This window comes from Phoenix dactylifera, chromosome 8 (genome assembly GCF_051530095.1).
Source record: "Phoenix dactylifera cultivar Ajwa chromosome 8, Ajwa_hap1_PhDact_Kaust_v1.1, whole genome shotgun sequence".
Classification (NCBI taxonomy): domain Eukaryota; kingdom Viridiplantae; phylum Streptophyta; class Magnoliopsida; order Arecales; family Arecaceae; genus Phoenix; species Phoenix dactylifera.
In genome coordinates, this window is record NC_143197.1 from 28,700,598 (window position 1) to 28,772,408 (window position 71,811).

At 38.1% G+C, this 71,811-nt stretch overlaps 5 protein-coding genes, 1 long non-coding RNA gene and 1 pseudogene across 10 annotated transcripts in view; 3 read left to right on the top strand and 4 right to left on the bottom strand.

The window, feature by feature from the left end:
• Window positions 1-1,919: 1,919 nt before the first annotated feature.
• LOC103713416 (non-specific lipid-transfer protein 1-like) lies at window positions 1,920-2,737 on the bottom strand. The gene is made up of 2 exons (XM_008800338.6): window positions 2,304-2,737; window positions 1,920-2,143 (listed from the first exon to the last, which is right to left on the bottom strand). The coding sequence occupies exons 1-2, from the start codon at window positions 2,648-2,650 to the stop codon at window positions 2,134-2,136; spliced, it is 357 nt and encodes a 118-aa protein (XP_008798560.1). The 5' UTR covers window positions 2,651-2,737; the 3' UTR covers window positions 1,920-2,133.
• A 5,360-nt stretch (window positions 2,738-8,097) lies between these two features.
• Window positions 8,098-11,898, top strand: LOC113463121 (uncharacterized). The gene is made up of 2 exons (XR_003386842.4): window positions 8,098-8,219; window positions 11,674-11,898. It is a non-coding gene; the product is annotated as an uncharacterized LOC113463121 (long non-coding RNA).
• A 12,806-nt stretch (window positions 11,899-24,704) lies between these two features.
• Window positions 24,705-26,479, top strand: LOC103713417 (expansin-A8-like). The gene is made up of 3 exons (XM_008800339.5): window positions 24,705-24,936; window positions 25,050-25,362; window positions 25,759-26,479. The coding sequence occupies exons 1-3, from the start codon at window positions 24,801-24,803 to the stop codon at window positions 26,060-26,062; spliced, it is 753 nt and encodes a 250-aa protein (XP_008798561.4). The 5' UTR covers window positions 24,705-24,800; the 3' UTR covers window positions 26,063-26,479.
• A 1,015-nt stretch (window positions 26,480-27,494) lies between these two features.
• On the bottom strand, window positions 27,495-37,334 carry LOC103713418 (MACPF domain-containing protein CAD1-like). 2 transcript variants are annotated; one of them, XM_039124910.3, is made up of 7 exons: window positions 36,214-37,334; window positions 32,737-32,975; window positions 32,460-32,655; window positions 32,281-32,358; window positions 29,925-30,108; window positions 29,663-29,826; window positions 27,495-28,857 (listed from the first exon to the last, which is right to left on the bottom strand). In XM_039124910.3, the coding sequence occupies exons 1-7, from the start codon at window positions 36,466-36,468 to the stop codon at window positions 28,225-28,227; spliced, it is 1,749 nt and encodes a 582-aa protein (XP_038980838.3). In that variant the 5' UTR covers window positions 36,469-37,334; the 3' UTR covers window positions 27,495-28,224. The 2 variants fall into 2 exon arrangements, with proteins under 2 accessions (XP_038980838.3, XP_088559533.2); XM_088703407.2 differs by having other exon boundaries at window positions 32,194-32,358; window positions 36,214-37,016.
• A 3,334-nt stretch (window positions 37,335-40,668) lies between these two features.
• LOC103713419 (pentatricopeptide repeat-containing protein At5g15300 pseudogene) lies at window positions 40,669-44,032 on the bottom strand (annotated as a pseudogene). The gene has a single exon (XR_015968371.2). The product of XR_015968371.2 is annotated as a pentatricopeptide repeat-containing protein At5g15300 pseudogene (transcript).
• A 2,378-nt stretch (window positions 44,033-46,410) lies between these two features.
• Window positions 46,411-55,802, bottom strand: LOC103713421 (serine/threonine-protein kinase STY13). Its single transcript, XM_008800342.6, has 7 exons — window positions 55,599-55,802; window positions 54,795-55,501; window positions 52,090-52,222; window positions 51,665-51,860; window positions 50,210-50,334; window positions 48,914-49,072; window positions 46,411-46,833 (listed from the first exon to the last, which is right to left on the bottom strand). The coding sequence occupies exons 2-7, from the start codon at window positions 55,028-55,030 to the stop codon at window positions 46,543-46,545; spliced, it is 1,140 nt and encodes a 379-aa protein (XP_008798564.3). The 5' UTR covers window positions 55,031-55,501; window positions 55,599-55,802; the 3' UTR covers window positions 46,411-46,542.
• A 10,587-nt stretch (window positions 55,803-66,389) lies between these two features.
• LOC103713422 (UDP-xylose transporter 3) overlaps window positions 66,390-71,811 on the top strand; it is an 8,396-nt gene continuing 2,974 nt past the window's right edge. Inside the window, exons 1-5 of one of the 3 annotated variants that reach the window (XM_008800345.6) lie at window positions 66,495-66,761; window positions 66,878-66,997; window positions 67,181-67,324; window positions 69,685-69,869; window positions 70,744-70,811. In XM_008800345.6, the coding sequence (XP_008798567.2) occupies window positions 67,213-67,324; window positions 69,685-69,869; window positions 70,744-70,811 (365 nt within the window). In that variant the 5' untranslated portion in view covers window positions 66,495-66,761; window positions 66,878-66,997; window positions 67,181-67,212. Of the gene's footprint in view, window positions 66,998-67,180; window positions 67,325-69,684; window positions 69,870-70,743; window positions 70,812-71,811 lie in introns of all 3 variants that reach the window. The other 2 variants (XM_008800346.6, XM_026807097.4) reach the window with 2 other exon arrangements.

Consider the following 71,811-nt stretch of genomic DNA (forward strand, 5'->3'; position numbering starts at 1 on the left):
AATCTTTATGCTAGTGCCATCATTATTGTACTTCTCAAAAAGTAAGAAATACATGTTAAAAAACTCAACCATGAATTCTGTTTGGATTTGGTTGTCAAATGTAATTAGTATGTCCAACAACCATGATTTGGATATAAATACAGACTTTTATTCTGTTGAAAATTAAAAAAAGAGCCTGTTATTCAACAAAAACTCATCCAAGACACATGACTACATGAGGCTAGGCCCAGTTTATTTGGTTCCATTTTAGTCCTTTTATAACTGATGCTGGGAAAGAGTTCGAATCATCAATTAGTATTTTCACTCATTCCATCCAATAAAAATCATCCGTCATCCACTAGAGCGGTCCCCATTAATTGGTAAGTACAGGTGACCTAATTTGTCTATCAACTTTAAAGGCAAAGTATTTAAAACATCTGCTTTGGAGCAGTGCTTGATCAATTCCTTTGGAAATACTGGCGCACATGAAAGTTAGATCCGATCAAATCATCATGCCATTGAGATCCTTATCAATCGCTTTGATACCATCCATTTATTCAAGTATTTGTTGTAACAAGTAAATGATGTCCATTAGATAGTTGCATAGTTTAAAAAGAAGGGAAAAGTAGTCAAGAATTATGTCAAAATGTGACGATAAAAAAACAATAACAACATATGGAAATGAACGCAGAAGAATCCGCATGCTCACAAATGTTGCCTCGGCAACTTCAAAATCATCCACCCCCCATGCACTGCAGCAAATTCCAGGAATCACGCCAAATCTCCTGTGCAATGCTCTAAAATTGTTTGCGTACAAAATGGGACAAGTAATATCACCCTGCAGCAAATTTCAATGAGAGAAGGAAGTAAAAATTTTCAGTTTTAAGTTCACCTCACTCTCCAAAACGGGGATTGTGGTCTGAATCATGATTCGGCGAGGGAGAGGAGAGAAAGGCGAAGAGAACCATGTAAAAATTGTGAAAGCAAAGTGATTACGGAGTAAAATTTTAATGGATCCGTCCCTTATCTTGAACTCATTTCCATAACAGCCTTTTTTCATAAAAGATAAGTGGGACCATAATTTATGAATGGGACAACACAGTCCCCCTTCAATAATGATGAACTCCATAATAAATACGATGTCGATCTTTTTCTGCTATAAAAATACAAACTTTCTCAATAATTTGCGTCTTCACTCCCCCTTGCTTCGTGCTATAATGGTAGAAAAGACTAAGATTATAACTGCAGGTCGATTATATCTGTTAGGTTTTAAATATTTTTTTTTTTTAAAAAAAGAGGAGGAGAATTAACTCTACCCGTAGCAATACCATTCTTCCATCAAAAAATGTCCGATACAGATAAATAATACACGCATATATTTTTCGATCCGTGATTATCTATGTGAATAGGCTATTTCAGTACTATTTCAGTACCGAAGAACCAAAAATACTTCCACCAAATGCGGACAGATAGAAGGTATCCGATCCGCATTTCAAATTTGTACCGTACCGATGGAAATAAAGTTTCGTTTTATCTGTGATGCCATCTCGGTGGTAGGTTTTAAATGCCTTTCGCAGATAGATGAACATGCTGGAGTCGGAACGAGAAAAGAGAACTAATACGTCAAAATCCTTCAGACGACATTCCATGATTGCCTTAATTATTTTTTTGCGCTACCACAAGCTCATTCTTTAAAAAGTTTAACGAGACTATGTGCCAAATCTGATCTACCTGATGCAATTACGCCATCAACTTTACGTCCCTGTCCTTGGATTTAAAACCTCTGCAGTGGGTAGGTGATGGCACGATTATTTTAAGACGACCTGGCACACATGAAATTGTTACTCTGACCAGCCATGAACAGCCAAACCACTCAGAACCTGCTTTAATTGCTTTCACATCAGTCATTCAAAGCATGCAACTCTAATAATAAGAGGGAGTAAACAAGGATACAGCAACATTCATAGATGATAACAGTGCTACAAAAAAGCAATCTCAACAACTACGGGCGTTCACAACAATGCATGAAGACAGAAGGTAAGAAGAGCTGATGGCGGACTGCTCTCACACTGTAAGCACAGCCTCTAACAGCTTCCACCTTATTCTTATCGGTCTCATATCCAGCATCTTCTACTTAGCAAGCAAAGAGCAAGCTCATTTCACCCTGAGAGCAAATAAATAAATAAAAAAAAAGGTTACTCCCTCCATAAACCTCTAAATATAACCTAACGGAAAACATTCATGACATATTTGTATATTCAAATTCATTTATAATAATCATTTCGTGAATTCAGACCATGGTTACTGATGGCTTGGATGCTTACTTAGAGCAATCAGTGGAGGGGCTAATGGAGTAGGGGATGCGAACGCCACACTTGGCGGGAACTCCAGCAATGAGACCAGTGTTGAGGCCGGAGATACTCGCGGCAGCTCTCTTCAGACAGCTGCAGGCGGTCTGGCGGTCAGGGGTGCTCTTCGCCGCCGCAACGAGCCCTTTCACACCACTACAACAACCAGCGGGGATCGGCCCGCCATTGCGGGCGTAGGCAATGCATGGCGTCAAGAAAGACACCACCTGACCGCAGGTGATGGCATCCGCCATGCGTGGCCCGGCCACCAGCATCACCGCTAGAAGCGCAACCAAAACGAGCGGAGCACTGGAGCGAGCCATGGCTTAGTAGTGTAAGAGCTCTCAGCTCTCGTAATTTCTTTCTCAAAATAGAGTTACTCGAAGGCTTTGAAACTGGTGGGCAGGATGGAAGCGCAGGTGGGGTTATATAGGCGTGAAGGTGGGGAGGGAGTGCACCAAAAATGGCGGGGAGTGAAGAGGGGTTGTTGGGAACTGGGACCGGATGGTGGCTGGTTAGTTCTTGGGAAAGAGGGGAGAAAATGATCTACTGTGAAAAATTATGAGAATGCAGTGATATGGGCTTCAAGTTAGGTGCCTATTAATATTCTTGGACCATATCTGTTCTTGAATTGTCGAGGTCATTGAACTTAAGGCTTGGTTAAGTCATAGAGTTCCGACGATCAAATTAATATGACTATGGTATGAAATTGTAATAGTTTTTTTCTATAAAAAAAAACTACGGCATGAAATTATAATAGCTACCGGAAATAGGGAACATTAAATCTTTTTTTCTCTTTTTCCTTTTTGTACAGATTGAGGGTGTTGTTTTACTGAAAAAGTCTTAATTTGGCCACTGCTCCATGAACATTAAAAATATTTAAAATTTGTTAGGGAACGCTATTTGATTGCAATGGAAAGCCTTGACAAAAAAAAAATTAAATAAAAATAGGAGTTACACCATGAACTTGGTATTAAAACAAGTGCATAATGAATAAAAAATTAGAAAAAAAAAATCTAGAATCTCTAGTTGTAGATCTGAAAACCATGAAGAAAAAATTTTCTTACAAAAATATCTTTTCTACAAAATTGATTTTTAAAAATATAATATTTAAAAAAATAATTTTAGTTTGTTTGATTGACCACAGGACTTCATTGCTCATGAAGTTTGCTTGCACAAAGATTGAATGATTTGATTGAAAGAAATAAATGGAAATACAAAGAAAGAGTGCAACAAGCACAGATAATCCCAAGCATAGCATGGTCGAGCAAATTCCGCAACAACTAGACCCTAGTTGAAGAAATTCATGCTACTCTTGTCCAAAGTAATTTATCTTCAAGTCCAAATTTCAGTTATTGAACTTAGTTAGATATGCCATCATAAATGCCTTTGTTTCTACTTTTGATCATGGTTAAGTTTTCCAACGCCCTTAAATTAGGTATTGCTAGGAGAGAATTTTCTTCTTTAGGCAAAGACGGTCATGTTGTTATAGCATTATTATAAATACAGAAACCGCATGCCTCCAAAATAGCTATGCCTGATTGGCTAAGTGTGGCCAAAGGACCCATCTTCAGGAATCCTATTGCGATCATTTCTTTTTTCTTGCTTGTTTGGTTGTTGAAGTTATACGTTTATACCTTTAATCTTGCAAATCACAAAAAGTTCAACCTACCTTATCATCCCATTGTTGCTTTCGTTCAGTTTGCTCATCCTAATAGTTAGGTTAGGTTAGACTTGGAGTATTGGACATTGTGGGGACATGAAAGGACTCAAATCCATTCAGACAGCATACATATGGTAGGTATCATTAATTTCTCGATGAATAGGCCGGTGGAGATCCAACAAAAATTATCTTTTATTATAATGAACATTGCTTGGTTAGCCATCAGTTGTGAAGTGATTGTATAGGAAAATCATCTAGCTTTTGGCTTTGCAAAATAATTATTTTTTTATTTTGCATAATAATGTATATTTTAAATAATTATCTTAAATTTTGTCCCTTGAATCACAAATTTAAATAAATATCTGATGCATATTTTACATATTTAATATATATACATAAACACACCAACGAAATTTAGGACTAAACCGTTGAGAGATCACTAAACACTTGTCATTCTGAAAAATTAGAGTAATATAAATCTGAACTTTTATTTTAGAATATATAATTAAGTAGATTTTTCATATGATATCTTCTTCACTGAATGATAATGAAAACTAAAGTCGGTTGCCATTAACCATACTTCGAGGTTTCAGTTGCCATCGATACCTTCCATAAGGAAATGGATAGAAAAGAACGAGTTACGACTGTTGTCCGGTGGATCGTTCACCGAGAATTTTTCTTTTTTAAAAAAATTCGGCATTTCAGATAGTTTTTAATTTTTCTTTGTTTAAAAAATTCAGCATTTCAGATAGTTTTTAAATAGGTACAGTCAATCAAGCCAAAAGAAAAAAAGGTGGTATAAAAAAAAATATCAGCAGCCCTGGTTTAGATAAATTTTTTTAGTTTACCGAGCAACAAAGAAGGTAATTCAGCTATTGGTAGGAAACCACTAACCAAAAAGACAAAGATGGAAGGATTTATCCTACGCTAGACAGGTACTTGGCGTCGAGCGGGTGCACCTTGAAGGAGACTCTGCGGTAGTGATCGACTGGATCCAGGGAGCGGACAGGTATGATGATGGTCACCCCCTTATTCGGAAGATCCGCCGGATGGCTCAACTGATGAGCGGATTTCAGGCAGACCATGTGTTTAGGGAGGCGAATAGGGCCGCAGACTGGATCGTCTCTTTCGTGGCCCAGTATTTTGGGAATTTTTTTTGGACGTCTGCTTCAGATGCTCTTTTTACTTTGTTGTCTTTCCCTTTACGTGACATAGCTGGTGTACTTATGTTGGGCTTACATGAATGAGTAGCTAAAAAAAAAAAAGAAAAGAAAAGAAAAAAAAGATGGGGAAGAGAGAGGCTCAAACGAAGCTTTCACCGGGCGGCAATCCGGCCAAATGGGAATTTATTGGAGGCCTGTTTGCCTTGGCAAACAGAAGAAAAAAAAAAAAAGGGCCTGTTTGCCTTGGAAAATATCTCGCCCTCACCTCACCAACCCACCCTGCGGGAGAGGTTTTATTAAATGCCAAGGGAAAGACCGACGCCGACCCAACTGCACCCATTTAATGCGATGGCAGCGACCTCCTAAACTAACCTGATAGGTCCCTGTCAACCCATTCAATGCACCCGAACCGGCCTGGCCGACGCCGTTCGGCTCTCGAGCGCGACGCGCGGCTGCATGATCTCTGACATCATACGGTCCGGATTTTGCCTCGTCCTCTGTGTCAGTCACGTGGGACGTAGATGCTGTGGGCTTATGATCGCCGGACACAAGGCTTCACGTGGAACGTAGGGGAGTTGAAGGAAAGATGTGGACTTATTATTATCCTAGTAAGTTCACTTTCACGTATCAATCACAAATATCAAACACATCAAATGTAAATAAATAATATATATATAAAAATCAGATCGATCTGGGTTTGAATCAGGTTTTAATCCTCAAGTCCTATTATTAAACGGGTCTATATTTTGGACCCGGCCCGACCTAACGGGTCTAAACCCCAAACCTTCAGCCTGAGCCCGTCCAGCCCATGAACAGGCCTTATGGTGGCGACCATCTTGGGCTAACAACTTTTCCAACCCAGTTCCACGTCTTGTTGGGCTGTACAAAATTAAAATGCTTCTCGTGAGCCTTGTCCTCCCTCGTATTGTTTGTTGCGCGTGCTGTGTGAGAGTGAAATAAATACTGTGATTTATTTGTAAATTACCTAGGTTGGTTCAAAAAACATAATACAAATCACAAATATTTAATAATGCTCTATGCTGCTGGTGGCATATTTTCTATTGCTTTTTAGTTCATGCCTCTTCCATGTTTATCTCTATAATAAATAAATATACTTTTTTTATAGTAACTTGGATGATTTTAATTAAGCAAGTATAAATGCATCCGTAGGAATCAAAAAATAAAATATCAAAAAGTTGAGTAGGAGGATTTGCCGATGAAACCCATAATGAAGATCCCATTTGGTTTGCCACATAAAATGTTATCCAATCAGCTACACTGTTAATTTCTCTATAAATATGCAAAATCTCAATTGATAGCGGTAAGCACATCATTGACTAACAACTCTGTAAAAGTGGATGAAGTCTTCTATCAGTAGGAGGTGGATCAAAAAAGTATCTAATACCTATCATAGAGTCTTCTTCTAAATAAATATTTGAAGCTCTTAATGTGTATATAGCGTAATTCAAACCTTCTCAAGCTGCACGTAACTCCGTCATTAGAATTGTAGTATCAAAAATTTTAACACCACCTACAGCTAGTAGTACACCACTGCCATTTTATATAATAAGCCTGCTCTGCCAAAAGCACCTTTCTCCACCGCACTCCCATCAAAATTGTCCTTGAGGTAACATGAGAATGGTGGCCCTCAAGAAATGTAACTTAACTATGAGGACATAGAAATTGCATAGGGAGAGCCATCGATTGTCCCTATCATCAAAGATTCCTTTGCAACAGTCACTTGAAGAAATTCAAGAGCTTGGAATGAGGCTTTTAATAGAATTAAAATAGCACTTTGCCTCATATATTGGAAGATATGATCATTCCTAGCCAACTAGATACCATAAGTAATATAACAAATCAAAATTGCTTCCTCCATTCTACCGTTACTAAAACATCTCTCTCTGATAGTGTGTAGAAAATCATCAACAAAAAAAGATGAGACCGGAGTGGGGCTTGCCGCTAAACTTGAGATGCTACAAGACATTGAAGTATTATATGAGATAAGGACTCCTCGACATTTGCACACATATCACAATGGCTTGGTACATGACAACTATGCTAATATAATACAACTCTACATGATAGTCGGTGCCAGGCTAATTTCCACATAAATAAAGCAACTCTAAGATGAACTCCTATCATCCAGACCCAAGCAATATTTTGAACCAGCACCAATAAAAGAAAAGATAAATAAAAGATAATTAACATCAAATATGCTACGCTCTTGGATTTTGTATTAAGTTACTATATATCTTAATTCTTTCCAAATATTTGGAAATTCTTTCCCAATCACTGTTATTATTCTTTGCTTGAGTTCTTCTCAAATGCTAAACCCATAGCCATGAATGAGAAGTAGCTAGAAATTTAGATTAAGCCAAGTAAGTTTATATGCAACTCCATTTGACTGTAACTTTGTTTTTCACTTTTGTAGAAGAAGATGGTCAAAAACCATCAGGCTTTATTACTATAATTAAGTATTGCATAAACATCCTTTAATATATGTGATTGCAAGTTCGAACCTCTGCTTGCCAGGCCTGGTTCCAACATAATACCTGCAAACGTAACGTCGAAGTTAATCATTACAAGAAACCCCCCTTGTTGCAGATCAACAAGATTTTAGTCTTAGGTACTTGTTATGTATACATATATAAGCGTCACTTCTACCTCAAATGCGGACGTCCGCGTATACTTTTTATGCCGACCTACCTCCGCACGAAAACTGCGAGCGCTTTGTATGGGTTCATCGACGAGGAAACGGGTATGGATGTCCTCATATAACGTTTATATGCGGATTTATTTATCCGCAGATGAAGTTTATGTAAATGTCCGCACTTGACCATATTTTATTCACGAGCGGAACGGTATTTGGTTTCAAGTGGCGATCCCCGCCACGGCCCTACCCCATGATCTCCGGCGGGGGGAGCCCGACGAGGACGCTCGCGGCGCCTTCGCCCTGCTACCCTTCCCACGCGCCGCTCCTAGCCTAGTCCGGCGACGCCGGCGACCACCACCTCGCCATGGCCTCCGCTGGGGAGGTGTTTCTTGACAGGCCCGAAGCCCCAGGTTCGTTCCTCCTTTCCTCCTTTTCTTGTACTCCGAAAACTATATCCTTCTCTCTTGGCTATTAGGGTTTAGATCTTTCCTGTCTTTATCGTCTTATATGATGTCTAGTCCCTAATGCGGAGAGGGTGAAACCCTAATTTGAATTTTGGTGCCATCCATGCTATATGAATGCGGTATTTAGTGGTTCGTTTTTAACAGGGTAGAGTTGTTGTTTGTTTTTTAGGGTTTTGGGGGGATCTTGATGCATGATGCCTTTTGGTGTATATGGAAGTCATTTGATGCTCTATCCTTCAAGATAATCTGGATTATCTAGTTTAATTTGGTCTTTCCTTCTTGTGTTTCTTTGATTGTTTAGCAGAGGATTTTTTTTTTTTAATTTAAATGAAAGTGGGAGGCAAAATGCCACCCTGTTTAACATAGGAATTATAGTGCTCTCCATTTTTCTTTTTATACCGACAACCCTTTGTAGAGAATAGTTAATGAGAAGTTTTAGAAGGAATGAGATGCCATTTAAATAATATGAACACAGATTAGTATCCTAAGGCAATGAGGATGAGATATGCGCAGCTTCATCCAAGGGACAATTGTCTAGAAAGCACCAAGAATTATGAGGCTAGGGGTGTAGGAAATGTTAAAGATCTAACTGGTGACTGATCTTTATCTCATGTACTGGACAAAAAAAAAAGCTTCACATGCCACTGCAAGGGTTTTTGTTTTTAACTTTTTAAGACAGTCTCAAGATCTTTTTCCTGGTGTAGAGAGATCTGTATATGTTGAGGCTAGCAGATAGCAAGCATTCAATAAATGGATTACACATTTGGACCTAATTTCACATCTTGGTATTGGGTGGGTATGGAATTTTGGGTTACATGTGTGAGAGATTTTGGAATGTAAACTTAGGTTTTCTCAAGGAGGAATTATAATTGTATTTAGGGAAAGGATGATAACTGTAGTATGCACTTTTAGTAGAATCAAAAAATAATTTTGCCTTGGGATTCCGATAGCCTGTTGCGAACAAATAATATTGCTTCCTCAATTTGTGACCACTTAGGGAGGTTTAGCATATTATGGGGCATGCCTTTTTGAACAGACAGCTCTCTCCCGTATAATTTTCTCACTTTACAATTGAGGGGAAAGGAAAAACTCCCACCTCCTAAAGTTCAGGGCTTACTGCAGCGAGTATATTTGCATATATTTTGGGCTCAGTGCTCTGAATAAAATTATTTTATTGTTTTGATTTATCACTATGTTCCACCAGCCATGCCTACATCAAATACTTCCTATATGAAAATCGACATCATGGATGAAAATCGCAGTCATTTCTTGGTCCAACCTAAACATGGAGAAATGATTCTATTGTAAGGAGGGAGTAATGGTTAAATTATTCAAACCAATTCTTAATGTTCGAAACAACTGTTACCTTATCGGGCTCATTGATTGAAAAATTTGTTTTGTGGCATGGGAGCCCGAGTGTTTGTGCATAGGACTAATGCTAACGAACTGAATTATTCAAAATTTATCCTCATGAAAACATTTTTTTTACTATTCTGGTAGTGGGTGGTCTCTTTAACTGTTTTTATCCTTGATTATCCACTAAAAATGCCAGTAGGGAATATTCAGTCATATGTTATTGAGCTTCTTTTTTCTCTATGTTTTTTTTTTCTTTGTGTAGATTGCAATATGATGGATTTCCCCCTACTCATAATAGAATGTTGCTTTTAGTGGGGAATGTTTTTGGTAGTTGATTTTTGTTGCTTAAATCATGAATTATTTCGACTGATTGGTTGGTACATTGCGTAAAATTTTCAATTAATGTTTCAATTGGCAGTATTGCTCTTCTTTAAGCAGGGCCAACATAGACATTCATAGTTCAGGAAAACCTTGTGGTTACTAGGAAATATTTTAGCAAGGTATTGAACTATATTTTGTTCAATAAATTAAATGGTGTGTCCTAGTGCATTCTCTGTTGCTTGTTGGAATTTTTATTGGATTACCTAAATTTTTCTCTTGCATTTTAGTTGCTAATTATCATTTAACATTTTACTACCGGAATGATTCAGCATTTCAATGTAGGATTGAGGTATATAAGAAAATAGACTTTATTTGATTTTAAATATTGCCATTTTATTTAATTTGAGATGCTAGTATCAATTGATTTTTCACTATTTGATGCGTTATTTTATTTCATTAAAAATGCGACCGGCGATGAATTTGTTTATAAGAAGAGGTAAAGCACGGAACACTCATTGATGTAACAGATATCTTATAAGTCATCCCTTGAGGCTATTGTTTTAGTTATTGATAGATTAATGACAGAAACAAAAATAAATAATTGTTTATGTTAGATGAGGGCTAAAGACAAAAAATTTAACATGTTAGTATAGCATACAATAAAGTTGGCATTCTATCTGATGAGGTAAGGAAATAAAAAACAAGCAAGACTATTAAAAGAAAAGCAATAAGAGAGCAATAAATGGAGAAAAAAGCCACTACAGTTAGATTCATTTATTTTTTGTTTTTACCTTCCCTATTTGTTTCTTTGTGTTTTGATTTCTATTTTTTGTGAGAAAGAGAGAAAATATGGGAGGCCCCCACCCGCATTGTGATAACCTAGATCCCAATACCTATGGATGCAACATCCAAGATTGAAATCCAAAACCTCTGGTTGCTGGGCAGATGAGTAAGGAAAATGCTCCGGTCCTTTTTTTTCGGTGTAATTTCTTGCTTAAATTTTTGGTCATGTTATATATATGATGATTAGAAACATGGACAAAGAAGTGGGTTTGCTCTAATTATAATGAGAGTAGTTTAGATTGTAAGTTTGGAGATTGATGTTTCTTGCTTTAATTTATTTAAGTCTGGTAATTATTTGTATTGTAAGTGGAACTTTAGATATTAAAGCTATAGTGGATTCATTGTACTAACAATATTAGGTTTACTTGTTGGTTCAAAAGATCTTAGCACTTAATGCTCATCTTGACAAGAAGTTTTCTATGATGGTGATAAGCTACTAATACATCCCAGGACATGGTTCATTGAATTCTAGATTATGTGGTCCATTTTTGGAGGTTTACACTAATAGGATGGCAACCATTTTGGGTTGTTATAAAAGATACTAAGCACCAAAGGACCTATACACGACAATCACCTATGTTATTCTATTCTTGTATAATTTTTGGGTTATAATATAAGTGATTAATCTGGGACACTATTTAACTTTATGCTTTACTAGATAATTATTGTGTTCCATACAATCAAATTCTTAATTTTGTTAGTTTGTTTGAAAAGATAACATAGCACAAAAGAGAGAGGGTCAAGAGGCTTAATGAGGAGGTTCCTGAGGCCCTTAGAATTAAACTAGGCAAATGATGGGTCTCTGGAATGATTTGGCATGGGGAATTTTTCTCAGATTTTCTTGAACTTTTTTTCTGAAATTTGGAGATGTATCCTTAAGATTGAAGAAGACTAGCTGGAGAAAATCCAACTAAACAAGTCCAACCCACCAGCAAAATGAAAGGCTGATACACAGAGAAGTCTGTAGCTTCACAAGAGGGGATAGGAGTGCCACAAAAGCAGAGCTACCTAATATGAATCTGATCATGAGCTCAATATCTTTGTATCATTTCGCGACAATAAGAATTACTTTTGGTGGCAAAATTGCTTGTGGCATTTCTTATTATATACCATTAAAAATCTTTTTTTGCGCCATTATTGTATAAATGCCACTATATTCCAATAAATATTTTTTTGTTAGTGGTAGTTTATTTTAAATACCACTATAAATTTGTATTCTATGGCATATAATTTGAAGTGTTGGAAACTGGAACTGCTATTATGCTATTTAACTAATATGCCAGTAAATAATACTATAATTTGTAGGATTTTGGAAGCTTGCCCCTAAATCTTAAATTGTTAATTTTTTTACAGAGCTTGAGTTTGGTAACACTAAAGCCATCAAATACCTTATTGTACACTTTGTGGTGGCCGTCGAATCCCTCATATTTGGAACCTTTATGCATTGAAAATATTTACAACAAATTTGCATATCTTCTTAGATCACTATTTCGATCGAACTTACGTTAGAATATTAAAAATAAATTATTATTTAAGATAAAAAATATGATATAAAAATATTAATATTTTTTAATCAAAATTATTATTATTTTTTATTATAGCATGAATAAAAATAATTATGAACTAATTATTCTTAAAGAGTTTGCAAAAAATTATATATGAATATAGTGACACATAAAGTTAATTTTTAAATATTTTAACAATAAAACTTTGAAAATATCATAAAAATAAAATAAAGTAAATTTATTTTTTATTTTTGTAAAAAATAAAAAAATAAGATAATGATTAAAATATGAAATATTAAAATGTATGCAAAATAATTATTTAATGATATAAATACATGTTAATAAGTTAAATAAATTATTTTTATGTATTAATAATATAAGTCATAGCTCAGTGGATACGAGCAAAATAATGGTATTTGAAAATGCCGCTATAACAGTTTTTGTTGTGGTGTTTCCCAGTTCTTGGAACTATGATTCTAATAGGCCAACAAGGCCGTTAAATCGTATGGATCAGTCTTTTCATTTGGCAGGAGGCATGATGCGAGAAAAGACATTAACACAGGCTTGGAGTCCTTTTTTTTTTTTTTGGTAAAAACGGTAGTTCATATAACTCTAACTTGAGTACATCCAGCCATATCAAAAGAAAGTAAAGAGAACAACGAAATGGGACTATCAGCTGCTGATGTCCAAAGAAACTCTCCGGAGTGCCTGGCAACGTAGGAGGCGACCCAGTCAGTAGCTCTGTTCGCCTCCCGGTACACATGTGTAGCATGAGAGTCACCCATCTCCTGAACCAGTCTCCTAGTCTTATGAATGAGTGGATGACCGTCACCGAACCTGTCCACCCCCTGGATCCAATCGATCACCACCGAAGAGTCTTCCTCGAGATGCACCCGGACGGCGCCGAGGACCCTCCTCGCGTAGGATAAGCCCTCCCAAGCAGCCCTCAGCTCTGCTCCAACAACGGTAAGCCCTGGTATGCGACGGCCACTAGCGGCTATCAATCTGCCCCTTCCGTCTCTGATCACAAATCCCACACCTCCAGAGACACCATCCACCGACCGACTACCATCAAAATTCACCTTGAGATGACCAAGGGGTGGGGGTACCCAAGAAACAAGGGCGAACCTGGGCGCTGTAGCAGCGGAAAGAGTACCCCAGATGTCCCTAGCCATCCCAGAAGTGAACCACGCAGTAGCCGCGGTAATCTCCCCTGCATGTAGCATAGCTCGATCCACCACCATCCTCGAGGACCACCTCCTACCCTTAAATAGACCAGCATTCCTATCCAGCCAAATATGATAAGTCAAGTGTGCCATCATGATGCCCGCCTCAACAGAACAAGGGCTCCGCATAGAGGCTCTCAACACGTGCATCAGATCCTGAACCGACTCCATCGAATGGGGTAACAGAACAGGAGACCTGCTCCATATCTCTCTAGCCCTGGGACACTGCAATAGAACATGGTCAATGGTCTCCTCGATACCTGAACACCGATCACAGCACTGAGAAATCCGCATGCCCCGTCCGGCTAGCATACCCCTGGTCGGTAGGCATCCCCATGCCACCTTCCAGAGGAAGAGCGCCACCCGCGGATGACACCGTAACCGCCATATCCATCTGCCCTCAATCTGCCGGTCTGACACCCTACTGGTCAAAGTGTGGAGATCCCTGGCTCGCACCTGCGCTCGGCCCGTCGGCCACCAGACTAACCTATCTGGCACCTCCTGCATAGGAATCGGAAGGTCCATGATCATCACTGCCAGCTGTTCTCCAAACACCTCCCGAATCAATCCCTCCCTCCAGCAGCCCCCCTCTGGGTCCATCAAATCACTAACCCTAAATCCAGCGATCCTCGCCGAGTCCACCAAGGTTGGAAGACGGCTGATCGGCTGCTCAGTCACCCACCTGTCCTCCAAAACATCTATAGACCGCCCATCTCCAATGGCCCATCTCATCTCTGGTAGCACCAACGCAGCCCTAGCACACATCTCCCTCCACACCTGAGAATGGAAGCGGCCTCCACGCACTCCAGATATCAGAGCTCCATATTTGGCCCTCATCAACGAGGACCACATGCTGTCAGGCTCTAGCACAAACCTCGCTGCATGTCGAGCCGCTAAAGCCTCCCGCCTAGCCATCAGAGACAGCACCCCCAACCCACCGAACATGATCGGCTGACACACCACCTCCCATGCCACCAAGTGGACACCACCTCTGCCCCTGCTCCTTCCCCATATAAAGTTTCTAAAAGTCTGCTCAAGGGTCCTCACAAGAGACACCGGAATAAAGGAATTGGACAATAGATAGATGGGAATCGAAGAAAGAACTGACCGAACCAATGTGATCCTCCCCATCATGGAAAGAGTATGCATATGCCATCCCTCCAGTCTGTGTCTGATACTGAGCTCGAGTGATGAGCAGTCCCTGCTCCGCAGCCGCTGGTCAGAGATCGGAACCCCCAAGTACCTCAACATACCCTCCTGCTCACCCACCCCCAAAATCTCCAAGATAGAGTTCCTCACTGCCGGCCTGATCCTCGGGCTAAAACATACATTAGACTTCCCCAGATTAACTCTGTCTTGAAACCTCGCAATAGTGGCAAAGGATCCTGCGAAGGACCTCCGCGGTCCACCTCGTAGCCCGGGCAAGCAATAAACAATCATCGGCAAAAAGAAGGTGAGACAATGAAGGAGCTCCCTCCGCCGATCTATAAACCTCCATCTCCTGAGTGACCATCGCCTGTCTGAGAGCTCTAGACAACGCATCCGCACACATAATAAACAAAAGTGGTGAGAGGGGGCATCCCTGTCGAAGTCCTCCGGCAGACTCAAAAAAAGGGGATGGCGAGCCATTCACCATGTGAGGGAGCCCTCACACATCCCATAACCCAGCTAATCCATATCTCGAGAAAGCCAAACCCCTGCATGGATCGCTGCAGAAAATCCCAACTCATCCTGTCGTAGGCCCTCTCCATATCGAGCTTGATCCCCATCAAACTCCTCCTCATCGGAGCTCTATGCAGATCGAACATAAACTCCTGGGCAATCATCACATTATCTGAAATACTCTGCCCTCTCAGAAAAGTACCCTGCTCCGGACTGATCAACCTCGGAAGAATCTCCCTCAACCTAACAGCAAGTATCTTCGCCGTCGCCTTGTACAAGGTCGTGCACAGGCTAATCGGACGAAAATGGCCTGGCTCCGTGGCGTCCTGCCGTTTCGGTATCAATGTGATAAAGGTCCACTGCCACTCAGTAGGCATCGCAGATGTACCAAAGAACTGCTGTATGGCCGCCGTCACATCATGTCCGACTATCATTCAGTACCTCTGAAAAAATAACGGAGAAAAACCATCTGGCCCCGGAGCCTTATCCCCCTCAAGGGACCAGACCGCCTCCCTAACCTCCCTCTCCAATACCGGCCTGATCAACGCTGCAGTCTCCTCCTTCGACACCCCGACCAAAGGCGCCGGTATGTCCTCTGAGCTCCCACCCCCTAACTGCTCGGTCCACCGAGTCCTAAAAAAGCTCTCCACAATCCGACTAATCTAAATGGGATCCTCCGTCACCTGCCCATCCTCACCCCTGATGGCTCTGACCCTGTTCTGGTGCCTCCTGATAACTGTCGCTTGATGAAAATATCTGGTGTTCCGATCTCCCTCCAATATCCACTGTATTCTAGACTTCTGTCTCCAAAATATCTCATGCTGTCTAAGCAAAGAGTTATGCAGTGCCAAGTGAGATCTAAGCTCCCCCACCTCCTCCTCCGATAAGCCCCCTCCCTGGGCCTCCTGAAGCTGTAGCCTCGTGATCGCCCCCTCTAGGTCCTCCACCCTCCTAAAGATGTTCCCCACCTCCTCACGGTTCCACCTCCGAAGCCGTCTCCTCGTCATCTCCAGTCTACGAGATACTCGGTACATAGCATCTCCCCTAACAGGTACCCTCCAAGCCTCCCACACTATCTCCCAGGATCGAGAATAACTGAGCCAGATCTTCTCGAACCTGAAAGGGGAGCGGGCTAGTACAGGTGCATCAGTGCTCACCAATAGTGGGCAGTGGTCCGATGCAATCCTAGGCAGATGACTGACCTGGTAATCCGAAAAACATTGGATCCACCCAGCAGTAGCACAGGCTCTATCTAGCCGCTCCCATACTCTGGCCTGTCCCTGCTGATTATTACACCATGTGAACTTTGGGCCAGAAAAACCCAAGTCAACCAAACCATTCATCATAAGGAAGTCCTGGAACTCCTTAATTTTCCTCTCACAAGAAAAAGGCTTCCCCCCATCTTCTCCTGAGGGTCAACTATGCAGTTAAAATCACCTGCCAACAACATTGGATATCCCTGACTAATCAACTGAGTGGCCTCCACCCACAAGATCCGCCTCATCCTATACTCTGTGCTTGCTACACCGCTGCCAAGACCCACGGACTTCTATTCCCTTCCGAGATAACCATGATTACCTCTTGGTTACAGACATTGAATATATCCAATTGACAACACCCCTGAGCCCAAGTGACAATGATACCGCCGGATAGCCCCTGAGATTCTACTGCGTAGAAACCCCACCCTCTCGGCACTGCCCTCCTTGCCTTCTCAAGGCTCCTTCCGGATAACCGGGTCTCGAGAAGGACACAAATATCAGGACTGTAATGGTGCACCAACCTACGAAATGCCGGGGTAAAAGACGGTTTCCCCGCTCCACGACAATTCCATAAGAGAATCTTCATAAATCACCCGACAAATTGACGTGGCCCACTTCCCCGGGGCCACTACTACAGGCTGCCTCAACATCCAGCTGCTCTTCCCTCACGAAGACCTCGGAACTCACCCCCTTGACAGAGGCCATCAGTTGGAACACAACCTGCTTGTGCTTCCCCTTGTTGTCTGCCTGAGCCACAGCCACAGAACCAGACTCCTTGGCATCTCCCAACAGGTCTCCGACACCCAAGAAGCTACCATCATCCTTGAACTCCCCCCCTGAAAGAGGTTGGCCGCAAGGTTAGGGTCACTGTTGGCCCGTGCCAAATGGCACGCTCTGCCAACAGGGTCTTCCCCAATTTCCCCTGCAGTCGTTCCCACCAAGCCAGCAACAGGATCGACCTCCATCCCTCGATCCCCCACTACCTGCTCCAAGGATGCACCAGTCGTCGCCACCGGCCCCAGCTCCGCCAAGTCCACCGCCGCTACCGAGGTTGTCCGCGTCGTCTTCCGCCCGAGCGTCGCCCCACCTCCAGCACGAAGCACCCCCCTACTCCACGGAGCTCCGGGTCCACCCTAGGGGGCCGATTGCGTGCCGCTGACTGAGGCGGAGGCGAGCTCCGGCTCCTCTAGCGTCGGAGACCCTCCGACCTCCTCGAGAGCACCGTTGGTGGTCGCTGCCCCCCACCGAGCTGGGCCCGGCCTCCCACAGGAGCTCTCGACCGCCTCAGAGGGCTTGGGCCCGGCCCTCCGGCACGAAATAAAGTCTCCCGCTTGGGCCCTTCAGCCTGGCCCGTTGAAGAGCTGGCCCCACTCGAACCCGGCTTATTCCCCGACTCGGTCCGCGACTCAGAGCGACGACCGAGTTGACTCCTTTCAAGCTGAAGCAGAACAGTTTAGCCTGTGACATTTGATCATATTATTGCCTTTACTGTGCCTATCAAACTGCAGACACTTCAATGTGTGATGTAGGGCTGAAGGAGTAAGATTCCTCTCAAGGCAGTAATGGATCCTAAACTTTTTATATGACTCGTTGAATACTAGGAAAATGTAAATAGCCACACATCAAAAGCGCCTCACTGCCACATATTAATTAGGTGGGAAGCGACTCACAGCTTTGGAGCGTGGTTGTAGTTGCACCACCATCTGCACTGCATCCAATGTTCATGCCACCAAAAAGCTTTAAAAACTAGATTCTTGCTTTCTTTCAGTATTGAGTTTATAATGGCCTTTGTGCTGATTTAACAGAATATTCACTACATTTCTAAACTTAATATTTTATTTTATTTATATACTTTTTATATAAATATATTTACTTTTTATGTTGGGTAAGTTCGCTGAGAATTCGTGGTGTTAAACTAGAACTTGAAGAGTAGTAATACATGTTGAGAATTGAATGTAACAAGCTTTGATGAACCATAACTTGAAAAATATATGGAAATTTTGAGTAAAATCAATTTATATGAAAGAAGACTTTAGAGATTCGAAATGGTCATTAATTTTGGCATATCTGACTTAAAATGATTTGAGCTATACGTTTTTGAAGCTGGGCCTGCTGTGTAGACCTGCTCTAGAAGGTTATAGCAGGTTAACATGAATTTTTAGATTCAGAGAAATCTTATGAAACCCCATTACTCGGTGTAATAGGAAATCCCGTTACGCTGGAAAGAAAATAGAGAGATGCGCGGCTATCAAAAAAGAAAGAAAGAATGAAAAGGGAACAAGGGTTGGAAAGAGTTCAAGGAAAAGAACAAAATCTTGGTTCTTGGAAGAAGAAAATCATGTAAAGGGCTTCCTTGATTGAGATATGCACTGTTTCGTAATATATTGAGGAGATTTTTTTTTCGAATTTATTTAGGAAAAAAGGGTTACGTTCAATTTATTCGATGAATCTTTGTCTTGGTTGGCTTTAGAGTTTGATTTTCACCATGATTTTTTTGTATTTATTTATGAAAAATATAGAACTTCAAATATGGAAAATATAAATATTTAATTCTCTTTTAAGGGATTATTTCATACTTATTTTGGTGTAGCTACTTTGTAGGGTAGTTTACATAAAGGTTAAATTAGGAAATTTCTTACCCACGCTGGACAGAATTTTAAACCCAATCTTTTATGAATGCAAAGCCTATATGTGAAGTACTCTCATATTTAACTGAAGTAAAATATTTAATTCTAGGCGAACTTGTCATAGCGAACTTTCTTTGTTTCTAGACATGACATGTTGGTAGTAATAATAGGATTAGTCTTTTCAACGCATGCATTGATTGCTTGGGTCTAGGGATTGTTTGGGGGTGATGGAGTTACTATTGAATGATAGGAAGCCTTAATTAAGGATTGCAGTGAGGAGAGATAATGCTGTAAAGTGGTACGACTAGTTAGTTTGAGTTAGAATAGGCAACTTTGGATGCTTTTTATTGAATATAATTTTAAATGATGCTCTTGTTAGAACTTAATTGCGAGTTATTTAAGCTCATTTAGAAACTATTAGTGGTTGGTTTACAAGAGGAGTAAGAGTTATAAGTAGATATTTATGACACCCTATCCTTTCCCATTCCTTCGATGTGCTTTACCTGGCTATGTCATTAATAATTTATATTATGCATTTATAAGATAAAATCTGATTTGCATATGAAATGTTATGGATTATAGAACTGTTTATTGTCAACTTATTTTTATTCAGTTTGAGCATTTCTTTTACTTCAACATCTTATTTTATGGAATTGAAATGTGCCAATCAAAGTTAATGCTCGTAATATATTGTTGATTAAAATTTGAAACTCTTACATATAGGTTAAAATTATTGTGATTTTCATGTGATTTGTCTTGTTGCCTTTGTGGATAGTGTTGTTGGTCTTTGGTATTGATGCTCTATTGCGCCACAAATTATAGAGAGTTTGTGTGCCTTATTTAGTGATCTGTTTAAATTCATGCACGAAATCAACTGATGTCGCATGGGTATGAGGAGTCTGCGTGCCGCAAATAATAAGTCTATTTTATATTTAGTCTGTGTATATAATTCTGTGCTTGGTAATTTTCTATTTGACACTTTTCTTTCATAATAACTACCTAATTAATCACACTGGACTTGACCATAACTTGCTAACTAAGGTTGCATTTAATTATTCAACAACCAGCAGTTAAGTGGCAGTTATCCATTTAACTAGTCAAATACCTCAACTTTTTGGCTAGTTAAACTTAGCCGATCAATTTTCCCTAACCAGGTAACCATGGTTAAAGATATTTTAGGGGGAAAGAGAAATAGTTTTAACCAGCTGATTAAACCTCCCACCTATTATTCTTCTTTTCATTTTACCCATCCCTTATTTTTCTTCATGTTTTGCCTCTCTCTCTCTCTCTCCTCACTTTTTAGCTTTGGGCTCGTTTGGTTCGCGGGAAGTATTTTTTCTCTTAGGAATATGATTCCTGAGAAGCAGATTTCTAAGAAGAGGATGCCTAGGAAAGTACTTTTGGCATGTTTGGTTGACAATGAGAAAGTGACAACCAAACCCAGATCCTTCAAAGGAGATAGGAAAGTTGTATTCCCTGGAATATGATTCCCACATTTCATGGAAAAGTTTTTTCCATGAGAAATATGGGAAAGTTACTTTTCCATGAGGCGGGAATCACTCTATTTCTATTTTTTTCTCAAAAAAATCCTTCAGCATTAAAGAAGCATTAAAGAGGCATTAAAGAGGCATTAAAGACCTAATTTTTATTAAGGGTATAATAGGAATTATACATAACTTTCTTGGGAAAGTGGATGGCCAACCAAATATAAGCACTTTGAAAATTTGTCACTTTCCCATGGTCAACCAAACATGCTAAAAGTACTTTCCTAGGCATCCTCTTCCTAGGAATTTGTTTTCCAGGAATCATATTCCTAAGAGAGAAAATGCTTCCCGCGAACCAAACGAGCCTTTAAATAGAGTGGTAGAGGTTCAAGGTTCCCTGCCTTCGGCGGCCTCTAGGAGTCCAACTCGCATTGGGAGTTGTTGAGAAAAAAAGACTCTCATCAGGCATCTTCCTTAGTTAGGCACGTGCTTGGATTCTTCATTTCTTTTCTTTATGGCCTGGGGATATCTTAGTGATGGGCTGGTCCAGTGGACCGGGCCACCACACTGTTATCTCCAGTTGACTTCTCCTTAATATTTTTAAGAAAAGCTTCAAGAAACATAGTTAGAATAGTCGCTGCAGCAGAAAAAAGGGCCGGACTCCATACCCAGATCCTGTTGAGTTTAAATTCTACTCCAAAAATCTTATCCTGGACTTATATTAACCCAATCCAAACTATTTGCATACATAGTTGCCGACTGCAAGTTCATGCGCGCAGAGCATGTACTGTGAAAGCGGTCTTGATCTGTTTCTTTAAAGTTTGCGGCTTTTTTTGGGAGCCTTCTTTACGTGGGAGAGAAGTATCTTATTACGGTATAATTAAGGTATCTTATAATTAAGGAAAGCAAACACCGGGGGACAATATAGACAATAGCAAAGAGTGTAGTACATCATTATCAGAACATGCTGCTCGTCTGCTACTCATGTTGGTAAATTAGATTAGTCGTACATAACGAACGAATAATCAGAGACATGCGGACAATTTAGAAGTAATTACTTTTTGCACTAGTTTAATTGTGAAGAAGAATTCAGATTTCGAAGAAACATTTAGCCTTTAGAAGGAAACAAAGACTAAGAGATTTTTAGTAATTTGAAGAATCTTGTTGCTTTATCTATAAATAACTTTTTTTAAAAAATAATAAGAGAAACAACCACCAATGTAATGAGACGCCACAATTAGAACAGTGCAAGTGGGCGTGTCAAGCCAAGTGTTGGGCCTATCACGTTACAAATTCCAAGCAAGATTCGTAGCCTAAGATCATGGCAAGGCCCACCACCACATGGGGGAACATGGCAAGCACAGAGGCCCCTGAGATAAATGCCAATGGATTGTGAAATCTAGCCATGGGGGCAACATCTGCCTACTTGCACTTGCCCTGTCTTCTTGCCACATCCTACAAAAAGCTGGTGATCTCGAGTGTTTTATTGGGAAGGTCGAACCCATGTTAACTAGGGGCCACCACATGGTCCTTTCCGGTGGATCCTTGTGCCATTTGGCACGCCGCTGACAGTTGTTGATGGATAAAATCCACATGTTATGTGGGAGGATTCTCAGAGGGATTTAATCCCCTGATATGGATATATTCAGCATCTCTGATCAGAGACCTTCCGCTGTGCTACCCGACATATAAAAATTGTGGCAAAAAATCTCTCTTTCTATTTATGAAAATTGTTTTGAGAAAGACAGCTTGTGTAAATTTTTGGTTGGGTGAACCTGATGGTGCATTGCAAGCTGTGTAACTCAGCGAACTCTGCACCCACGACGGTCCCAAACGTTGCCTCTGGAGGCAAGGGTGGGAAAACAAGGAGCAGAGCACGGCTAACCAAGTCATAAGTTTGCACAAAGGAAACGGGTAAGCTTGACCAATGTGTGGGGTGAATGCGACTAACAAATTCCCTTTTATTGTATTAATTATGTACCTTAGGTTCTCCAAGAGAAGCTATCGTATCGCGTATGTCCCAAATATCACCCACTTAAGAACATTTCAAAATGATTCCATGTGTAATGAACAAGGCGGAAAAAAAAAAAAGAGTCTGTGCCATGGGTGAAGGTTTGGGTGGGATCAAGGCAGCAACAAGTGTGCAACAAGTAGAACTGAAAATTGATCCATTCGGATTTATTTTTATATTCAAATTTATTTAAATATGTATAGAATTTGAGCATGCAATTAATATTTGTATCTGTATTTTTATTCATTAAAAAAATGGATAGACAACTAACCTTATGCATCCAAATAATCAATTCTATTTATAATTTTATTTAATTTTATATGGTACTTATAAATTTTTAAAAGAAATATATAACTTGATTTATTATTACTTAGTATTATCTTTGATTTTGTGGTTATAAATTTTAACTATTTAATTTATAGTCATATTTATATCTATATCTTGAGAATCCGATTTGTATCCATATGTATTTAAAACAAAATGTAGATATGAATTTTTGCATCCAATTAATATTTGTATTTACCAAACAAACTAAATATGGATATGGACGTATAGGCATTTAATCCGTATCTAATGTAGTTGCAGCTCTAGCAACTAGCTTATTAATGATATAAACAAAAAATGCTTTTCATGGAATGACATATAACTATGGTCTAGTGGTTGCACCTCTCATCTATCTTTTTGCTTCCAATATTAATCCCTTGAATTTTTTTTGATGAAGTTCCATAATATTTTATCGTAACTTCTTTTTAACGTGAACGAGAAGAGGCAAAACTATCACCTGCTCTAGAATTTGAGGGTATGGCTCACACATTTAAGTTGAGGTCATCCCTACTGTTTATCCGCGGAGTTCACGATAGCCCGCGTCACGCGGGGGAGCAAGGGAGGCGTGATTTTCGATACAGGTCATCTTACCACGTTGCAACTCTGACCAACTCCTTCATGTGAATCCCACCACAAAGTTTTTCCAGTAGATGAATGTAAGGCTTTACTCAATGAAAGGTAAAGATAAAAAAGAAGGGAATCCATTAGGCTTGTCTGTTTCATTAGTGAAACTTAATGGATTATATTTCCTATTCTTATGTAAAGGAAAAAGTGCCATGAGATTTCGTTGTCTATGTGGATTCGGCGAATCCAATCTGGTCCTGAAACATTGACATCCTATTATTAATTGAGATGTTAATTGAGATAGTTTCAGGTTTATAGATCCGCCCAAGATATGTTAACTCTACTTATCAATTTAATCCATACGTTTGAATGCTCACAGAATTTATGCATCTTTTTTTTAATATAAATATTTATCTAAAAAAGCATAGACATAGACGTGCATTTCTTTGCATAATCTTCATGTCATGCTTTTATTGTAACTGCCGCACCGGAGATGACTAGTCACGGACGGAGTGAGATTGTTGAGATACTACTTTCAGCGAGCATCATGGCACTTTTTAACACTAAGTTAACTCCGCAAGCATAGTGTTAAATGATCAATTGAGAAAATATAGATAAGATACGAGTCATAAACACCCAAAAAGGAAGTCAAGATCCATTATAATTTGTTTCTTATAATTTGTTAGTCCAATCAAATTCAATCACCCATGCCTCGCCCATTAGCCAATCATAGGTGATTGAGCAAAGCATTCAATCTCTTTGCATTCATTGATGCTCCATGAAATAAGCTATGACGCTATAAGATGAACCCACTTTTTTTTTTGGTCTCCTTTTTTTTTTTTTGTGGAATTGTAACTCCATTCCTAGAGACTGTATGTTATGTGCATAGGGGAAGTTCTCGACGACAGCAGTGAATGGCCAAGGATGACTTCTTTTTCCCTTTTTTTTTTAAGGCTTAATTAAGCCTAGTTATTGTAAAATGGAGCAGCATCACGTTAATTAGTTAATCTAAAATACACGTATTAATGTGGCATAACTTGGAAGGTGACACGGGGAGAAACGGTTGCAAGGCGCATGTGGCCGATTCGCCCTCACCCGGAACCGGTCATGTGCGTTTCATTTGTTGTTTGCTGCAATCCATATCAAGCCCTGCAGGCTCGGACGTGAGAAAAGCCAACTTATCGCCATATTCAAAGAAATTTAGGCGACGCCCCCCATCCCACCCTCTTCTATAAATACGACCCCCCCCTCCCCATTCCCCTTTACAAGCATAACCGTACGCACTCTCGAACCCCACCTTTTCCTTTCCCTTTTCTCTTAGCTCCAATCTAGCAAAGCCTCTCCAATGGCAGTCCCAAGGTGGTCTCTCTTCCTCCTCCTCTCTTCCCTCTCCCTCCTTGTGCGCAGGACCGTCGGGGACTCCGGTTGGGAGAGCGCTCATGCGACGTTCTACGGTGGCGGCGACGCGTCGGGAACGATGGGTAATTAATTAGGCCTACATATTCGCACGAATATTGATCACTAGTGAAAATGACGAGATAAATATGGTTAGCAAATCATTCTAATGGGAAGTGAGTGTTCCATGTCTTTATAGGAGGTGCTTGTGGCTATGGCAACCTCTATAGCCAAGGTTATGGCACGAACACTGCAGCCCTTAGCACGGCGCTCTTCAAGGATGGCCTCAGCTGCGGGTCGTGCTACGAGCTGAGGTGCAACGACGACCCCAGGTGGTGCCTGCCGGGGACCATTGTGGTCACTGCCACCAACTTCTGCCCTCCGAACAATGCCCTCGCCAACGACAATGGAGGGTGGTGCAACCCCCCTCTCCAGCACTTCGACTTGGCCGAGCCTGCCTTCCTCCGGATCGCTCAGTACCGTGCCGGGATCGTGCCCGTGTCCTTCAGAAGGTGAGCCTTGCGTTGAATAGCCCGTGAGTTCTGAAATGAACCGACTTGTCTTGGTTTCTGTGTCTGGGTCAGGACCAAGTTTGGTCATCTGGTGGTGGGTTCGTAGCTAGGCTTGACCCCATGACTGTTGGCTGGAGCCAGTTGCACCATTTTGGCATCTACTCGAGCAATGTCTAACGTGTCATGCCTTTGTCAACAGCATGGCATTAATTAGCTGGGTTTATAAAATATTATTATAGTTGAATAGTTTTTATGATATCAACTGATGTCATGTTAATGAAGGAGATATGCTGTCTAATATAATTTGTTCGTGATCCACCAAATATTTTCCGTTCTACTCTTTCTTGCGGCATGCAATGAGTGATCTCTAACCATGTTCATGATATCCTCCTGCAGGGTGCCATGTGTGAAGAAGGGTGGGATTAGATTCACCATTAACGGTCACTCTTACTTCAATTTGGTCTTGATCTCGAATGTTGCGGGTGCTGGCGACGTGCATGCTGTGTCCATCAAGGGATCGAAGACTGGCTGGCAGGCGATGTCACGGAACTGGGGACAGAACTGGCAAAGCAATGCATACCTCAACGGACAGAGCCTCTCCTTCCGAGTCACTACGAGCGACGGGAGGACCGTCACCAGCTATAATGCTGTGCCCGCCGGGTGGCAATTCGGCCAGACCTTCGAAGGGGGCCAATTCTAAGGAGAGCAGGACTTGCTAGCCTAGTTATCAATACTTCTTGCACTATTTGTATTGGCTTTTACTATTGGGTTAGGAGGGGAAGGAAGGAGCCTACTGTATAGATAAGTAGGTTAATTTGGCTATGCTGTGGTAGCTTTCACTGAGCACCCGCAACGCCCGCTATTCGGTATATGGATAGATAAGATAGATGTGAATTTGTTTTCAGTGCCTATAAGATTTCCTTTTGGAAAGATGCCAAAGGCCGGGATTGCAGGGATAGGGAAGTTGGGTGGTCTTGTTTGTTGGGTAGCCCCCTCGGTCATTATCAAATGGATTAAAGATGTCTGTGGGGACTAAGCTCTTGTACTTTCGTGAGGATGCTATTCCAGGCCACATGCGTGTAACAAAGTGCTCTATAAGTATTACGGAGTTTTGTTATCCGCTATTCTGCATTGTTATCCTTTCATGTGGTATTTATTACGAGGACTTGTGTCAAATTTGGTTGAGCTCTTGATATGTTTGGTGGGTAAGCTTTTTCTTTCTACGGGAATAACTTTATCGGATACGTCCACTGTTTTTACCGACCGGATATATAAATGTGACAAGAACTCGATCAAGGAAGAGGACAAGCTAGCTAGCGGCCTTCGCTTCTCGCTAACTCTCTTCTTTCACAACTTTTTTCCCTTTTATTTTTTTCTTTAGGAAGGCATTTAGATCACTACTACGTATTAAAGAAAGCTCGGAGGCTGTGAAAGAGATCCAGTGGCTCTCCATGGATCTTAACGTTATCCTTATTTAGTGTCAGGGGTGGGAGGACGGACAGAGTATTTGAACCATGTCCCTTTCTCCATTAAAATCTTGGTTGTTGCCGTCATCCGTGGTAAGTTACATGCGACAGCCTAAACGTTCGTGTGACCTATTTTTTTTGTTGTTGTTATAATTATGTGGTAGAGTTTTCACGGACTCAATTTGAGTACCGCTGATGGAGCCACGTAGTACTACTTTGGACTAAATATCCTTGGTCCAGGGTTTGGTATCGCTGATTAGTCATTCAAGTGGTCTCTTGAGACACAGGATGTGCACCAATATTACAAATGATGAACAAACTTTTCGGTGAATGTAAACTAGTTGGGGCACCACGTCAAGTCACACTCTTAAGACTTCTCAACGGAAATATGCAGCTTGTGTGCTTCATTAAATGCGTTATGCATCACTATGAGCAGATAGAGAAGAAACGGCTGAAGTTGTGATAAGTTGATGCTCCGTACATCGTCATAATACTGCTTCAGAAATTGAAATGTTCCATGTCATGAATTGACCAGCTTAATATGCGCAAGATTAGCAAGTAATGAACTATTACTTCATAATCCAAGCATGCATAAATCTTGAAATAAATTTCTCAGGATTATCAAAAAAAAAAAAAGAAGACAGAAGATAGCAAAACAAAATGTTCTGGTTTAACGGCGCCATGCTCGTATAGAGCTATTGCCTTCCATCAGCAGTCACTTCTGAGAGTAGTCAATTCATTTACATGTTCTCTTTAGCAGGCAAATGTGTAACGCAAGAAAGCTCGCGAGAACTCTCAATTTAGTTTTTACATTTCTAAAGCCTTATCCTTCAACTCCAAAACATCTTTGCCTCAAGTAAACCCCCGTATCCAGTGACAGCTTCGGATAAACGCAAGAAAAAGCAACTCAAATAAGAACTTCAAACAAAAAAAAAAAGGTCATATAAAGGAGTTTCATGAAACCAGACCGCATAGTAGAATCCAAATGACCCAAAACCGAAATCTTCTTGAAAAAGGTTATGGCAGCAAGATGAAGCTCTTAACTGGGATCTTGGGAAGAGAGCACCATTTTTGGTTCACATGAGAAAGGTGAGAAATATGAACTTAGAGAAATGCCAGGGATATACATCCGTCACCTCTTCTAGGAGAACAACCAGGTATCCAGGTCTTCTCCCATGTCGGTTCTACCATATCCAACTACTTAAAGCAAGCTGCTTAGCCATAAAGCACCTTCTTCAAACTCCAACATCATCCGTGCTGTAAAATTTGATGAAGTGCAAAGAATGTAAAAATGCAACTGAACAAAAGCCCAAATCCTCATCGAACTTAGCCCCCAGCAAACTGCCATAATATACATGCAAAACAAACACCATCCTTGCAACTGAAACAACTGACTTCAGTAATTCAACAATGAATACTTTAACCTCAATACAATCTTCCCTTTCTCAACTCCAAGCTTCCCACCAGTCACCAACCAGTGCCCTGGTATATCATCTGGGGCTTTGCACATCTCCGACATATCCACAAGCTTCATCAGTTTCCCCAAATCACTTGACCCTGCACTTGAGTCACCTGAGTCCTTGGAATCTCCCGCAGACAGTCTCTCTGATTTGTTGTTTGGACCTGCTGGATTGTGGTCCCACAAGGATCTTCTTATGGTGCATCCAGGTACCTTAGAATAGAGAAGTTTCATGTACAACACATTTTTTGTTCCAAAGTCCCAAACTCCAAGCTGAGCTCCAGTGACTATATACACACCAGAGATGTCACCAAGAAAAGTCTCGTTGTGCTCAATTGGCGCTGTGCAGATGTGAGAGAAGTTCTTCCACTTCACAGGCTCAAACCACCGGCTATCTTGCTCCTCAGGTCCCTGCCACTTTGGTGCACCTATGGCAATGTGAGTGTCCCAATAAGGTTGAAGGATCTTTGGAAGAGATGCCAAGTGCTGGACCTGAATACATAGCCGGTTCTGCTTGGCTCCTTCCAAGCGCAATCTTAGGCCAATGACAGGCTTACGCCCAACTGATACCTGCATAGTTATCCAAATGACATCACAGGAAAAGGAGGATTAAAAAGAAGGTTCACTGCCAAAAAAAAAAAAAATGACACCAGGTCATCTGTGTATAGAAAAGGTTTCAAATTATCATTGCCCCAGCGTATAAGTGGAGTAGAAGGAAAGCAATAGGAAATATGGGTGAAATTTCAGTACAAAGTACCTACTGCTATGAAAAATTATTAGTGACAACATGTCTATGACCCTTTCTATTTTAAATGGATTCAGATAATCGATAATTTAGAGAGCAATTACTGATAGTTATTATACATGAAGATTCAGAATATAGAGTTGCTGAAAGTTGGGATGATAATGGCAAATGATCCTTCTGATACTTTTCTAGCTTGCAAGCAGATGCCATCTAAAGATGGTATACCAAACAAGAAAGTACAAAGATAGCATGGCATGTACTGGTAGCATATTAGAATCAGTAATATATCACAACGCAATCGTAGTTTCAAAGCAGGTACATCATAAGGAATGGTCATTAAAGTCAACTTTACAATTACAATATTATTTGCTCTAGTCCAATTCATCAAGAAAAAGTTTTATTAATTTCAGATGACACTTTTTTATAGAAATTTTTACCGATCAATTTGTTGCGAAATTCACATATTTTTTGCATGACCGTGCAAAGCATTTATGTATCTTTAAGGGAATGAAAAGAAAAATGAAGGAAGTGTTCCCCAAGATACAGTTTCATATACAATAATAGACGCTAGTATCAACCCGGCGATTCTAACGGCTCTATTCAATTCTATGTGCTGCATGAAAAGCACACCTGCTCTTGGCTGACATGAAGCTTTGGCCCCATAATACTGCACTGCAAATATGGGCAGACTGGCTCTTTTCTTTGATGCCCTGGAAGTTCATTTCGAACTGGGGCCCATATCCTGGGGACCTGAAACTCTAGAAAATATCGTAGCTCTTCGATTGGAGGCTTATCTGCAAATGGAAATGGAGAATATTTTCAGGTTAGGCATGTAAAGATCCCACGAAAATAATTTAACAAAGAAACACATGTACAAGGGCAAAATATATACATTCCAGATAAAGATTGATAGCCCGCGTTAGATGGTCCTTCCCAGGGATGTTTTCAAGGAGAGAAGTGATTGGATAGAAAGTCATTTCAATAACATCAGGAGCTGAATAGACAGTTCTTGCCCAGTTGGTGTAGCTTTGGACTAGATCATCTCCTCCCCTTCTTCTGAAAATGACAGTAACATCCTGCATCAACAATTGCATCAGAAAAATGGAGGCTCAGACATTAGAACATTGCTTGACACTTAAAACTGCCATGGATTACATATAAGCCACAAGTAAGCAACTTAACCTTTTCTGGTATGCCTTTATGTTACTAAACAACTCATGGAGAATAAGCATAATAGACGAATGTCCCATCCAAATCGAACAGAAGATGCTTTCACTAACTAGACTGATAATAATTAGAATAAGAGCAATTACGCTCCGCTGAAATTGACGAATTTAGTTTAAGACAGCTCTGGTGGTTTCAGCTAATCTAAGCCAAAAATGACAGCAATTGATCAGAAGGGCTAAATTCAAATCATGTTTACTAATGTCCATACATCTAATACGAGTGGAGAAAGCATGGATAACTGTGATCCCCATCTAATTAAATTTTTTTCCTATTACTCATGTAACTTGATAAATACACTTCAACTTTAATGGGCAATCTTCAGACTAAACTAAGATTTTACAAAGTTTACCCAAAGACTTACTGCATTCAAAACAATGAGAAAATATTTTTTAATAGTACCCATCACAATTCTATCTCCAAAAATCACAAACAGTACAATACAATCTTTATTACTCTGGTAATTTTCTTGATATAATTCTTTTTTGCTTTTATTTTATTTCTGTAATTATTTTTTTCAGTTAAGAATGCAGAAACTGTTAGTAAAACTCCTTCGGTGCAATGTGTTCTTGGTCAACAGCTTAGTTCCAAAACATGTGGTAGAGGATTCAAAACTTCTTTCTTGCATAGAACTTCATTAAACTAATTATGTATTTCATAAACCGAACCAATTTTCGATCCAGTCAATCATAAATTTGGATAGCGGCTTGTACATATGTAGCACATCACTTAATAAGTATGGCAGATGAAGACTAAGGTCTGACCATGGACCTCACACATATGGGCTCCGGTCTGCTTGTGGTATGGCCATCAAAGTATGAGCACAAGCTTAATTACGGCAACAATCATGTAAAACAACGACAAAGTTATAAACATCACTTTTGTGACATGCGATCGGCCTATAAGAATTCATCGGTCACACATGCAATATCTAGAGCAGCGAGTATTCAGCAGTCACAAGTAAGCATGCAATCCTAGATATATACTAACCTATTTTCAAAATGCAAGCTTCTTGGCGACCTCAGATTGCTCTAGCTTGTGATAGTCTTTGGATGTGGGCAATTGCTAGATAGCTATCCTTCTCTTGGAAGTGGGTGAACCACATTTTATAGGATCCTGTGACTTAAGGTCTAGCTGCTAGTTTCTCTCAAGAATCCAGAAAAGGAGAACCCAAAGACTGCCCATGGATTTCAGCACGATTGTTATAGCAATAGCATATTTCAGACCTCCTTTGAGAGATCAATGATTTATTTTCGGTAACAAGGAGCCCCTTCTGCAGGTCCATCCACGACTACTTATTGATTTTAGTTATTGAAATGAAAAGAACCAACACATTTGAAAAAAAAAATTTTCTTACCACGTCTGAATGCCAATACACATTTTGGAAGAAGATATTCTGTAGCCATCCCAAAAGAGTCACAAACATTAATAAGGTCTCAGTTTAATACATTCAACAGAGATATGCAGATTCTATAAAAGTTTTCCTGATGTAACATATACATAATAAAATAAAAAAAAAACAATATATCTAACAGCTTATAAATACTTCGAGTACTGTTCATCAAATAGTATGTATGTGATTTAAATAACGGTGGACACATCAAAAAAAACTTCTCATATAGAAAGCAGCATGGTTTGGTTTTGATTTCCATATTGCAATTGTTACTATAATATCATGATCTAGGATCACCTCCCTATCTTATATTGCATGCATATAAGCTGACATATGTCATCTTCTTGGAAAATATTTAAATTTCTAATTAACTAATTTCATTCCCTTTTCCTTATTTCCCCAGTCATAACTCTGTCCTGGTGGTGAAGAACTTCTAATTGTTGTTAAGCAAGTGATGCAGTTTTTAGCCTTTACATGCATATATAAGTCGGAGATACAACATCAATTGTAAAATATGAATAAGAAAGTAAATATGTTGTACTACCTCCTTTGCAGTAAGATATGGAGCATTGGGTGGGAGATACAACAGCAATTGTAAAATATAAATAAGAAAGTAAATATGTTGTACTACCTCCTTTGCAGTAAGATATGGAGCATTGGGTGGTTGCGGGTATATTCCTTGACTGTTGAACACAAAAGGATCCACGGCCTGGCAATCCATCCGGTACAAATATGTTAAGCCGATGTGCAATACAGGCTACATAAAATGTTCATAAGCAATTTCCAAGAGAAAAAAGACAAAGCACTAGCCTTATCCTTCAGTTTCAATGGACCTGAACTTGTATGCCTTCCAATTTCTAAGAACCTTTGGTCTCCAATGTCCTGGACATAGTTCTTTATTTCCATGGATGATAAGGGTGACGAGCTGTGCTGCTTCACATAAATCGCATCCTTACCACCAATAGTAATGGAAGTGATGACATGAGTCCCATAATTCTCAATAAATCTGTAAACAAGCATAACTTTTAAATGTTTTTTATTGTTGTAAAAATTTTGCTTTCTTTCAACATATAATTTGTATATTTACCTTGCTAATGACAACGGTTCCCATGAAAGTGGCACAGCATGCCTCACCTCTCCTTGTAATGATAAAGATTGTTTTACCAAGTAAACCTTACATAAAGGGATGAACCTTCCTTCCATTGCAAGGTTTTTTGTAGCTGCAGCATCAATTTTCTTTGATCCAGTAAAGCTGAATGCAGAATTAAAGCTTCCGATGGAAAAATTTCCCGGCAGATGAGCTTTTCTGTTAAAATATTCTGCCATCTGCACTCACTCATAAGTGGGAAATCATAACTAATCATCTATGATAATCAGCTAGGAATAGAACACCTCACATCATACTATAATCAACCTATAATATACAATATGGTAAAAAACATCTTCACTTTCTGAAAAAAAATATGGCCAGGACAATACAGCTCCTGTGAACTAGAAAAAATAGAACATAACTTCATTGTCTGCCTACTGTCATATTGCAGAATTCATTCCTTATGAATGATGCAACAAGGAAGGGGATGGGTGATGATGGACAACAGTCAACAATTTACTACTGAAATAAGCACTCTGATGATAGTGTTCCTTTCTCCTCAATGATAGAGAAATTCTAGACAATGACTAAAACAACTTATTACTGAAACAAGCAGTATGGTGATAGCGTTCCTTTCTCCTCAATGACAGGGAGATTCTGAAAAACAGTTAAAACGATTAACTACTGAAACAAGCAATAAGATGATAGTGCTCCTTTCTCCTCAATGACCAATAACCATTATAAATGGTTCTACAAAGCCAAGATGCATGGATGCTTTTAAAAAGATTCTGCGCTGTTTTGCTTCTTTTCTTTCGGACATGTGGATATTGTGGTAAATGATACCCGAAAACTCAATAGCCCAATCTGATTATTTTATAATAACTGCGGTATAGATCCAAATTAAGTTGGGAAAAACCTTATCAAATCAAAGTCGGATTCTATATATTGGATCTGATTTCTTATTTGATTGAATGCTGATGCAGCTATGTTCAAATACAAAAACCCAATAACCTGAATATAAGGATAGAAATATAAAGAAATTGGCCACATGACTTGTGTTAATTCCTTTTCTTCTTAATTGGAATTACGTCTTTCTCGCATGCATGCTCTACTTAACTCTTGCCTGTTGCTATTTTAGTTCCAAATCCAAGCCAACACTTAGATTTTGATTACGTTTCAATCAAACTAGATGTATATTGAAATTCGAATATGTTTCTAAAGTGATTGGATTTGTTTTTCAAAACCAAGCATTCGCCTCTTAGATCATGCTCCTTTCTCACCAAAAACTAAGAAGATTCACTATTTACGGAGGACTATTGTGATAAGAGTTCTTTCAGTTTTGGAAATTGCTAACTGCTAACTAGTTGGTGTACAAAAATCATGTGCTAAGTTGAACCTCAAGAAAACTTGAATCTAATTATTAATCAGGTTTGGAAGCTAGTTCCATGTTTACTCATTTTGATGGATCCGAACTCGATTTTTCTTATCAAGGTCGGATGCAGATACAACATGGATTTGACCCAATTCCAACCCATTTACAGCCCTAAACCCATTGTGCAATTGGCGAATAAAAGATTGAAGGTTAGGGAATTGCCGGGTTTAAAAGAAACTCAGAGGCTTAAACAAAAGGCAAAGATAGATGGGCAAGGATAGCGGGGATTTATAGAATTCTCTCTTAAGTAAAGGTTATGGAGAACAATAGTTTTAAAACAATACTGTGCATAGGGAAACAAGGCTTGGAACATATTGCTCAGGCCAAAATATGTTAACACCAACTAGTCCAGTGTTGGATATCTAAAACCAAATTTTCATGGTTGGATACCCCATCTGAGCAGGTTTAATCTCTCTATTCTGGGACTAATTAAACCTTCAGGATATGAGCTTACAAGAAAGAGTTGTAAATTTTTGGTTTAAAAACCATTCCAAACTGTATTTCCACCCCCTTGATTATCTAATACTTTGAACTATAAGCAAAATAAAGCTTATTGGTCCCTCTATCAAGACCCAGTCCTGCTCCTACTCACATTCCTTTTCCTGGTTTTAAAACGTATGGTAATATATTACCTAGAATTTTTTGAGGTAGCCATAACATTTTGGCAATACAAAGAAGGAGAAGGTCATTTTCTTGTTTGTTGAATGGCAAACCCTTGAATCTATAAAGGGTTCATAATCCATAAGAGAAAGTATATAAAACTTGAAAAACTGCGAACAATAGTCAATAGTCATTGTCTGATATATGTGGCTTAGCTAATAGAAAGCTTCAGTCCTGAAACCTTAATTTGTCATGCTACAGAGCTCACATACCAAATAGTCAACTCTATCAAAAGTTATATTCTTCCACCATGTCAATCAACCAGAAATGAGACAGACAAAGGTCTCTATGTCAAAGATAAGATTCTACAAAATCCTTAAATAACTTAAAGCACAACTTGACAAACCTTTAACATTATGCTGCTTTATGAAAAATCCTTTTTTCCCTCAGAACCATGTGAGGTGGTCAGCTTCAGTCAAATAGTCATCATGGATTGCATGGTTAAGTTTAAAAAATAAACTGTAATAACCATTCTGATCATATGTTGCAAAATTATGTTCATTAAGAACTATAATGCATGTTCAAAAATAATTTCTCAATCTTGAAAACTTTGGCCTGACTTCTGTCCTTATGGTCCAGCCTTTGAGTTAATTATGAACTCTGAATCCTCCTGTATTGCATGATGCATCGAACAAGCCCTGCCATATGCCATGCACTTAGTCGAAAAAATTACATGATTTCATTACTCTTTTTGAGCATCAACCAAAAAATGACCCTTATTCTTTTTCTTAGTTATCATACATGCCCACAAAAATACGGTCTTGAATAAAGTTTAACTATTAAATCCAACAAGTGATTGGTACTAAATCAAACTAGTTTACACACCTTTTGTTGACGGAAAAGACACTGAGATATACATATAATTATGTTAAACAAGTTTATAAATTTAAAAATGTTGATATACACTAAAATTTAATCAATGAGCCTAAAAAACCACTGAAAACAATGACCAAGCGAACTGTATCCCTACATATTCTGCTGGTGATCTCGAAACTGATCCTAAAACAAACAATGATCTCATACAGAACCAATGCCATGTTAGCAATAATTCTTGAAATAACACGGAGCAATTACAACTCCTTGTTCCAATCTTTCATGTTTATTATACGTTTCTACTTCTCATTAATTGCATGACAGAACTAAAGTACGATTATCAACAACTATAATAACTGCATTTAAAGAAATTAAATAATCCAAACACAATCGCATATTAAAATGACAATTGGCATAAAGTAAATTCACTTGCAACAAAATATACTTCCCAGCATCAATCCGTGAACAATATGCGGTAGCATTTAACAGGAATCATCACAGAGACGACAACACAAATTAAACTCAATAAAAGGAGCAATTAGGGAAATCAAGCAGAGTCCCCGCCATACCTCATAGAACCCGCGAGCACCCGTGCTCTCCCGCCTGCTGCTCTCCCTTGAACACCACACATCTCTCGACACATTGGGCACGATCAGACTGTTAGACACCGGCAGATCTCTCATGTGCTCCTCATCGACCTCAACAAGCCTCGACCCGGCAACCCCCTTGCAGTAGAGCAACCGGGTATCATAGTTAACATCAAAACCCCTCCCCAGAGCCTGGATTGAACTCTGTATAGTGCGAAAAGCAGCATTCTCCTCCATCCTCACCACGTCCCGGACAAAGCCAAGAATCTACAAAACCTAAAACTCTAAACCTAAATCAAAATCCAAAAAAACCCAGTCAGACCCCTTGGCATCCATCTCCAGTACCGATCGTTCCATCTAGGGGTTCTCAGAAACCCCCGGGAAGAATCCCAGACCGAATCTTTTGACGGCGATCTTTTCCAATCTTTCGAGCTTAATTTCTTGGATCCTGTGAAAAGAAGCGCCTTTCTTCCTTCTTTATTCCTTCCACAGAGCTAAAACCCTAAGCCCCAAATTACAAACGGCGGATCTCGCTTTCCTCAACTAAATTAAAAGACTTTTGGCACAAGGGATTGAAGGCTCGAAGCTACGAGGATTCTAAAACGTTCTTTTAAACTTCCTCGGTGCGAGGGATTCCTTTGCCTCTAGAGCCTAAAAAGACCTCATTTCTCCCCCCACCCGGCCGGCTCCAAGAAGTCGATAATTTGAGCCTTCGAGAACACGAGTTGCGCCCTCTCTCTCTCTCTCTCTCTCATCTAACTGGGCTTTGACTGTGGGGATTGGGCTTTTAGACCTTGACATCTGATGGGTTCTATTACACCAATATCGATGCGTCCACACACACTCTTTGACTAATCCCCAGACTAAACTAGGATTGAGAAAAGTATTTAGGAGAAAGCAAGATTGAATTTACATGCGTGTGGAGATAAAAGTAGTGTGTTTATGATATGATGACTGTCTGCTAAACTCTGGCAGCTCTTTTGTGACCTCCACCTTTCAAGATATTGATGGTAAACATTCCCTCTCAGTCAAAGACATCTTGGTTCTAATTGTTTAGAAGAATAGTGAGCTTTCGTCAATCAGCTTACTCTGCATTCCCATTCAAGGTGAGGAGAGAAGGTGAGACTCATCTTACAAGTTGCCGTGACTCTCAAGTCTAGCTAGTAGGAATCTAACATCTTTCATTGGCTTGCTTTGACTGTCTACAAGTTGGAAAGGGTCCGGAAGTTTTTTCGTCCCCCCACCCTCCCCACGCGATGACGACAACGGAGGCAAAATGCCACTTTGCTTAAATTAGCCTTGTTGGCAGCATCTTTATGATTTGAGAAATTTTAAATTTTGATTTCTGAATTTTATCTCTTTTCAAGGTGTGGTAACTGCTTTTGGGAAACGGCTTTGAAACGTTTAATTTTCTCATGTTTTTGGCTCTTTATATTTTTTTTATCTTCATTCCTATAATAAAATTAAAATTAGAATATTATTTTTTTTATGTGTCTTTCTTGCTTATCCTATAAGTTTTTATAGGTACCAGTATTATCATTCTTCTTTTGGGTGCATTTTTATATATAGTGATGTTATCTTTGATGAGACGGTGTTTCTTACATACAAAACTTTTTTAGTGATACTTCCGAGTGAACCAGTAGCCTTTCCAATGTCTCTTCTTTACTATGGCTTGTACCCAAGTCCAATGATCAGTTAACATCAACCCACATTAATCCACCCGTATGTCCAATTCCAAGTCCTCAAACTCGGCTCAATTCTTTGCAAACAAATGACAATGACCCAACCACGACATGTGACCAATATTTTATAGTCACTGTTGAACCTATTGCTCTTAAACCGATGGCTGCTTCTTCTCATATTGATCATCATCACGTGGTCATGCACTCCAAGGATGGCATGCTCAAGCCACATCATTTTAGCACAAAATATCCCTTGGTATTCGTAGCTTCCACTATCTCTGCCAAGCCTACTTACTTTAGTCAAGCTCGACATGATCCTCAATAATGTGAAGTGATGATAGATGAGTACAATGCCTTGCTCTTCAATGGTACCTATCTTTAGTACCTTACTCTTATATGTTCGAACATTACCTTTACAATCAACCAAGTATATCAATACATGAATAGGCCCCACGTGCACGCACTAGCTTGCAATCAAGCATATTCTTTGCTACTTAAAGCATACTATTGGCTATGGTCTTTATTTAACCAAAGGCTCATCCTCTCCTCTTTATGCCTATTCCAGTGCTAATTGAGCCTATGACCGACATTTTGTAAGTGGCTTCAATATTTTTTTGACCCTAATCTCATATCCTGAAGTGCTAAAAAGCAATGCATTGTGGCATATTCAAGTACCGAATTCGAATACAAAGAGCTTGCCAATACTATATCTAAACTAATTTAGATTCAATTTTTATTATAGAAATTGAGTATCTCACTTTCTCAATCCTCTATATTTGGTGTGACGACTTATCTGCTATATATTTCACTGTCAAGCCTGTATTTCATGCTCGAGCCAAGCATTTGAAATTTAATTTCATTTCATTCAAGAGCAAGTGGCTCGTTGCTAGCTTTATGTCCGATTCATCTTCTCCAACGATCAACTTATTGATATATTCACCAAAGAACTTGCCTCCCAATACTTTTAATAGTTGTATTCCAAGTTGGAGGATGTTGGCAGATCTTTATCTCAACCTCATATCAAGGATGTATAATTTGAAAAAAATTAAATTTTAAATTCTGTATTTGAAATGGTATAAATTTAGGATGAATCTTAGGGATCTATTTGTTATTTCTTTCAATATTTTTATCATCCTAGTTGCAATCTTATATATATATATATATATATATATATATATATATATATATATATATATATATATGATAACCTATGGGGGTCTCAGCTCTATATCAAGCTACGTATAAAGGATCCTGGATCACAAGGGGCGATCAATTTATCCAAGCCATAGTCTCTGCGGAACGTTTCTAGAGCGAGAAGCTCTACGTTTTCTTTTGCTTCTCCACTCTCACGGAAAGGGCTTCCTTCTCCTGCTGGTAGTGGGGCGTCCATCGCCCGCTCTCCTCCAAGACCTTGAAACAGTGTTTTCCATCCAGAAGAATACGTGGATATTAACAAGAAGCCAAATTATACTAATATGAATACGTGGGAAGAGTTGGAGGGTCAAATTTGTGAACCTATTATTTTACCGGGCAGCGTTTAGTGGCTAGACTGCGGCTTTGACCCCTGTTTCCGATGATCAACGGAGTTAGACCACGACAGCATGTCAAGCTCCGGCAGGTCCTTTTCGGAAGTGATTCCCTCACCTCAGCGGCCAATATCTGGCGGGGTGGGTGAGCGCATCCTTTGAGAATAAGGTCAATGGTTTCAGACGTTAGAGATATTTTGGATAGCAATCCGAGCTTTTGTTTCTATCACGTGTGCGGCGGAGTAAGGGGAAGCCCAATTTGGTAGGCTTCAAAGTATGACTTGGGCCCATTCCAGTCAAAATGGTCTTCGTCAAAGAAGTAGATAGCTGCAATGTCAATTAAGAAGCCAAAATTACTCTTCATACAATATACAGTGGTTTTCTGATCTTTGTTACATGATCTTGCATCAAATCATAATCTAACCAATACTATAGCATAATTTGTGTGTTCCAAGAAAAGGAAGGGGCCCGTGCACCGCAGTATGTTGTGTCTGCCTGCCATCAAGAGATGAGCAACCATCAAACAACGCACACCGTGTGTAACATAGCATGTGTTCGTGGACTGCCTTTTGTGATGGCCGTCCACATCGTCTGATGGTGGCCACACAACACTTTGCGGTGCCGCATGCACAAAGATCCATAGAGAAACCTTTTGCTCGGAGATTTACAATATATTACGAAGATATGCATCGGTATGCTACTGCAGACATGAGATTGAAGTGGGATAAAAGTGGGAGAACCAATAGAAAAAATACAAAACTTTTGAGGCAATGATTAGGATGATTAGGAGACAACCTAATCACTTTAATTGAGCAAATGGAAGTATGAACAAGAATTACAGAAAATTTAGAGCAAGGAACTAGGAGTTTAGCCCGTAAATTCAACCAAACACATCAAAAGATGAACCTCCCCTTCCGCTAACAATTTAGATGTTGAAACCAAAGGGTTCAGCTTCCCTTTGGTCGCGTTAGAAGAAAAGCCAGTCCAACTTAACTAAGAAGTAGATGCTATCGAGAAGACCGAAAGCCGTCCCTTTTCTCCAGAGAAGATCTTTCGATTTCTCTCTAACCACACCAACCAACACACAGCTGAAGCCAAAGTCATCCTTCAAACTGTAAATCTTTTCTTAGATGAATCTCTTTCCAATCTCGCCGCAGACTATTGACATTACTACTGAATCTTATAATGAATCTTGCAAAAATGCAACCAAATTGATTTGAAAGGGAGCATGAGACAAATTAATGATCTACACTTTCCTTCTGTTCACATAAGGCACAAGTCACCAGAGTCAACAATTCCCTTTTCTTAAATTCTCAACAGTTCACATCCTTCGGTTAAAGAGTGAACACTAAAGCATTTTGATTTTTTCTGGTATAGACATATACGGATTTGTTTGATCTGGTAAGAAAAGTCCACTGAAGTTAAATCTCTTGTAGCAGCTGTAAACTGTGATGATTCCATTGGCATTCCATCTCCACTTATTTGTATTGTGTCCATTTCAAGAAAAATCCCCCCATCCTGCAAAAGATCTATCCACTTGACCAGCTCCCAGTAGAGACCTTGCAGGTTGCAGGGAGCAAATTCAGTATTCCATTTTAAATACAATATAGGTTGACAGTCACCAGAGATTAAGGCCTCCTTGATCACCATTCCAAAAAAGAGTTGCAAAAATGACCCTTCGGTGGCTGGGGAAGTAGCCAGCAGTCATTCCAGAACACTACAGAGCCTTCATTTTCCTACACAAAATTGTGTTCCCGCTCCGATGATATAACAAACCTGTAAATTTGTTTCTAAGATGGAGAAGAGGGGTCAAGAAGAGAGTTGAACATGATTCAAATATTTGACAAACAGTACACAAACATCTACAAATTGATGATATTGAATTAAATTCTATATATTTTTTTTATTAAGGTTGACTTGTGAATGCTCTTCTTTCAACTCCAAGTTTGCAGTTCAATGCAGTTGCATCATTCGCCTGCTACCCGACAAAACATTTTGGCATCACATATTTTAGCATGGTCTTCAGGAATGGAAAACACTGGCCCGAACTATCAGCTCATATGTCATCTTGCATACATTCTTTGTGACTAATGAAGCAAGATTCCAAACTGACCTTTCTGTGTCCAACTTGGCTCCTTCAAAATTCCCATGACTCCTTGGGTTCATAAGCAGGTTCATTAGTAAGGAGAGAAGAGCTCTACACACTGATCGTCCTCGACCATAAGAGGTAAGGCTATGGGTGCATGCTGCTTTGCCAAAAACCCCTTTCCATTCTTCCTTTCCATCTCTCATGCATTTGGAAAATGCAATCACAGCAAGTAGAAGTTAACTTCACTTTAAATGTAACGTAACAAACTTTCACTTGCCAATAATATGGAGGAGATCTAGGAGACAGAAAATTGGGCTGTCAAAGTCCATAGAACTATAAATCTCATCCCACTCAACCATAATTATGTCTAATGTTTATTTGAGATCATAATGCATCCCATCCACAATGAGCTAAGTGTTTTCAGCCAACTCCATGAGCTAGGTTCACAAAAGATTGGCTGTAATTGTAAGAGTCAATCCAAGAATCAGCTACAGAATCAAGGAATCTTCCATTAACATCCACCCTGTCTTGGCTTAATCCAACATGGGCTTACCAAATAGTAACCATATGCCACAGCATTATTTCAAGACAATCTGCATGGCAGTCTGGTCCGGGACCGCAATTTGAGCCCTTGATAGCACCTTCCATTGCTACAACATGAGACGGATGCATCAATATAAGTTGGCCTCTAATCTAGCTCAATCTGAGTACAACCTGGTTGCTTTGAAATGCTATCGCCGATCATCCCAGTCCTTAAATGCTCGACATCTTCCCATCTCTCAGCATCTGCATAAATGTTCGACATCAGAACATAATCCGCATCACTCAGTGGAGCCAAATCCGCAAGCTCTTTAAATGCTTCTTCTGCCAACTCCACATCACCATGAACTCTACAAGCCCCAAGCACCGTCTTCCACAACACTGAATTTGCCTTTGTTGGCATCTCCTTTATCATCTGAAAAGCTTCCTTAACCAGTCCACACCGGCTCAGCAGATCAACCATGCAACCATAATGTTTTATATCAGGCTCAATGTTATATTCTTTGACCATTCTCCAGAAAAAGTCTTGCCCCTCCTTTAGAAGACCCTTGTGGCTACAAGCAAGCAAGACCCCGAGAAAAGTGACCCGGTTGGGCTTTGCACTCCGGCTTGCCTCCCTCTCCATGGAAGCAAACAGCTCAAGAGCGTCCTTGCAGTGACCATGTACTGCCAGAGCCACAATCATTGTATTCCAGCAAGTCACATGCTTCACCCCCATCGCATCGAACACTTGCCAAGCCAGCTTCAAGTTACCGCATTTCGCATACATATCCAACAGGGCATTGCCCACATAGCCTTCAATCTTGAACTCCTTCTCTCTCAAGTATTTGTGTACCTCGTTACCCATCTCCAATGCACCGGTCTCAGCACAAGCTCCAAGAACAGACACGATGGTTAGCTCTGTCGGCTTGACGTCACTCGCTTGCATCTGTTTAAATAGTACCAGCGCATGCTTGTAGTTCTTAACCTGAATGTAACCTGCCATTAAGGTGTTCCAAGAGATGGCATCTCTTTGAGGCATTTCGTTGAAGATTTTCCTCGCCGCATTAACGTCTCCCAGCCTCACGTGTCTCGTGATCATACTATTCCAAGAGACCACGCTCTTCTCCTCCATCTGGTAGAAAAGCCAGTCCGCCAACTCGTGTTCTCCATTCCTATCAAAGGCAGCTATCATAATATTATACGAGACGGTGGTCCTTTCAACCATTTCATCAAACACCTTGCTGGCGTCGCCGACGCGCCCGCACTGGGAATACATCGACATAAGCGAGTTCTGGATGAAGCCGTCGCGGTCCAGCCCAAGGCGGAAGGCGCGGCAGTGGACTTCGGAACCCTTCCGAGCGAGGGCCACACGGGGGGCCTCGCGCTCGACGTTGGCGGAGCGGCCGCAGGCCTTGAGGACGAAGGGGAAGGTGAGCTTGTCGGGCCGCAAGCGGAGGCGGCACATCTGGTTGTAGAGGTGAATGGCTTCGGTGGGGAAGATGCTCTGGGAGTAGGCACGGATCATGCCGTTGTAGAGGAGGGCGGATTGGATACGCACTGCGTCGAACAGGGAGCGGGCGTGGGCGAGGCTGCCCCAAGGGGAGAGGGCAGAGAGGGCGAGGAGTTTGGCGAGGAGAGGGGGGTGAGAGGCGAGGCCGGTTTTGGTGAGTAGGGCGTGGGTTTGGGTGAGTTCTCGCATGCTGGAGGTTCGCTGGAGTAAGAAAGTGATGTGTTCGCTTGTGTACGAGAGGGATCTCATGGCTATGGGGGATTGCAGAGAGAGTCCATGGCTCCTCTAAGAATGGAGGCATGCTTAGGCTTCCAGTAACTGTGAAAGAGGAGATAGCGTGGCGTTTTATGGCCACTGCATGAAACCAGGAGATGGTTCAGATTTTTCACTCCTACTAGAAAATCAGCTCAGAGTCAAATAATAAAGGGGCACATAATAGAAAGAGATTGTTGATTCCACATTATAGAGAAAATAACCCAGGGATTGTTCACTTTTTAGCGTTTTATACACAGACTGTTAACATCTCTGTAATTAAAGAGGTTGTTAATCTTAAAAATGTTATAGTATGTGAGTGCTGAATTTGTCCAATTACAGGGCAAGCCCTTCTTGGCTCCCACTCCTCTCCACTCAAATTTCTGATCTGCTTCAGCCGTTCGACTTTAATGCAATGCACAAAGATTGGGTGGATGTCAATCTGAAAGCATTACACAAAGAGTTGAGCAAATAGGTTTAGCTTTTTCAACCAAAACTGTTGTTGACTTTTGTAATAATTATAACTATTGTTATTTGCTGCATAAAAGAAAATTGAAATGTTTAATATTACATTGTTATGTTATTGCAATGGAAAATAACGAGCAATAACAAGAAAATAAAGATACTGGCCTTTCATTCACTATTGGATAAAAGATATTATTTTTAACACAATATAATCACTTTTGGGAGGAAATTTGGTTGTAAGAAATGAATCTAAAATATAGTATTTAAATATGTAGGAAAATGGGTAAGTAAAAATGATAGGTGTTAATCATGTTATAAATACATATCCTCCCTAACATAGCTCATTGTATATTTATCCTTAAAAAATGACTATTTGTGTATATACCTCTCTAATCAACTTTTTTTGTGTGGATATCCTTTTGTTAGTTTTTCGTTATTAATAAATTACCATTTGAAATGTAAAATAACTTTACCACCCTTTGCATTGATACTTTTAAGAAATTTTGTATAAAATTATATCTCTTTCCCATACAAATTGAATATTACATTTTTTTAGAGATAATGATATAAGAGTTCATAATGTTAAATAATACTCAAAATGGTTATTTACTAGTACCATCAACAAAAATCTAGTAAGAGGGGCATAAGGGCATCCATGAAAAATAAGATGTTTGAGAAACACGTGCAACTAGCACACTTCGGAAGATGAATATATAATTAGCTATATTTGCATTGGTACATATATATATATATATATATATATATATATATATATTATTTCTAGTAATAATAGTAATAATACTTATACTAGTATAATAGTAATATACTAATAATATTAATAATAATAATATTAGTATATTAATATGCCCGCCCACCCATGCATGAGAGGTTTAAGTTGGCTACGCTTCGACATATCTTCACTCAAATCCAGTCAGATGCAAATCAAGTCAGATGCAGATTAGACAATGGGGATTCTACATCAATGATTTGAAGTGCTAAATGTAATCTACTCTTAAATATCAAAGACCTCTAACCTATATACTAAGTAGTTAAATAAACATGCATTGTTTCGTGATTAATATGAAACTCCATCATCCAAACTAAACCTGGCTGGATCTAAATAAAGATGTACGTACTACAGTATAGCCAAGTTAAGTTGTGTATATATATATATAAGGTTGTTATTTTAAACCTTGGTTGGAACAAGGTAAACGAGAATGCCAAGTAGGCCGTCTATCCCGATAGATTTTTGAGACTCGTACTCAGGTCAGACGTGCATTATTAAACACCCCCAACACACTCAAGGCAACAGCTTTTAGCTTGTATGGTGGGCAGGACCCAAAACACATTTAAATTCCAGCAGTCATTACCGCTGGTTAATAAGTGTTCGATTTGAATTTTGTCAACGGACACTACTCAAAAAAAATAAAATAATAATGGACGAGGCCAATAAGACCATATCACAGTGATTTTAACAGGATGGGGCTTGCATAGAAAGATCCCAATTGTCATCGGATTCACCCAATTATGGAAATATTAATTTATAGCCAGGAGATATATACAAATCTAAAAAATGATGAAAAAAATTAAATGATGTCATCATCAGCATAAGCAAAATCAATGGATGGCACTATTAATAAACCTCCAAGAAATATCACATATAATGCACCTGCCCCCAAAATATTGTTGAAGAGTGAAAAACCTAAGTACAAGATCTTTATGATGATCTTAATGTCCTTCAGACACTAATCCATCGACACCTTGCTATCATAGATGTATAGAAAGCAATTTTCATGTCCATATCTCTTAGCCCAAACAGATCAAATTTTAGTTCATGATATAAGAGGGTAGAAGCAACGAGAACAGATGTAAACTAGTTTCTTGAATGGAAATTACCCAGCAGATAATCCAATTGCTAAGGATCTAAAGCTGATTATTTGATCTTTTGGTTAAAGCATGCATATGCTTTAGACAAGAAGGAGATATAAAATCATTTCATTGCAATGAAACTTTAATATCGCTTGTGAGTGACATCCTGTCAACTATTTCTAGCTATAGACATCACCGCATGAGCAAAACTAAGCAAGAGAGGTCTGCTGTCAGACTGTTAAATTAGATGATCAGGAATTCAGATTTTTATGCAACTTGTAATTTCTGCTTGCTTTAGTATCATTCCTTACAATGTCTAATAAGCATGGTATTCCTGTACGACACAGCCTATGATGCTTCCCTTTTCAAGAAAGAAACATCCACAGCCTTTACTGCTCATGTTCTACTATTGCCTGCCCTCTTTGCAGCAAAGAGCTGACGAAGAAAAGAAAGCTTGCCTCCAGTGCGAGCAGAGGATGCTGCCGTAATAGCGCCCCTGTTGTTCACCACAGAAGGTACAGCTTCAGGCTCTGGTGAGGATGGTGGAGGGAGGGTGAAGAGGAAGGCATTTAGCATCCGTATAATCTGGCTGAAACTGGGACGTGTATTAGGGTCCTCAACCCAGCATGATTGCACAACGAACACTAGCTCGGGGGGTGCATCCTCTGGAAGGGGTGGCCGCATTTGCTGAAGGAGACCAACAATTAGTTCCAAGTCAGCAAATATTATCATTAACGACACAAGCACTTTATCACTATTAGAAAATGAACTATTTGTTGCCATTATGCAGATTAGCTATATGTAAAACTTTTCACAACTGACAGAATTCAAAACTGTTTTTGGATCGAGATATCACTGATATAATATAGCTTTGTTTATCGCTTAATGTTTCAGATAATCTTTAGCTAACAGTGCAACAACAGCAACATATTGCAGATATCTCACTGATTACAACACAATCTCTCTTTTCTTTCTAGATAACTATTTAAGTGATGCCTCTCTGGTATAAAACAAAAATAGAAATAAAAATGTAGGCCAGGTATGTATGTACTTATGTACTCATGCATGCATTTGCACAGGTATGCATTTATGGACAGCTTGCTAGATTCCAGTGTTTTGATATCGGCCTCTCTTGATTTATGCAGTTTGGGGGATAGGAAAACGAGGCAAAGATTTTCACAGTGATAAAGAACATCTTACAGTAGAACTTTCTTCTCCTCTCTTGCTAATCAATCTAATAATATTTGGCAAGGATTCAAACACAAAGGTACAAACCAATACATACCATGGTATGCATCATACCAATTAATGAACTGTATGGGCCCATACCAGTGATTTTTAAAAATCCTCCGTGATTCCCACAAACAAATTATATTGCTCTAATATAATCAAACAGATAATCAAACTTTATTGCTAATAATAACAGTTTCCTTGGACTCCATCTATCACAAACTTAGATGATCTTCCTGAAGGACCTGAACCATCCATCTCACTCAGACATGTCCAAACAGAAAACCTGACTTTCATTAACAGTAATAACTTTCACTAACAATAATAACTTCCAGTAATATCTTATTCAACATTTTAAACATATAAGGAAATGTTCTCTTATGAAAATAAATTCCATAATTTATATCTGCTTTCTTGATTTTGTGCTGAAACAGGTCAAAGATGTAGGACAACAAACTTCAATTCAAAATGTCTACAATAACCAAATTATTCTTGGTACTGACCATTCAACCAATGCAATATCATGTCTAGGACCATCCCCAGACCAGCCACTCAAGATCAGAACTTCACTGCACTACGTGGATCATTTCAGTATATCAATACCCAGCCATATTTCTAGATATACCTAAAAAATTTTCAATGCTGGTTGATTCCATTTAATTATGCATCTGAGAGGAAAATTCCATCATGATGCGAAATGGGAACTAGGCCTGTCAAATACCAGGGATAAGCCACATAAAGGTATCAGAATTGCATGGATAGCAATAGACAGAGTATTACCGTAAGATCCTCACCTATATCTGAAACTATATCGACCCACAAAACAACGTTATCATTATCCCAACAAAAAAATACTGTCTTCTAGAGATTTCACCATCATGCCATGTATGATTTTCCCATTTGATTTACATAATACAGTCCTATCTGGCCTGAGAGTAATATGCTTATTAGAACTTGTAATTTCTATGTTTAGCCCATCCTTACACAAAACACTAGCATCCTAGGCAGTGATTTGCGCTGACCCAAGCACCCACCCATGCCAGCCTGTTCACTTGCTAGGCACATTCAGGATGCACAGGATGGGCAGTGCATTCTCCTCTGGGTGCACATTCAGCTGCTTCCTGTGGCCAGCCCAAGAGACCTAATCTACCATTTTTGCATGTGACATGATTTGTATATTTCAACAACATGTTTGTATCCCCAGGCTATCATAGGATTGCCATCCCCTTGCATAGTTAAAGGTCGCCCTTCCTGCCCCTATCTCTTTCTGCCCCAATTCCTTCCAGCATAAGAAACAAAATAGACGAACAAAAGAACTTGGCAGCAATACAAATTTTACTATGTACAGAATTATTACCATTCAACATAAAACCAAACTCAATATGATTATTTTTACCGAATAAGTAAACATTCAACATGCATGTTCAGCTGATACCCTTCATGTGCAGAAGACTCAAATGGAATCTTACGAACACATTTTACGTTTTAAATGAAAGTATTTTCATCAAAGATTTAATTTGGTTATCCAGCCCATCACCTTAAAAGCAGCAGCATATGCAGCCTGCAAGTTGGACATGCCTTCAAATGGCATTCTGTTGGTCAACAACTCCCACAGAACAATGCCAAAGCTGTACACATCAACCTTGTTGGTGTAGTGCTTCTTCTCACCACGGCGCAGTGTAACAGTGCTATATAACTGCAACGTCGCATTTCAATTCCGATATGAGGGTCTGGGCTCATGGCAAGAAATCTAACAGCATGAACCACAATCAAGAGTTTACAGTTACGGTAAAAGAAAAGAAGAAGAAAACGACAGCAGGAATTGGCAACAAGAGGGCAGCAAAATGATATTTTCTAAGATTGCATCTTAATTCATAAAGCCAGTTGCATAATATTCGCAAATTTCGAAGTATAGATTCATTCATAAAGCTCTTCTCCTTTAAGGATGGCATAAGGCTGTCAATTTAAGGTTTACTTCAGGAAGAAATGGTGCAAGGCAAATAATAACGAATTAGATAATAAATGCAATTTTTTGTTATATAAATTAATTAAACGCAAACAAATATAGTATAGGGTAACAAACAAATATACAGCACCTCAAGATATATTTGCACAAAGCGGAAAATGTTAAAACAATGAAAAGGGCCTTTATATAATAAAATAGGTGTGATACACAAATTAATTCATATTTTTTTTCAAAAAAGTTACATTACTCATTTAATTGACCAAAAGAGAGTGTCTTTCTTCATAAATATGGGCCATATCATAACCACAACCATCTAGCCTTGACACAACTATTTGAGGTCAGCTTCTTGAATCTATATTTACCAAGCATTCCTATTAAGGATCACCTCTTGTGTTACTAAAAGCCTTTTCAGATCTTCATTGTAAATATGGATAATTACCCAAAAAAAAGAACTTGTAGATAGTTCGAGAGGATTTATAAAAAGAATTTAAAAATATGTTTGAGAGATTATACATAAAAGAATTTACAAATATTTATTCAGCTGTCCTGGAAGTTTTATGGGTCATGCCTTTGAGCCTATTCTATCTTAATATAGACTTCGTTTTCCCTAACTAAAGTACATTCTGCATGGAAGGTGTTTTGACATTTCCAATATCTATAACATCTTCAATGAACTTATTGTGCTATCTTATTGAGCTTATCCTCCTCCATATATTAATTTGTAAAAAAATAATGTTTATTATAGCATAGAAAAAAATGTGGCCGCCTTCATCAGTTTCCATTGAGTTCCCAAGGATTTACACCCGGTGATATTAATAATAAATTTTAATAATTTTTAAATGATCAAAAAATTTGTTGATGTATCACCTCAGGAGCCATCCAACGGTATGTTCCAGTTTCAGCAGTCATCATTTCAGTCACAGTTTCTTCTCTTGCAAGTCCAAAATCAACAAGCTTGACATTCTTCTGATTTGCAGTAAGCAACAAATTGTCTGTGTATTTGAATCACATTTTGATAAGCAAATGTGTGGCACATGTACCGAAAGATATATAGAACTAACACTAGATTATCTTGCATATGAATGATTATACGACAATAAGATAGACGAGGGAAGTTGATATTCTCATTAGGGGGAAAGGGCGAGTTGATATAAGTCGGATACTATCACTTCAAACCATCGAGACCTAGAGTACTTCATATACTATTTCTTCCTGTTTATTTGATACAGCATCAAAGAATATTTGCATGAACAGGAACTTCAAAGGGGAAAAAAACAAAAATCCAATAATGCAATCAAGGTTTGCAAATTGATAAAAAGCCTACTAACTTAAATAAGGTTCTTTTTTTCCTATCAAAAATATCAAGGGAAACTAGATAAAGTAAACATCACTCTTTGTCTTACCCCTGAAGCATAGGCACGTTCTTTTACAATAAAAAGTTTTTTGGAATACACATTAAAAGCTTGGAATTATAATAAGGATTAAAGTGTAAGAAATAGGTTTGGTCGAGTATATCCATACGTTCTTTTACAGGCATCGTACATCAACAAATATCTTCCCCAAACATGACCTGGGTACCTCAATAGACATTCTTTTACAATAAAAAGGTTCTCAGAATGCAAGTTAAAAGCTTGGAAGTATAATAAAGATTAAAGTATAATAACAAGGTTTGGTCGAGAGATGTTCTTTTACAGGCATTGCACATCAACAAATATCTTCCCCAAATACGACCCTAGGTGCAATAAACAATTTTACAACTTGAGAGAGCCACAATAATAACACTTGGCCGAAAAACAACACGAAAAGAAGAAGGAAAAAGGAAAAGGTCTTCAGATCTTCAAAAAAAGGCTAGAGGAAGGCAAAGCATATAATGAAAACAGGTCCAACATGCTAAAAGAATTTTCATTGAGCTACTAGAAGGATAACAAAATTGTGGCATTTTCAAAAAGTTGAAACAAGGGATCCTGCAACCATAAATACCTAAAATCAGCACCAGGCAGGCCAAAACATCACAAGACATAATCCAATATCATGAGATATTGGTAAAAGAAATGCAGACATTAAGAAACAACAATGGAAATTGCCAGTTGGAAAAGCCCACATACTCTAGTTGCTTTTGAAAGCACCCAGTTGTATACATTATTTATATTCAGGATTTCTTCTTATCTTAACAGGCTCATGCAGAAAGTATTTATGAACAGGCAACCTGTCAGTTGCCACTAAGCCCTCTGAGCTTGTCCTAATCAAATGCTGATGGAGCTTAACTTTAAAATGCTTCAAGGAATAGTTCATGACACAAGAAATAGGTAAGCAGATGGATACCAGGTTTCAAGTCTCTGTGTATTATCCCATTAGCATGTAGGCAGTCCATTGCACGAGCAATGTCAAGTGCAAAGCTAACTGCTTGATGAAGATCAGGTTGTTTGGGGCGAATGCTCAATAAATATTTTTTTAACGACATTCCTGGTAGTAGCTCTGTGGCAATTACCATGATTGGGTCCTTGCATGCTCCGATGAACTACATTAAAAAGGAAGACGGTAATGAGTAGTGCAGAAAATGTTAAGCAAAGAAAAATAATAATACCCTCAGTCTCAAAACTATAATAATTAAGGTACTTATTGGAAACAAACATGAAATCAGTAGGCTGAAGAGAAGGAACAAGCCTGGAACTTTGGAGCCCAATTTGGAAGTAATAAATCATGTATCTAGTTACCCAGAACTACAAATTATTAAGCAGAAATCACACCTTGACAAGGTTCTCATGTTTCACTCTGGACATCATATTCACTTCTCGAATAAAACGAGCTTCAAATGTTGCCTTTTCTTCAGGAGTGTTGCCACTATTGAGTACTTTGATTGCTACAATTTGCTCTTTATACCTGATTGGCAGGGAAAAAAAATTTAGCGGTCGGTCTTAGTTGATGCTAATCATATCAACTAAAAAACAATATTTTCCTGAAAAAAAAAGTTACCAAGTTTCTTCATGATCAAAAAACCATTTCATTATGTTAACAATATATAATCCATTTTAAGTCCATCTGAGCAAGAACAACTAGAAAATTATTTAGAGAAGCTATTGATTTATAATGACTAATTCTTTGATACCACCCATCAATGTCATGAGAAATTTTGAGGGCTAAGTCCATTTGCATAGGATTTAAACACAAACAAGTTTCAAGTTAAAGAGAAATAATGTTCTACAACAAAGTTTTTCAAACTTAAAGGTCATCATGTGATACTCAAAAGCCAAAGCATTTCCAAGCAGATCAGAAACTATGACTTAGGTAGGCTTTCGCATTTTTGTTCAGACTGAATCAGCTTTTTGCATGAGTCATGCCGATGCAGTCCAAGGTGCAACCAAGTACTATAACCAGCTAGACCATACCAAGCATCACGAGAGCCAGTGGATTCGTAAGTGAAAACTTCAACAAGCAAATGTTTGATTTATTTCCATCCCATGAGCGAGTATGCGAACAAACGGGATTCAGAGGTTTTTGCCAAATTTTCTTATAAATTTTCCATGAGGGACAATATAGAATCTTAGCTAGGTTTCTATACTTGTAATAAAATAATTCTAGCATATTTTCCTATTGTTGAGTCCTATTTCAAGTGTGATCTAGAATTTTATATTTGTAGTAGAACAACTCTAGCATGTTTTCTTATTATCGAGTCCTATAACGAGAATAATTCTGTATAAGGTTTAATACCCAAATTAGGGTTAAGGGATCAAGTCCTATATATGCGTCTAATACATTATATAGAGTAGCCTTTTGACATTTTAATAATTTTTTTGAAAGACTTTCCTTTGCCAAACGAAAGGGTTTTCAATCAAGTTTACTTTTATTTGCATGCTAATCTTTGAAGCATAACTTCGTCGATCAAATCACCCCTTCTTTCTTTCCTGCTGCATCACATGCCATGCACAACTTGACCTGAAGGTTCTTTTGTCAAGAAATTGATGTGCATACTATAGTTTCTTTGTAACCGAAACTTACTATTTAATTACTGTGATAATATCAAAACAAGGGCTGCAATTTGGGTGGGTTGGATTAGGTTGAGTGCAAACCCTGTCCCAACACAACTTGGTCTTGAGTTGGGATTTCTTAAACCAACCCAACCCAATCACACCCCATTATAAGCTAAATTCGGGTTGGAGCAGCAAGCTAGGTCGGGTTAGACTAGTCTAGTTGAGTTGGTTTTGCCCTGCTATTTAGGTTAAATTGGGTTGAATAGGAATTTGAGATAATGGAAATGTTTGAGACATTTTTATTAAATTAATATATGTTGAATCGATGCCTTGGTCATCTATAATGGACTAAACGCATGCCAATGCAAGTTCTCACATACTCTTTTTGTTTAAGCTCTAGCATCTTTGTTAGGCTAAGAGTCCAAATCCAATCAAATCTAATTACAAACACCACAAGTGGCCCATAGCTAGTCCCAAGAAGATCCTTAATGCAATTTTCCCTAGTCACACATAGGCCATATGCCAAAGCCTATGCTGCAATATCCCCTAGTCACACAAAAGCCATGGGCCAAGTTTGCACTGATGTGATTTGTAACAAACCAAGACCTCACCCCAAAAGGCTAACCAGAAGATATTTGGGTTCCTTAACTCTATATAAGTATCCAAGATGCACAACAAATATTGGACTAAACATATCCCAGCATGAGCTTTCACAAGATGCAAGTGAGAAGTTTGTGCGATGAACCACTTAATGAAACAGGAGATAAGGTCCATCCTCCTTTCCATGTGCGTTGTGTCTTTGTTGGGATCACTAACAAAACCAGATTACTAAGGTTCATGTTCAACTAACAGGGAAACAATAATTCATTATCAATGACAATTAGTTTCAAGAATAAAGAAATAACCTTTCTGCTGAACAAGGCTTCTTCAAGCCATAGAGAGACTCAAAGATTTTCTTTCTTACTGAACTATGCCAAAGTGGGTTTTTCCATCAAATCATAGTATCATGAAATGATGCCATATATTAGAGTTACAAAAGCACATGATAGAAATATGTAAAATGGAACATTATATAACCATACATGTTCATATGACGATTTTCTGGATGAGCAAAATAGACCATATTTTCATGTAATTAAAATTCAGTTGCTGCATAATAGGCTAAACACTGAGAATGAAAATCTTATACAAAAGAACATTTGGGGCTCCAAAATGAAATTATTAATGATTTCAAGTTAACCAAGGTAATCAGAGGAAATTGAGATGATTGAATAATTTGCTTCCATGTATGAGAATAAGAAAGCAGGAAAAAATTGTAGAAGCCTATCTATCTTTATTGCAAAGTTTCACGTGTGGATTCGTGGTTCACATGACAATTAGAACCGTAAAAAGGTAGCAGATTTTCTTTTTCCACCAGAGAACACAAAAAAAAGAAAAGAAAAGAAAAGAAGAAAGCACTCAAGTAATCAGGATTTTGCACTTACTTTCCCTCGTAGACTTTCCCATGGGCTCCCTCTCCAATCTTTGATCCAATATAAAGCAACCTTGGGTCAATCAGTAGCTTCTCATCGATATCAAGGGATAGAGATGGAACAGTACCATTCTTTCCAAAGGAGTGCCTTCCAAGCTGAACAAAATCATCCGCCACTTTGTTCAGTCCGGGACGCTTAAACTCCTCACCCTCTTTTCTGCCGTCCCTACAGTCGCCACCACAACTCATGTTGCGGCAATCACAGCCAAACAACAAAACCCCCAGACCATATAAAGAAATTAAATCCACTCGATCCTTCCACTATCTGAATAAAACATCTGTCCAAAAATTACACCAGTTTGCTCCACTTCACCAAAAAAAAAAATATCGAATTCTTCCCTGATAAAACCGCGTTGAAATCCCCTCAGAGTGCAGCAACCACTACTCTATTTACAAAAATTCATCTTTGTGAAAATATCACGTCGAAGCATGAAATCGGGGAGAAGAACCGATCCATCTCTTCCCCAACTAAAAGCTTCAGTACACACGCCCCAAATCATGACAAAAACCAACTCATTTCCATCAACCTACTATTTCTTGAAACTGAAATTTCTCATACAGTTAATAGCTCCAGAAATACACCAAGAAATCGGTAAATATATAACAAGAAGGCTATCAAACCCTCAAATTCGAATCCGAATCTTCCTATCTTTACAAGACCTGTACAGCATCAACTCCAAGCAAAGAAGAGCATCAGAAAAAAAAATCGAAAAAAATAAAAAACAAAAAGTTTGTGATTGGCAAGAGAAAAACCTACTCTTCTTTGAACTGGAATCGATCAGACTCTACGGCCTCTTGTAGATTGTTGGTGGTGCTAACTCATCTCCAACCTTCAAACCCTAACCCTAAGTTCAGGCACGGTTCCCTCTCCTTCACTCGCCCTCGCTTTCTCTCTCCTCCTATTTTCGGACGGATGGCGCAAAAGGAGAGAGGGTGTCTCTGAGAAGATTTTCCGAGCATCGGTCCTACCGCGGCGGCAGCTGCTTTTATACCATGGAAAAGGGCTGGGCTACCCGTGGAAATCCCGCGACCAACGGGATAGCCCCACGTGGCCCTCAATGGGAGGCAATTGACGGTGCCGCGGCCACCGCATCGGCGATCCGTTTCCCTCCGGATAACCAACCACATTTCCCGTTTCCCGTTTCGATTTCAGAGATCTTTTTCAAATTAAAGCATGTGAGTCACGTGATGACCGGGGATTTGCTTTATATATTTGAAATGGAGAGGTGTGGTGGACTGACATGGGTTGTAGAGTAATGATTTGAAGGCGGGAAGGATCGGACGGCCGTGGGTTTTGACCTGGTATTGGTGGGCCCCAGTTGGTGGGGAGAGGATGGGCATCGAGCGTGGTTTGACCGGAATGGAGTTGGGACGTGCGGATGCAATCGTGTGGAGCCCACATGGTTGCATCAAACTTCTTTTTAAAATTAGACTAAGTGATGTTCCAATAAAAATCTAACTGTTAATTTTTAAGAAAATATTTTAAAAAAATTATACATTTAGAGATTATTAAAATATTTTTCACTGAATTTTTTTTTTTTACAAGCGCTTAATATTCATATTTTGAATTTCCTATGCATATTTATTTAGATTATTATCTGTCTTGTGCCCGCAGCGAATAACACAATAAATAAAAAATAAATAAATATGATTTTCCTGTAGAATTAAATATTTAGCACAATATTTATCATTAGAGATCTTTTTAATTTATGTAATGAGGATACATGCCCCTCTCTTTGTTAAGGTGGCTTTTATGATCTTATCGTTTTACATTGGGAGTGCAACCTATTGAATATTGGTAAAAGTGAGACGACATAATATATATATATATATAATATATATATATATATATATTAAAATAAAGGATCTGGGTTGGTAGGGCTTTCCGTTGTGTTGTTATTATGTCATGTTCAAATAAAATTAAATTCCACGCGCTTCTCTCAACCTGCTCTCATTCTCTCTCCCCTCTTGTATTAATCGTAAGCCACGTGTCCACATTATTTATTTCTTTTAACCATTTATATGATTATATCCTCATCTTTACTCCATATTGACATCCATGCCCTCCAGGTCATTTAATGTATCTCTCTTTTTTTTAATATCAGTTTTATATATCTACAAGTTGTTTATTTGAACAGCGTTTCGAGCAAACTCCGTACGTCCATTTTTGATTCGACTGACACATCTCGAGCGTCGCTGTTTGGTTCGCGGAAAAAAAAGAAAAAAAATATAATTAATAAAAAAAATAGTGAGATATCTCTTATTTAATTAAAAATTTTAAAGAATAAAAAAAATATATTTTTATTTAAATATGATTATCATATTTCATGAAAAAGTATTTTTCATGATAAACATAAAAAAATTATTTTTTTTATGACGAAAATCACTTCATTTTTAGTTTTTTTCAAAAAAATCCATTCAGCATTAAAAAAGCATTAAAGAGGCATTAAAAATCTATTTTTTATTAAAAATATAATAAAAATTATATATAACATTTCTAGAAAAGTGGATAGTCAACCAAACATAAGCACTTTGAAAATTTGCCATTTTTTTATAATCAACCAAATATGATAAAAGTATTTTTTAGATTTTTTTTTTTAAAAATTTATTTTTTAAAAATTATATTTCTAGGAACGAAAATATTTTTCACGAATCAAATGAATACTACATGTGTTTGGACAAGGTAACCAATTGGCTGGCAAACAATGCAGTAACGGGAATATTATGTTGGTTGTATATACGTCAGTAAGATGGCTTTTGGAAAGGCTTTGCCCCTTCCCTCATGTGTCGTGTAAAGCTATAATAAAATATTATAGGTGAGGAAAGAGTAGCATCCACCGTATAATAAAATATTTGCCTGCCTAAGACTCAGCGTCACCAAAATATTATAGACCAACAAGTTGGTGGTAGTAGACCTTTTAAAAATAATTTTTTTAAAATAAAATTTTATAAAAAATTATTTACTGCTTAGTAATTATATTCTTAAAATATTGTACCATTTTAATATTATTTAATACACAAACTGAGAAAATATTTTTGGCATGACAAAATGGTCATAAAGGATATTGCATAGTATTATACAACCGAACATAATAAAATATAACATCTATTAATACATAAATATATGATATAATATAATATTACAATAATATAATATAATATTATTATATTATAGTAATATAATATTGTATACTATAGTATAATAATTTAATATAATATTAAATTATTTAATATAACATATCAATGTATTATGATATAATGTAATATAATAGTATATTTATTGTATAATATAATAACAAGATATAAAATATTATAATTCTTCGCATAAACTAATTTCTCATAATATAATAAATTTTCTAGCTAAGTGATAAAATTGGTTAAATAATTATTAAAGGGATATTTTGTGTAATCATTATATTTTATCATGAGTATTTTGGTCAAAAAAATAGCTTTCTGATCATCTCTAAAAGTGCTTTTTCGAAAAGCACCAAAATAAAGCTTCTTCCAAAAAGCTGTTTTTAGCTTTCTGAAAAAGCTAAAATAGTTTTTTTGAAATTTTTATTAAATACCTCTATTTAATTTAAAAGTGTTTTTGGAGGCCTTAAAATAACTAGTCATAAATCTGAAATTAATTTAAGTTGTATTGGGCATTTGGATGCTTTTGTAGTAGGATAGATCTTGTCCTGGAGATCGTCTGATTACCTCATCTGCCATTGGATCTAAAATACTTCTTGATGGAGACCATTATAAAGCTAAACCTTTCGATCCATTTTGATTTGCGATGGAGGTTCATGATAATGTAACTTCCTGATCCTAAACAAAACTTGTAAGCCAAACAAAGTCTAAATTTCAGATTGAAACATTCACATGGCTCACTGTACAAAGTTCCGATAAACTACACTTGAGGAGGTAACCCAGTTTAACTTCAGAAGGGTTCTGAAAGTTGTCATAACAATTATGCTAACTCTGTAACTTAGGTAGTTATGAAATTAATGATTTACCAAAATCTATTTTTTTTATAGCTCCAGGGATATTCAGTAGTTGTACCTACAAGTACTCTACTCAAATTTCTCAAGTATTTATAACTTTAAAGTTTTGAAATAAATGAATGAGAAAAGTCAAGAAAATTTATCAGTCATCTCTTGTGATTAATAAGTAATTTTTTTTAATTAAAAGATTACAAAGGAACACAAAAAAAAACTCTTAATTAAAGTGTTATTCAGCATTAGGTTATTATTGATATTCAAATAATGTAAAAATTGTTCCTTAATTAACTTGTTATGCATGAATTAAATGCTTAGAATCTAGATAAGTAGATGTAAAAGTTTCTCCTAGTTAGATTTTTTGCATGAATACCCTTCTAAAAATACAAATTTGCATGAATACCCTCTTAAAATTTATATTTATTTTTGTACCCTTATAAAACACTGTTTTTGTACAGATACCCCTAATATAATGGTTTTTCTAATGTTGTTAATAAAAATCATATTTATTTTAGTTAAAAATAAAATATAATTTTGAAATTACTTTTTTTAACTTCTATTACGATTGCCTTATAAATATTTTTTTTGCATATTTACCAGGATATTTTAATCATTTTAATTTGAACCCGTTAATTTTTTAACGGCGTTAGATGGTGTGGGTATATTTGTAAAAATAATGATAAAAAAAAGATAGAATAGCAAAATAAGTATTTTACGAGGGTATACATGCAAATATCAATTTTTGAGAAAATATTCATGCAAAATTCAATATTTAGGAGGGTATTCATGCAAAAAAAAATTTCTGATTTGGTGCTAGTTTTACAAATTTAGCAAAAAGCATCATTTGAAAATTTGTTACTACATAGTAAAAAAATGTTCCTTATATTGGAAGCTTTATGCAAAGTGTTTTTGCCGGTTACTCTGTTCATATTTTATGAAGCTTCCAGGAGAAATACCTAATAGGCAAGCGTCTCTTCATATCCCTTGTTTGTTTCAACTTGTACTATATCTTGAGTTTTTCACCTATCTTCTCCATTTCTCTGCTATTATATTTTTGATTTTTCTTTTCCAACATGCTATAAGTATGCCTTCTATACACCATACATCTAAAATAAATGTGTACGCACACACTTTGAGAAAATGAAACATGCATTTGAGGAAAATTCTTGGTGAGAGACATGGCATTGTAATTCTAGAATTGTTGAAATTATAGTTTTTGCTTTTGATGTAAATATTCAGACATTTTTTTTGCATGATATGTGTCGTAAAACTAGTTATTTTTATATACCCAATTGTAACATAAACACAACAGTGGTTCTATAAAGTTTATAACAAAATTAATAAAAATATGAATATCACAGTTGGTGAAAGAGAGCTGAATATGTTCGTCATCGACCAAAACTGAGATAATCCATAAGTTCCCTTTAGCAAGACTAACGGTCGATTTGAAATTTAAAGTTGAGGGGGTGCTTCCAGTACACTCGAGAGGGTGCCTAATGACTTGCTAAATAAATATACGCCTTTATGTTAGGTGAAGCAACATCCTCTTAAAAATGACTATGCGATGTGGACGAAGGGCAGACCATTAACGCACTCGAACGCTTGCTAAAACCATGTCCGCGGCCATTTCCAAAACTTCAAAATCCAGGGTGGTATTGCCATCAAAGTACAAGTTTACAACCTTCTCATATTGGTTTTGCTTGATTCGCTCTATTTTGTATTGTACTTCACACATCACACTCGCATGAGTTACGTCTAGGGGACTTGTTCATGCTATGAGAAAATCCTTATAGAGATTCTTTGCTGCCATCTTTCATTGTTTATTAGTTGTTATGACTTCCATCCATGTCTATCCTTTGTTCCTTGGTGCTTTTTTATAATCCATAATGAAATGTTAAATATGACGAGAAAGAGTGGCTAAAGTTGATGGCAACAATTCAAACTTAAAATAATAAGGAAATTTGGTAGGTAAATTCATTCCCAGGTTAAGGTTGTTTTCAAATATCTTTAGAAGATGCAGTCTCACATCATAAAGAGAGAATTTTTAATTCTATGACAGATGCTTGATTCGACAGGACCTTTTCTTTAGACCTTTTTTTTTTCTTCATAAAAAAAGAGTTAATACAAATTCTGTCACCTTTATTGCAGCAACTTTATTTGAGAGGGACTTCATTCTAATCCTATGTACCTCGAATTAAATTTCTATCGGAAATCATAATAAACAACTATGCATAACAGAGATCATTTGAGAAATCCTTAGCATGCGAGAATTGATTCATTTGTAAAATGCAGGAAAATGTGATGAATAAATCACATTGAACTATGTGGCTCAACAAAGTGTCACATAAATAAACCCTTTGAAAAAGATTCTTCCAGAAAGCAAAACTGATATTGAAACACAGTTTATCATCTGTATGAGTTCTGTGGCAAAATATAGATCATTTCTTCTTACCGCAACATCTTGTTAAAGGATGCGTTCTTTTATTACAAGGGCTATACGAAAGGATGCTTCTAAAGCATCTTTTTTTTAACAATGCACTATTTTGAAATCCATAAATAGGGATCATACGATAGCTTGAAGTGTGATGGAACAAGACAAATGAGAGATCCCTACTATTTCCATCTCCCATTCTGGGAAGTTTTGTTTTGTGTTTCCCTTCTCCATTAGGGCTTATTTGATTTGGCTAATTGAAGTGCACTTAAAAGTGATAATGAAGTAGTTCGCTGTATCTCGAGAGTAGACCGCTATCAATTGTTTACTGCAAAGGCATGAAATGCTTGGCATCAAAAGCAAGGGAGTAGTAGACCAAGGAGGGTACAATGATAGAAGTTACCTTCGTAGATCGACAATCCTAAAAAGACATGGAAATAAAATGAGTCAAATTAAGAACGCAGAAGTGGAGGTAGTAGAAGACATGGACTCCACCAGTGAATGCCCTACTAACCTCCTTTAAACTAAGGTGGAATCTAGGGATATTAAAATTCTTTGAACTAAGGTGAAAAACTATCAGTTTTTCATTGCTCATTAATGGCACACTGACAGGTTATTTTCAATCCTTAATTGGGATAAGGTAAGGTTCTGTGTGTTCCTACTACATGCCACATCTTTTTTCGGTGATGATTTGTTGTTGGTTCGAAAAGCAAACACTTAAAATTGTCCTACTCTTATATTGTTAGCCATTATTGCAAAATTTCTGGAAGGTGTGAATTTACACCGAAAAATTTGTATTGGGAATAAGATTTGAATTGCTTGTTCTGTCCATGCTACTAGTATGTTTTATATATAAATTGAGCCTCTGTATATAGTAAAATACAATAATAAAAATTTTTGATTATGGAAAAGCGTTAGAGACCGGATATAGTATAATACAATAACAAAATTCTATGATTTGGTACAAATACTAAATTTGAATATGACAATCAGATTCCATAATTTTTGGAGATTAATTTGAGTTGATATATCAAAATTATGCATGCAATATGTGACAGCTATGATATTCAATATCATACATACTATAATAGGCGAGATTTTATATGATTCTGACAACTGTACTATACAGTAATTCTATTGTTAGGTTTAGTGCTCGGATTAAGACTCCGAGAATTAAAGCTATGCTATGAAGAGAAGGAATAATGGGACCTGGCCTTATCTTGGAACACTAGTATCTCGTTGCAGTGCTTGCATGGATGACATCTTCCGCCTCGATACAGAATGTAATTGCCAAATTGGATAGTTAGAAATGGTGATCCATAGCCATGGCTTGTAGGCTGGTATTATTCCACAGAAAATTTTCAACAGCTTGGAAATTATGATGGTGAATTTTCTCTGAGGCTTGAAACAGGGGAACTCATCTACTTTCTTGGAAACAAAGTGTACCAATCTAAGTTAAATGTTCTTTTGCTCCTTTAATTCAATCCAATATAAGATTTGTGGTAGGTGGTGGTGCTAGCATCTCTATTACTGAAGATTCATGGGTGTAAGTATTTGTTTCCTATAAACATTGCTCCACATCTTGGCTATCCCTATCGCTAAAAGTCAGTCGATCGATGATCGAGTTGCGTGGGAAACATTGGCAATCTTGCAACGAAAGCCCAAGGAGATGTTCAAGTATTCTTTGCAAAGTATCCTATCTGAAATCATTATGTCAGTTGGGTCCAGAGACAAGGCTTACCACCAGCATTGCTCTATTTTGGTGGAAGTTAGTCGAAATCAATCAATGGCGTTATATAAAATCTTGGTTTAAGGAAAAAATGCTCATAAACTCAAGCCTGTATTTTGTTGCTAAAATACAAAGATCAAATCCTTAAAAAAATAAAGTGGTGGAGCTAATATCCTCATCTCAGTGGAACCACCTTGAAAAACTTTCTCATACGAAGGTCTTCTTTTTTTGCTTTTTTTCTACCTTTCTGAAAAGCTTGTATGAAGGGTATTAAGAATAGCCTTTAATGGTCCTCCTCCAAATGGTTGGCAACTTGGCATGGCTTTCAGCCTTCCATCCACCAAATTTCGGGTGGTGGTTTGTCACTTGGAGGACCGTGGCCCCAAGCACCCAAGCAAGTAGAGATTTTTTTTTTTCCTCACAGGGACTTGCACTCCGCGTGCACATTATTGTACTTAACATCAATCTCACAGAGCTTGACTTCTTGCAAAGGCCAACATGGAAGTGAGCTCAACCTATTAAATTTCTAGATCGCAAAGCTTGGGTCAACCAATTCGATCAGCGCACCTAACTGGAAGTTTGAAACTACAATAACAAAAAGATTGAGCAATAGCTATTATTGACCCCAAAAAAAAAAAAAACAATAGCTATACCCTGATATCTCCTCTCGTTGGTGCTGTAGTATGACAGATGGATATGGACATCATTTATTTGCTAGGATGAAGAAGACCAAAACCTCCGGATCAAGGAACAGAAAATAAAAATTTCAATCTAACCCCACTAGAAAACTATATCATAAGCATCAGCTTGTACCAAGGTACCCTAGCTGGAAAATTTCATCTTTTGATAATAATATCATGATGCATAATTACAAGAGTGTTTTATGAGATCCTCCGCGGTGCACATTTTGCTCCACAAAGAGCAGTACACTACCATATCATCCATCTCGAAGATATACAACTCTCCTTTCTCCAAAGTTGTACTTTTTATGGTGCAAAACATGCTCTGTGGAGGATCCAAATCCATGGAGGTTTAAGGTTGTTTGCATACAATAGGAGCCACTAGTAACATTAATTATATATATATACGCACACATATTTTTTCTAGGAAGTTCTTAAACTGCTCTATTATAGTGCTATTTGCATAGCAATCAGACATTACCAAGTTGAATCTTGTATTGCATATTTCTAAGTATCTGAACTTAAATAATTATAATACTGATAGGTACGTCTCCCTTGATCTCCCTCTGGGTAAAAAAAAAGAAAAAGAAAAAATTTAGCTGGAAGGTCAATGTAGATCAATTCTTAACAGCATCAATATGAGAATGAGATGATAAGGTCTGATAGAACTTCATAACCACAGCAATCACTGGATGTAGAAAAGATGCATCGATTCGAGTTGGATGACTTCGCTATCTAACTCTGGTTCCCCAGGAAGATGCTTTAGAAAGAAGAGAGACGCTACAAAAGTCACCCTGCTTGCAACTAAAAGTCTAAAACGGTCCTTTTTCTTTCCTGCCAATTTGGTAGGAAGTCACTGTCCCTCTCGCCTCTGCCTATCGTCCCACATTCCATTTGACAAGTCTAGATCATGGCCATTTCTCTCTCACTCAGTCCCTTAATTTCATGCTAAAACTCCAGCAGAGTTTGACACGTGTTGTGCTTGTGCCAAAAGTTGGCTAGGAAGGGATGAACCCCACCTATGAATAGGGAGCACGAATGGTTGAATATTAGCTACATGACATGTCCCATGGCCATGCCCCGGAGACTAGGTGGTAGACTGCAGAAAATGAAAGCAGGGGGGATCCATAGCATTCAACATAAGAAAACAATGTGTGCAAAGTTTTGGCCAGATTAGAAGACTTTCATGCTATGCACATACATATGGTCCTTGCATTCTGATCTTGTCATTAATGACTTTGTCACCTGTTATTATTAGAGATAACACCAACGCCTTGTTCTTGAAAAAGAAATATTAGCAAACTATTTATTACCTTAGTTAACATTTTTCTCATGTTAACATGTTTGCAAATGTCATTATTAAGAATCGGTGTGGTTTTGATATTAACAAGATACAATGTATTCGAAAATTGACTAATATGTGAAAAGCAAGAGAGAGAGAATAACGTTGGATTCATCTACTTTGAAATTTGATTATCTAGTCATGCTTTAATACCTTTGATAGGAACTTATTATTACGGACCTTTGCACTTGATAAGGTGAAACATGCATAGGTCCATGTATTGTAATATCCTTTTTGCTACCAAAATATGATATGCCCAATCTAATTTAGTTTTAAATTTTTATTTGTACAGTACATCACCAAACAGAATTGAACTTTCTTTTATTTTTCCCTCTTAAGAAATGATATGTGTGTATTGATTTGGAAATGATATGTGTGCGTTCTTTTTCATTTGTTTGTGATTTTCCCCCGTTAGCTTATTCCTCGAATTTTGCTATATTATTGCCATGAAAATCATATGGATCGATGATTTCATATCACAGTCGATCAACAATGACATCATGAATACTATTCTATGATTGTTCAGTTCTTCAATAACATTTTATTGTGCCACTTACCCTGCCATTCCTAACCTAATTACTATGGGGATCAGAGAGAGAGAGAGAATCACCATTGCATAAGCAACAATGACACACTGATTTTTGTGTTCAGAGAAGAATAGAAATTAGGAGAACCATCACAATCATAGGAGGCCCCACCGGGGGAAAAAAATCTTGAGACATGCAAGAGATGCTGATCTAAATTTGAAAAATCTAGTGATATAAATCCAATGTAAGACAGAAGCACTTTATTTAGGTAAATCTATTTTCAACTGGCAATACCCATGTTAATCAGGATGTAGAAATGGATCCCACTTGTTATTTATTCTTGGTTGGATTTTACCAGACATTACCCTTTTGGACAGCTACCCACTTTGTCTCCTCTTCCCTTTAGATGATTGACAAAGAATAGTGCTTGTAGTAAAAGATAAATTTAAGTATTTTGGATCTAAAATTACAAAGGAAAAGTTTTGAGAGATCCTTTCAGAATCCCCTATTTAGGAGCCGGGCAACATCTATAACATATTGTTGCTCGTAAATGAAGTCAGGTAGCTTGAATCATGAGCTGATTGCAGGGTTTAATTTCATTAACTATCTAGCCTTTCCTTTATCTATCCGATTGCGACACAAATCTATCCGATCTCTACAGCTTCCTCAATTCGAAACCTACACGAATTTAAGAAGGGGCGAAAAGATGCAATGTTTTGATTCTTTGATACATTATGCGGACACCAACTTAGTTAATTTAACCTAATAAGAAATTACCAACATCATCGTTATATCGCATACTTGTATACATGCATGCATACACATATATGTATATATGTATATATGTATATAGAGTATAGACACATGTATGCATAGGTACATATGTATTTAGACGAATCTAAGCCCTGGTGCCTCTAACTGAAGCCCAGCCCGACCCATTCTCCCTTCCTCGAAGCTCTTCGTGGCTTTCTATTTTCGATCGCGTTTAAAAATTATCCGGTGCACCTCCATCCACTTTCATTCGTCATTTTTTTCCCCTTCTTTTCTCCTGTTTAATTCGTCGGCCGAACTAGGTCGTCGCGGCGACGAAAAAGGAAAGAGGCGTTAGAACAAAAGGCATAAACAAATAAAAGATAATCGAGAGAAAATAAAGAAACAGCGCGACGTTAAAAAAGCCCGCTTCGCTCCGCGCGCGGATCTCTCTTTGCTCCTCTGAGCAGTAAAAAGAGTTAGTTGCATACTTGCATATATTTATGGAAGCCGCTTTCGTATTTGGATCGCCAGAAGAAATCAAGAAGGTAGCGTCTTGATTCTCTCGTTCTCTCTCTCTTACTCTCTCACCAGATCTAGGGTTCGGAATTGCTGGATTCGCTGCTGAGATTTGGTTTCAGTTTGAGTTCTGGAGCTCTTCTTGATTCCTCTTCGCGGTCCAGCTGATTCGATCTCGATATCTCCTGGAATGAGGTTGGTTTATTCTTTGCATCTGGTCTCTGCTGCAATTTTTTGATTTCTTTTTTGCGATTTTTTTTTGTGATCTTTTCCTCCTTTTTATGCTGGCTTTGGATTGTATTCGCCTATTCGGTGCTTGTTTTGGGGTGGGGCGCTGGGGGATTCGATCTGACGGTCGGGTGTGTGTCTGTGGTCCAGATCGCGGGAGTGAGGCGAATCTTGGAGTGGAGATGGGGGAGAGCAGGTTGGGGACTGTCGGCGCGCTGAGCCTGTCGGTGGTGTCATCGGTGTCGATTGTGATCTGCAACAAGGCGCTCATCAGCACCCTCGGGTTCACGTTCGGTGAGAAAGTGAAAGTTGAGCCAATGAGAGTATAGTTTGTTTAGGATTGCTTTTGAGGAATTTAATGTATTAATTGCATTGATTAGTTGGTTCTTATTTGTCGATATTGCTGTCTTCTCTATGCTTCGATCTTTGTTGTCTTTGGAGGCTTATCGTTGCATTCTGTCGCTACTGGCTGGGATTGGCTGACAGTATGTATTACAGGATTTTCGTCGTTTGTTGTCAACTTTTGTCAGCCAAAACGGTCGAGTTTTAAAGTTGCAACTGATATTAATTTGATGGGATTTGTTTTAATTTTCCTTAGAATATCATACTAGTCTCTAATCAAAACTCATGCTGAAATATGGTTGTTCCTACCTTCTAATCAAAGAAGCTATTAAGAGTAGAACATAGACGGTATTATAGTAATTCCAATCTTGGAAGTAAGGATGACTATATATGGTTTTAGCTTATTTTCTAGCTGCTTTAATCTCTGCTTGGACTCCCTATGCCATTTTAAACTATTACCGACATAAAAGCAGTCATTTCCCTTGCATTTGATCCTGTTCATGCTCCCGAACTAAGGTCTGAACTTTCGAGATAAATTCTGACAAAAATTCAGAAAGAGTCTTGTTTTATAGATAGGAAATCATACAGTTACTAGTTTTTGGTAGAAGATGTTCAAGGAAAATATTGTCTTATCATGTGAGGCCAATGACAAGGCCCCCATTTTGCTTTTTGCTTGTTTGATAACCCATCTGCTTCATTTTGTAAAGAGTTTGGAATGAACACATAATCATGAACAATCACACTTTCGGAGTCTGAAATAGTATCAGCAAGGTGGAGAGTGAGTTCTCCGTAGTAGATCTTGGAGATTGTTCCGGAGTTGATGTTTCTTGCTTTGAATTTTCATTTTTATTCTTGAAGCTACCCAAGCCTCTGTATGACTAAAAGCTCTTATAAGGTTCTGTTAAACTTAGTTAACAATGGATGGTGCTCAATCATTTGTATGTGTATCATAGAACACAATCTGATATGATTCCCTAATCCTATTGTTTGACATATAGAGCATTCGTATGAAACCTGTCATTGGATCCTCTCTAGATTTTTTGTATGGATAGAATTGAACAAAAAAGGCTAAAAGGGGAAATGAGGGTATCCAGGATTCTGGGACTTGTCAGATTAGTTGGTCACTTGGTGCCAAGAAGGAAAGAGGACCAAACTAAAGCATTTCTTGGGTATTCTAGGTTTAATAGTGAAATACCTGTGGTGTTCACTGGAGACTTTAGATTCTGGTTTTCTTGACATGTTGAATGCTTTGATGCTGGGGATATTTCATAGCATTCCTTGATGCTTGATTTGGCATTGTCAAATTAGTTTTAAAGCAAGACAGTAATTACATGCTAGCAACCATAAGGAGCATTTAAAAATGCCCAAGATCTATGAAGGCAAATACAGACTTTCACAGAATTTGTCTTTATTATTTGATGTCATGGCATAATGAGCACAAAACCAAAGCATACTGTAAAAAGTTTACATTAGACAAGAATTGTTTCATTCAAGTGACCTTTTTTCAGTATATAATCCAATTCTCCCCTAGGGGCAAACCCCTTTGAACCAAAGTGGTCAAATCACTAGCAAAGTGGTCCTCCCAAGTGTGTTTCATAGAGATTGCCAGCCCATGCTTGCAAACCAGTTTCAGTTTAATGATCTGCCATATGGATTGGAGGAGGTTCACTGCTGATGAAATTCTGAAAATTGTTGATATATTATGGTGGCAGACCTAGTTATGTATGAGTTGTTCCCAATAATGGGGGCAAATATGCAAGTAGAAACTCAAATCTTTTAGTTTTATGTTAGTTCAAGATAAACCTTAAATCCAATGACTTAAATTCTTAAACACTGGGAATGCTGGTCCCACATCCCAAAGGAAAAAAGTAGTGGAGGATTGACATTTGGTTGGTTCACAAAAGATGTCAAGCCATAAATGGATCCATATTTGATATTCATGAATATTAGGGCATCCCCTTGCTTCAAATCAACATTATTGTTGGCTGTAAATAGGAATGCTTGGTGAATTAGGATTTGTAGAGCCAGCCCCAAATAGTTGGGGCAAGGCTAGATGGTTATGGGTATCAATGTTATAAATAGCTACCATGACTGCTGCAACTATGATTTGCTTTAAAAGTCTGTTCTGTTACCAACAAAGTATTACCGTATCTGCAAAACATGTCAGTTGGAGATGCATTGGATGCATCTCTTGGACTAAATTATGTCATTTATGCTTTTACATTCAAAACATTATTCTGAGCCATAACAATTATAACTGCCTGGTATATTTGATTACTATTATGTGCTTACTTTCCATCAATGGTTTGCAGCTACCACTTTGACAAGCTGGCATCTTCTGGTCACATTTTGTTCCCTTCACGTGGCTCTATGGATGAAATTATTTGAACACAAACCTTTTGATCCAAGGGCAGTAATGGGCTTTGGAATACTTAATGGAATCTCTATTGGGTTATTGAACTTAAGCCTGGGTTTCAACTCTGTTGGTTTCTATCAGGTGCTTCTTTCTCTTGTTCAGCTTTTATATTGTAATAATGCTTGTAAAAACATCTTGCCCTTAAACATGTCATCCTTTTTTTAATCTAGAATCTTATGCTGAATTTATAAGCTTTACATGTCAATCAGATGATAATCTCGTCATCAAAATTCAAAAGATTGACTGAAAACTTATTTTTATTTCTAGTCTTAGTTCTGCACAAAGTCAAGCATAATTTAACGCTTCATTTTTAAATTTTGTTATTGATTTTTTCTTTTTTGTCTCTAAGCAATAGGTAGAAACGTGCGACCACCATCATTTGAACCCTAGACCGCCTCAAGGGCTTACCCTTAGGAGAGTAGTGCCAACTAGCTTAGCTAACAATTGTTGGCATCACGAATTCAATATTTCAACTGTTTAATCTTATTGCTTATTCATGGAAAAAAGACTGAATTTTCTTCATTACTTTGTATTTTTGAATTTGAATCCATTTAAAAATAACATGGATGGAGTTTGTGAGGAAGCATATAGTGAATCTTGGAATATCATCAGAGGTGGCCCTAGATAAAAATACTTGATACATGAGGTTCCTTAAGGTTGATCCAATAGTTGGGAGGTTGGATGATTATGATTATAGAAACTTTATATTTTTGCATAGGCTATATTGCTTATGCATTTACTAGAGTATCATGGATGCTTTTTGAGGTACATGTTTTCTTGATTTATTTTTAGTTTGTGTAAAAATCTTCTATGACCTCTAATATGATTATATTGTTAAAATTATCAATGTCCTGCATAATGTTGTAAACACATGAAAGCAGTCTACCTTCAAACTGCAATACAAATTTTAGTTGGTTGACTTTAATGTTTTTCTTGCATACTCCTTATACTCCAGATGACAAAGCTAGCAATAATTCCTTGCACTGTGCTTTTGGAGACTCTTTTCTTCAGGAAGAGATTCAGGTCAGCTTTTACTGCATTGTTGACACGAAAATTGTTAATCGGTTTGTTCAAATTTTCTTTGAATTGAAACAAGCTTATTATATATGAAACACCGTTCATTTCCAACATAGCCAAAAGCCAAAGATCATTTTTGATATGAACCTTTGTGAAATATTTGCTCTAGGATAGAAATATTCTCAAGTTAAACTGTTGTCCCTCAAACAAAGATTCAAAGATGTGCTTATCCTGATTAGAGCATTGCTTTTATGAATTGAAGATGTAGGGATGGCAATGGGTCAAGTCATGTCGGCATCAAGCCAAATTAGCTTTACATGTGAAAACGTAAAGGCTTAAACTGGGCAGATTTTACCTGGTAGGTTGTTGTTTTTCGACCCCTTTCACTTGCAGGTTGCCTTGTTGACCAGCATTTGCCTAATCAATTGGTCACCAACTACATTATTATCAAGATAATGCAATATATAAAATAAATAAAATTATACACAGATATTAACTCTGATAATATTTCCACACTGAGTAAGGTTTCAGTCCCAGTTTGGGTTTTGTTTCACTAATCAAATTCTTACTTCAAATTATTTATTTCCTTGATCATTCATATATGCTGACTAGTATGTCCATAAGCACGCCTATGTTATTAGCTGTCATATCTTGTCAGGTCTTCTTTAGGCTTGTGTTGAATAGATATCTTCTCTGTTACATGGTATTTAGTTGCATCTTCACTAGCACTCTGATGGTGCAATAGTGTTTGCTTGTTTGCCTGCCTGCCCATGTGTTTATCTAGTGTTTGGCCATGTCATAGTAAACATGCCGTTAAAACTATTTAGAAACCTTCCTCTAGTATGATCCTCCAAGTCATTTCAAACTTCACTCCACTGCTATTGCCTTACGAACACCAACCTTGCATGTGGCATGTTGGTGATATTAGTCCTCGTTGAGTGCTTACAATGTTTAATTTATTATGCCTTCTCTTTATTTGGTGACTGAAGTTTTGTGATTCATTTCT

Excerpts from the sequence above, each read along its gene's own strand:
- LOC103713421 (XM_008800342.6), bottom strand. The coding sequence starts at position 55,030 with ATGAGTTGTGGTGGCGACTGTAGGGACGGCAGAAAAGAGGGTGAGGAG. Across the intron at positions 50,335-51,664 it reads ACACAGAGACTTGAAACCTG|ACAATTTGTTGCTTACTGCA; the intron begins GTATCCATCTGC and ends TCAAATACACAG. Across the intron at positions 49,073-50,209 it reads ACCGTTGGATGGCTCCTGAG|TTATATAGCACTGTTACACT; the intron begins GTGATACATCAA and ends GCGACGTTGCAG.
- LOC103713417 (XM_008800339.5), top strand. The coding sequence starts at position 24,801 with ATGGCAGTCCCAAGGTGGTCTCTCTTCCTCCTCCTCTCTTCCCTCTCC. Across the intron at positions 24,937-25,049 it reads CGACGCGTCGGGAACGATGG|GAGGTGCTTGTGGCTATGGC; the intron begins GTAATTAATTAG and ends ATGTCTTTATAG. Across the intron at positions 25,363-25,758 it reads GTGCCCGTGTCCTTCAGAAG|GGTGCCATGTGTGAAGAAGG; the intron begins GTGAGCCTTGCG and ends ATCCTCCTGCAG.
- LOC103713418 (XM_088703407.2), bottom strand. The coding sequence starts at position 36,468 with ATGGAGGAGAATGCTGCTTTTCGCACTATACAGAGTTCAATCCAGGCT. Across the intron at positions 32,656-32,736 it reads GAACCGTTGTCATTAGCAAG|ATTTATTGAGAATTATGGGA; the intron begins GTAAATATACAA and ends GCTTGTTTACAG. Across the intron at positions 30,109-32,193 it reads CATATCTTACTGCAAAGGAG|GATGTTACTGTCATTTTCAG; the intron begins GTAGTACAACAT and ends TTGTTGATGCAG.
- LOC103713416 (XM_008800338.6), bottom strand. The coding sequence starts at position 2,650 with ATGGCTCGCTCCAGTGCTCCGCTCGTTTTGGTTGCGCTTCTAGCGGTG.